We start from the raw sequence: 60,948 nt of genomic DNA, 5'->3' as shown, positions 1-60,948 counted from the left end.
TCAATTCTGTGTAAACTAATGGAATCAATTATCAGGAGTGAACGTGAGGATTATCTGTAACATCATAACCTAGTAAACAGCATTCGTTATAGCTTCGGAAGGGGAATACCCCACCCGACAAACATTTTTTGAAGGGCAGAAAGGAACAGGTACTTGTTAGAGTGTTAAGTTGGGGGTGGGGGGAGTACCGAATAGGGTGCCCCAGGGATCCCTGTTGGAACCGCTACTGTTTCTGCTTTACATCAATGACTTGGATTCAGAAGCTCATTTTGCAGAAGCAGTCAAATTTGCAGATGATACCAAAATTGGGAGACGTGGAGGAATCAAAGGAGACAGCGCAGAAATTACAGAATGAGTTAGATCAAGTGTGCAGGTGGGCAGAAAAATGACATAACATTTGATACAGAGAAGTGTAAAGTACTGCACACAGGAAGGAAAACTGGGTGACGTGTACTCCATGACTGGTGTTGAAAAAGCTAAGAATGAAGTTAAGAGACCTAGCAGCCTTACTAGACTTGAGACTCAATGGAGGTGAAATTGGAATTTGGCGGGGACACAAAACAGGAGGAATTGGTTTTGCTGCCTGTTATACCACGTGCCCAGTATTCAGTGCTATTGCAGTCCATGGAACTGAATATCCAGTGGGGCATATAATGGATGGGCGGGGTGTAATGCCATGCTACCTGTTTTGTGTCCCGCCCATGTCCAATTTCACCCCCATTGTGTCCAACCAGTGCTATGCCAAACCTAAAGATCTCTTGGGATGTAGCCACATTTATTGTCCATCCCTAGTTGCCCTGAGAAGATGCTGGTGAACCTTCTCCTTGAAACTCTGCAGACCTTGTGGTGATGGTCCTCCCACAATGGCATTAGATAGTAAATTTCAGGATATTGACTCAGTGACAATGAAGGAATGATGATGTGTGTCCAAATCAAGAGAGCGTGTGACTTGGAGGGGAATTTGGAGGTGATGGTGTTCCCACGACATTGCTACTCGTCCTTCTTGTTGATAGAAGTGACAGGGGAGGGAGGAAATGTCAAAGTAACCTTGGTTACCCTTGAACTACATCATCAAAACCCTAGAATACTATTCACAGGAAGTAATGATTAAACTGTACAGAGCTCTAGTCAGACTGCACCTTGAGTGCAATGTACAGTTCTGGGCTCCAAGAATCAAAATCAAATGCTGGGGGCTATGCTGGGAAGAGTCACAAGGCTAATCCCTTGTGTAAAAGATCTAAGTAATGATCAGGAAAGACTGGAGTAATGAGTTTTTCAGCCTAGAAAGGAATTGTGTGAGAGGCAATCTTATTGAATTATACATGATAGTTGAGGGTTTGGAAAAAACTGAATCTGCAATATTGTTTTAAATTAAATTGAGATTAAATTAAGGGAATGCCAGTTCAAACTAGTAAAAGATACATTTAAGATTGATATTAAAAAGTTCTTCACACAGAGTGATTTGACACATGAAATGGACTTCCAGATGGACAAGTAGAATTGAAAACTCTGGAATCATTGAAGAAGCAATTAGATGCTGCAGTGGGGGAATATAAGGTCTTTCTGGCCAGCTGAACTAAAATGGACTGACTGGCCTTCCTCATTCGTAATGATATTGTGATCTTGCTTTGTGTACGTGCAATCTCACTTCCATTGCTTTCAATGGAGCAGAAAATATCTGAGTCTGTCTCCCATGAAAAAAATTCTGCCCCTCCCCCACCCAAATTAACTTTAAGACGACATGCAGATCGTAGGAAAATGGCCTTGGCCTCAGATCACGCACCATGATGCTGAAACAAACAAGCTTCCAAATTCCATTTTTTTTAGCCAGAAAGTCAGAACAATGTGATTGACATGGTTGTGTCTACTAAATGAGCAGGTGAATCTCTGATGCATATTTACAGGTCAAACAGGAAGAGGCAGTCAGTGAACAATCATCTCATCTTCAATGGGTCAAAAGTTAACAATTTGGTTATCGTAAAATATAGCGTCTATTTCATGAGTTTTTATATGACGCAGGTCCAAGGGTATAACTTTTAAACCTGGGCAATGTATAGGTTGCGACAAAATAGGAGATGCAACTTGCGTTGTTTTGCACTCAGGAACAAATAGTACTCATTAAACACCATGGGTAAATTTTCCTCTTTACCGCCTGGGCATTAAGCATCGCCTGAGCAGAGCGTGGAAAGGAAAATCTGTTGGGACCGGTCGGAAAACCCTTTACAGAACCTGACAGATTTTCCTTCCATCTATTTCAAAAGGAAGGAAACTCCAGTGGGTTCTGTTCCCGGAATGTGATTTTCCTTTCTGCGATCTGCGCAGGTGATGTTTAACGCCCAGGCAGTAAACACGAAAATCTATCCCCGTGACTTCACTTGTGCCATCAACTGCAACTCTGGTTTTGTCTGTGCAAGTGTAGCTAAATAGATGTGATAGTGTCCTGCATAGCAATGCCACAAGTTTGATTACATATTTGTTAGCAAGATATGCGTTATTAGGGCAACTAGGGATGAGCATTAAATACCGGCCTTGCCAGCAATGCTCACATTCCATGAATGAATAAAAATAAACATTGTATTCATATGTAGCCTTTTTTCTCAGGTTTAAATGTTGGAGATAAAATATTGAATTTAAAATATTATACATTCTTTAAGGGCCATTTCCATCTTTCTGTTGTGTTTTTGGACTCGAACCTTGGATATTTTCTTCACATCAGGTGCCAAAGACCAGAGTGTGCCTTCATCTGCCCAACACCTAGGTAATTGTAGCACACCCAGAGGTCAAATGAATACCCTCGTTAGCGCATTTAGTTTACTGGATCTTTCACATGCCCCCGCGTGATCTCTTTCACTTCAGAAAATAATTAAATAAACACTATCAGACTGTGGCTTAGACTATAAACTACCACACAGATTTATTAATGGTAAATAGATAAGCAAACATCAGACATTGTTTGACTTATATACATCAAATAACCAGCTTAGTGATCACATCACAGCCTTTTAGGCAATTTAATGCGGAAGACTAAAATCCCCAATCAACATTTTAAAAATATATCTTAAAATGACTATGGATTCTTTCCTCATTAACATGAAGGATTATTGCCCCATTTGGAGACTTAGGGTAAATTTTGTGTTAGCAACAAGTTCACAGCAGCTCAAGCCTGAATATCCCAGTAAACCCAATTTCAGCAGATAGGCTGCTGCCTTCAGCAGCACTCACAGAGCAGTCTCAGAGGCCTGTGCCTCGATAGTCTTGGGACGCAATTTAGGAGAAGGCTGAAATCATGGGCAGTGCCCTAGCATACCCATTAGTGATTTAATGTAATTTATAGAGATGTAGGGGTAGAAATTGGTCATAGTTGTGTCTGTTTTGTGGGTGGAAAACAGGGACAAAAATGACCAATTTTGTGGGCTCTATGCTCCAAGGACACTTGAAAAGCGTCCGACGGCAGATTGACAAACGTCCAGCGAGACTACCTAAAACAAGCATTAGGCCAGATTCCTATACTAATGAGGTGCTGCATATTGAAAATAATTTTCTCAGGTTTGCACATGTTCTATCCAACAATCTTGACATCTCTACATATGAACATCTTGTGACAGCCAAATGGAGACTTTCCCATTGGTGTTATTTTAACGTCAGTCGTAACCCATTTAAAACAACGGCGAGGGGGAAATCTAGGTTAAAATGTTTTAAAACACCACAACAATTGAGACTTGAATAAATACAATACATCTGTAACCAGATGAAAAGAACTCCTTTGTTGATCATTTGGGGAAAGATTCCCCCCGTGTGCTACATGTAACAATATTGTTTCTGTTTGGCGGTAAAATACTGGACTTGCTACAGCAGATCTTTTTTAAATGTGGGGTTTCGTTATCTTAAATAAAATGAATTTAAACTTTACACGTTTTATGTTTTCTAGATACACATATATTGTGCAGAGATGGCAGATACTGAAGATACCCTGGTAGAGGTGCAGTAAGTGTTACATAATGATAAATATTTTATAACCGTTACGTGCAAAGGGTCATTCTTCTATTTTGTAAGTTTGAATAAATAATTTGCTCCTTTTCCTTTGCTTACAGGGAGGAGGTGGAAGGTAAGACATTACAGATAATTCTTTGAAAAATGTTTTTAAAGTTTATTTTGATATTTCCACAAGATTGATTTTTTTTTCACGATTTTTTTCTTTTCTGCAGAGAAGGTACAAGATATATATTTTCCAACATTTCTCGTTTTGTCTAATTTCCAGTATTTTTATGATGAAACAATATAATGTCTCGGGTTGGAAATAGAAAGACATGTTGATATTAGAAATGGCACAGAAATGATGCAGCGTACTGATTGCATAGGTATAAAAGAATTTAAAGTAGCCCAAGTAAAATAGAACGAATTAACTGAAAATTTTCGAACAGCCACTGAAAAGTTTGAGAATGTTCTAAGAGAGAATTACAAAGAGTTACATAGAAATTACAACGCAGATACAGACCATTTAGCCCAACTGGTCTATGCCGGTGTTTATGCTCCACGCGACCCTCCTCCCACCCTACTTCATCTCACCCTATCAGCACATCCTTCTATCCCTTTCTCCCTCACATACTTATCTAGCTTCCCCTTAAATGCATCTAGAGACTTGTGCCATCTGTGAACTGCCAACTCCTAAAGTAATCAACACATTTTTATGAAAGAAGGTGTATTACGGTAAAGTATCCACTTTTGTGTTCTCAGAACAGAGCCTTGTCAACCAGGAACACGTATTGGGAAACCATGAACATGTAGCCCATGACTTTCCATCCATTAAAATTACAGGATGGAAAATCGTGGGTTGCGGATTCACCAATATGTCCACCCAGTGGGAAAAGCTTTGCACCCAGAGCACAAAAAGGTTGTAGCTCTGTCTTCCACCTGCACTCAGAATCAATGATAGTGTCTCAACCTGAGCTCTTGTCCAGTGAGGATCCCTGCTGACAGCGCAGGGTCGCTGAATTTAGCCTTGTCTATCTTTTAAGTATGGTGACCTTACTTGAGCATAAGAGACCATATTTTCTAGTTGGGCAGGATTGGTCTCACTGGCACAGAATGTGTGAGGGGGCTGGGAATTCAGGCAGACCTCCCTTTTGTCGGATCCCCACTCCATTAGCAAACTACGTGGTTTCGAGGTAGCTTTGTAGACCAGCCAAAAATGTGCAAGGACTTCACCTAACTATGTTAACCTAACTAATCTGCGTGAGTGCAATCCGTGCCATATACCAGTTCCACATCCCGAGCACGGGATCAGAAAATTTACTCTGATATTCCACATGTGACCTTACTAATGATTTATAAGGAGTCAGTAATGGTTTCTTGGACTTAAAAATCCATTTACATATTGCAACAATTTATTTTCCTTTTCAATTGCTGCCATAATTCCAAGTTAAGAAGGGATTTGAACTTTTAGGGGAAGAAATTGGATCTCATTTCACCCGTTATTTGTGCGTAAAACAGATGTTGGGTGACGATCGCGCGCCCCCAAACTACACCGGAAATGCATCTACCGCCATATTGGTTCGGACGACCTTTAATCGCTTTGGGTGGCCACCTGAAAGAAGCATTGAGTCAAGTAAAATATTAAAATTAGGGTCCTTCACCTGTTTCAGACACTTTTGTGATATTGGTCTGTCAGCATCTGATTCACTCATTCTTAAGTCCACCCAGCAAATCACGGCGAGAACAGTTGGGAAGCAGGCTGCAGACGGATATTTAAAGTGATCCTCACCTCCATTCACGTGAATCTCTGGTCAGTTATTTTAGGCTGCTAGTGGGCCTTTTTTTTTGGCTGCAGTAGCAGCGTTTACATTTTTTCCAAATCACTTTCTGGAAGCTCAGGAGTTTTTCTGTACTTTACTTTCAGCACAATTAGTGTTATAATGGGTGCTCTGATGGGTCCACTATTGGGGATGGAGGATGATGATGATGAGGAGGAGGAGCAGCACCAGCAAGGATGACTGTAGAGACCAGCAGACGCTGCTAGGAGGGGTGAAAGAGAGGAGGCCCCACACCACATATGTTCAGGAACCACATTTCTTACCTGGACCTGACTGATGAGCAGCCTCCACTTCACTATGGATGCTATATCACCTGTTGCAGCATCAACTGGAGCACCGGACCAGGGCATGGACCGCACTGACTGTGGTTGTGAAGATAATGGTGACTCTAATTTCTACCCCACATGGTCATTCCAGGCTGCAACAGGTGACGTTAGTGACATTACGCAGTTTACCGTCCACTGCTGCATCAGGGAAGTCATAGATGTGCTCAATGCTAAGAGGAACCCATTCATTTCATTACCCATGGAGGCAGCAAAGCAAGAAAGAGCTGGGGATTTTGCAAAGATAGCAGGCTTCCTACGGTGCAAGGCATCATTGACTGCACCCATATTGCTTTCTGTGCTCCATATGAAGAGCCAGGAACATACTTTAACAGGAAGGGATTCCTCTTCCTAAATGTCCAGCTGGTGTGCGACGTGCATTATGCAGGTCTGTGCCCGTTTTCCTGGCAGTAGTCATGACGCTTTAATCCTTCGCCAGTCCTCAATAATCTGTCTCTTCCACCCAGGCCATCATATGTTAGGCCGGCTGCTTGGGGACAGTGGGTATCCCCTGATCACCTAGCTCATGATGTTCCCAGGAACTTGAGTACAGACTCTGAGGAGCACTACAGTCAGAGTCAGGACTCCACCAGAGCTCTCCTTGAACAAACCATCGGCCTTCTGAAGCAAAGGTACTAATGCTTGGACAGATCTGGAGGCGTTCTTCAGTACGGCTCCAAGGGAGTCTCTAGGTTCATCTTCGTGTGCTGCGTGCTCCATAATTTTGCCTTGCAAAAGGCCAATCCTTAGAGATACCTGGGAAGGAAAAAGTGGAGGCGCAGGAGCAGGAAGCTGAGGATGCCAGTGAAGAATAAGAGCCATCATTCCCGCCAGCTGTCAGAGTCTGTAGCAGCAAATTATCAAGGAGAGTGTTCAGTTCAATAATCCCTCCTCAATGCAGCAACAGCCCCTCCTACCATAACACCATGGTTCTTATACCCATTACATGAATGCCCCCAAAGGGTATACCTTCTCAGTTACTAGGAATGTTCAGACCAATAGCAATGTAAAGAAAAAGTTGACAACACCAAGATGATTCATCATTCTTCATTTCACTATTCCAAATCTTTAATAATGAAGCCTTAAAAATCACCCTAGTGCAAACCCCTAGTGCCTGTCTTCTGTGCTCTTCTGTCTGTTCTGGTGCTTCTACGAGGTGGTTCCCCAGTGACTATAGCTTGGGAGGTGACAGACTGCTGAACGTCCACTGAGGTTACTTGAGGTGACCGTGGTGGGTGACCCCGAGGAGCTCTGGCTGTAAGAGGGCCGAGCTGCACACTGCAGCATCTCGACGTCGGCCAGGGTAGTGTGGACCAGCTGGCTGTCTGGAATCAACAAGGACACTTGGCTGAGAGGCTGGCGGAGGAGCAGACATGCTGTCATCCTGAGAGAGGACAGCATATGCCTTGCCCATGGCACCACTGCCAATCTCTTGGGGCTGAGCCTCAGCGCCCCCACTGCTCTGCACAAGAACAGGAGTGATGTGATGATCTCAAAGCTCCTTTCCACATTTTCCTTCATGTTTTGAAAGCCAGAGGAGATATTTGAACCCAGTGCCCAAGGTGGCAGCAGTCTGAGCTCCCATCGAAGTTGTCAGAGCTGCCACCAGAGGCTCCATTGCTGTGGGTCCCACTGCAGTATTCATAGATCTGACCACTTGCTCCATGATTGACTGCATAGTTTTGATGCTGTGTGTGAAGACTTCTTACAAGTTGGAGCTTGACTCCTCCATGTTATCTGACCATGCACATACTCACTAGCAGACAGGTCAGTGCACTTAGAAGTTCCGTGTACATTCCCATCAGTCTTCTTCGATAGGCTGGGCCCTTGAAATCCACATCTGTGCCTTCTGCAGCAGGGCTAGGATCCAAACTCACCCTCCGTCCGGTGAGCTGCTTCCTGGGCCATCCTAACCCCGGCCCTCGCTCCTGTGCACTTGAATCTCCCAGTGATGGGAAGCGAGTGAGGGAACGCTTGTGAGTACTGGGGCTATAGGTGATGCAGGGTTCAGCAGAGAGTAACAGAGATGAGAGTAACAGAGATGAGAGTTAGGAGTCTTACCTTAGCAGCCCTGCTCAGATCATTAAACTTCCTCCATCATTGCAGCCAGGTCCTGGGTGCAATGCTTCTACCATTGACCTCTTCGACCACTTCTTCCCACCGGTGCCGGGCAACTAGCCTGGAGCCCCTAGTGCCCAGAGTTGGGATGAGCGCCTCCCTCTTTGTCAACCAAGACCTCCAAAGCAATGCAGAAAATCTGGGGGGGACCATACAGCACCTGCCCGTCATTTTCAAGCTTTTTAGGCAGTCTTGACAATTGCAGCCAAGGTGCACCACTCCTTTTAAGAGTTGCAAGCTAACTTTAAATGGCATCACGGATTCTTGTTCCCCCGTCCCCTGGTCCCCATTAAGCAAGTTGCCAATGAACAGCGGGAGTTGCGCTGGCAGCTCACCAATTTTAATCAATTGAGGCACGAGCACCAACGTGGCGTGTGTCTGTCACCCACGGGAATGATGCACGGAGCAATTGCGGAGCAGCACAATATGAATTTTTCCAAAACGAATAACTCCGCACAGACCAGGGATCAATCTTGGGATGTACACGAGCTCTTTGGCTCATTTAACCCACTGGATAAACTCGCTGATCCACTGGTGGAGTCTTGCATGAATTTCTAAGCAAAATCAAAAGTATCTTTTAAGTTGCTCTTTAACTTTCTATTTAAAATTCTTTATAGAAGAAGAAGAAAATCTAGAAGAAGAGGCCAACTTGGAAGAAGGTAACATTCTTGCCTGTACTCTTAACAAAAGTCACTGTTTATAAGTCTGTTTTGTTATGTTTTAGTTTCACCCCAGAAACTGTGGATTTTAAAAGGCCAATTTTCTGATGTGCACTCCCTGTGCAGAGCCTCGCCCTCTGGAGTCACAGATTGGGAAATCGTGGATGCGCTCCTTCTGATGTGCACTTCCATCGGGTCCAGGTTGATGCATCTTGAAAATCGGCCCTTATTAATACAGTTGGTGGCTTCAGCTTGGTTTAGTTAATGGCAATCTAATCTCTGGATCAGAGGTTACAGATTCAAACCCTGTGCCAGGACATAGGCTAGATTACATGCTTAACAGCCTACTGTAGTATTGAGGGAATGCTGCTTTGTCAGAGGTGCTGACCCTTTATTGCAACATTAAATCGAGGCCTTGTCTACCTGTTCTTGTGGCTCAGCTGTATGTTAAAGATCCCATGACACTATTCAATGGAGAATAAGTAGTTTTCCCAGTGTTCTGGCCAACACTCTTAACTTCCACCATCACAAGTAAAACATTTCATTGCTGTATGTGAGATCTTGCTGTGCACAAAATGGCTGCCTACATAATTACTGTGGACGAATAATTGTACTTCTCTGCTCCTTGTGTATGCCAGAAGCATGTATTGCAAAATTGTGCACTGGCATCCCATAATTTTTTATCCATAAAGCAGAATTTATGCCCCTTTTACTCAAAGTAATTCATTGTATTGAAGTGCTTTGAGATGCGATAAATCTTTCTTTGTGCATCATCTACAAACTCCCACTTTTTGAACATTATCTAAATAATTCTGTTATAATAAGGAAGGCAGGTATCTATAGTAGAATGGCACTGATTGATAGACTATTTTTGTATAAGGCCTTGTTAGTATTGTAGCTCAAACCACAGACGTGCACTTATACGTTTCCCACATTTTATCATGTCTTCTCAGCTTAGTAAGAAGATAATTATTAGGAAAGTATGCTTCTTGTATTTAGGATGTAATCATTTGGGCTCTGGTGTGGTCATTTGCATTATGAAAAGATCATCACTTTTTCTAAAATTATTATTGAGACACCTGGCCTCTTAAGAACATAGGCACAGGAGTAGGCCATACAGCCCCTCGAGCCTGCTCCGCCATTCAATGAGATCATGGCTGATCTTCAACTTCAACTCCACTTTCCCGCCCTATCCCCATATCCTTTGATTCCCTTAATGTCCACAAATCTATCGATCTCAATCTTGAATATATTCAACAACTGAGCATCTGCAGCCCTCTGGGGTAGAGAATTCCAAAGATTCACAAATTTCTGAGCGAAGAAATTTTTTCTCATCTCAGTCCTAAATGGCTGACCCCTTATCTTGAGATTATGACCCCTAGTTCTAGCCAGGGAAAACAGTCTGGGAATAGTAATTACTACGTAGGATTTCTCAAGAGAGGATGTAAGTGCTCTTTGTTCCTTTTACCCTCTATTAGGATTCCTTTCCAACTTTCCAAAATTATCCTAAAATAGTTTCAAATTTCAGTTCTAAACATCTGTATACTACTTACTCATCCTGAGTATTTGCAGACAATGATTTTCAATCAACTTTGAAGTATCCAATGTTTACCTGCAATGGGTAGAAAATGAATGCTGATAGATCCTTTGAAATATTCAATGCAGTAATGTACAGAGGTCATACTGATTTGTGGAAATCAATAAGATATGATCTGCTGCCCAGCTGCTGGGGCAAAACACAAAACAAGTGCAGAGAATTAAGCATATCAGACTATTAGTTTCAGATGCATTTTGATTGTGTCACTCAATGATTAATTATACCCTGCATAGTAATTACTACAGAGGATTTCCCAAGAGAGGATGTAAGTGCTTATTGTACACCACTCTCAATACCAGCATATCAGCAACTTGTTCTTTATCAAAAGAAAACCAGCAAAGGTGTGTATCATGCGCTATGACTTGCCAAACACTGACTTGTTCTTTTTTTCTATATCTGATTGACATAAGCAGAGTCCTCTGAACTTCAGACTGAAAAACCAACTCATGAAGGTACAAAGTATTGTCCATGAGCCACTAACACCTTTACTGAGATCATAACTGTGCAAAATTGTTTCCTTTTAATCATTACTGATGTACGTAATAGTTATCTTTTTGAAATTATGTGTGAAGAGAGTTTATTAAAATACAGAAGTAAATAAATTATTTTTTGTGCTTGACCAAAAACCAAAATGTCTTAAATAATACTAGGTTCTGCACACCCTTCTCAGGTTATCGTTGAATGCTAAAATTGACAAAATTAACAAATATAGCAAAGTATTAAAAATAAAAGCAATATTTACATATTAAAAATGAGAAGATTGGATAGGTCTCTGCTACTGAAGATGCAAATGCTTCTGCCAACTGTGCCTCTCTGTTACAGATCTGCTTCAAATCTACACAATTCAGAAAGATCTTGGGAATATCTGCTTTTCTATTTGTTTGTGCCTACCCGCATTTTTGTTTACAAAGTCATTAACCCACTTGTTCTAATTTTTGCATTCCAAAGTCTCGTAGCGTACACACATTGACAGCAACTGAGTACTTCTTTGAACCCTCCACGAGCTTTATCACTGCATTCATTAAGAAATTGTAAACAATTTTACAACACCAAGTTATAGTCCAGCAATTTTATTTGAAATTCACAAGCTTTCGGAGGCTTCCTCCTTCCTCAGGTGAATGTTGTGGAAATGAAATCCTCGAACAATGAAGGGTTTGAGGATTTCATTTCCACAACATTCACCTGAGGAAGGAGGAAGCCTCCGAAAGCTTGTGAATTTCAAATAAAATTGCTGGACTATAACTTGGTGTTGTAAAATTGTTTACAATTGTCAACCCCAGTCCATCACCGGCATCTCCACTTCATTAAGAAAGCATAGAACTATGCACATTACGTCAGAGATAACCATCTTTTATTGTCGCTCCGTTCCTGCACCGCAAGCCTACGTTGAATAAGATGTATGACCGCCAATTGCGGAGAAGCCAATGTTAAAATGCCAGGAAGATTCAGTTGATAATGTAAATTCCGGTAGTAGTTTTTCTAGCATCTCAGAATACAATAATCAGATAAATGCCATGGCCCAGAAATTATGCAGTGATTCTCCCCATCTGCTGCTATGGCTTTGGTGGGAGACTGATGGAACCTCGGGAAAGCAGGAGAATTCCCATGGAATTTCAGGGTCCATGTGTCCAATGTAAACAGTGTATCTCATCAAAAAAAAGGCATACTTCTCCCATATACCGGTGTGAGCTGACTACCAGAATTATTTTTCATGTATTCTACCTGTTAACGCAGCGCTTTACCCACTATTTTACTTCCATTTAATTTTAATGGGTGAGAAATTGAGGGCTGCGTCCTCTTTCCCCGACATATATGCGACAGGCAAACTCGAAAATCAGCCCTTTTATGATTGCATCTCCAAATATTAATTTTAATCTGAAAACAAATATTATTTTAAAACTAAATACAAAGCTTCATGAGCAATTTAAAAGCACATTTCCATTTAGTCAATTTTTTAACACAGGAAGGTGCCATTCAGCCCTCATTAACCATAGATTCAATAAGGCTATACTCCTACATGGAGCTTTGCTCAGTGCGAGTGTCAATCGGAGAATTAGATGAGAAAATCAGGCACTCTTAGCAAGCAAGGCTTCATTTGGGATCATACCTGCATTCAATCCACCCTATAATCTCATTAAATTGCATTTTAAAAAATTGTGATATAGCCTTTAATTTGCTCTGGAAATTTTTAATTTTTAATTTTTTTTAATCTTCAATTTTCATCTAATTTGCAGAAGCTCCCCAAGGTAGGTTATTATTTGTATTTATTTTCTGAATTCAAGTATATTAACCTTTCTGTTTGGTCCAAATAATGAACCAGTACAACTTGATCATTGAACAGACCTCTTGTCAAGTAAACCATAACAGTCGCTCTGTCCCTCAGCTGCAAAAATTTGACCAATATATGGATGACAGTTCCTTAGAGCCATAGACTTTATTTGAAAAATATAAGATAAACGTAACGCTCCCACATTCCTAATGGTGAGATTTGATTAAAGGACATGCAGCTAGGAGGATCAGGGCGACAGTGCTGAAGTGTTAACACCAAATCATTCTCCCTTTCAAGCGTGGCTTCCTGCTGGAAGTGCAGCATTGTTGCAAATTTTAGTAACCTGTCTAAAATTATCTAAGCTATGTATTGATTAACTTGCATCTTTTAATGTATATATCGGCTATGCCTCTTAAGTTTAGAACAATATTAACATTCACGTTTTTCTGTATTAAATTTGCAATTTAAAAAAATTCCTATGTCCTGTAGGTGCCATGCGGGTAATCTTGTCGCCAGGCGATAGCAAATGAGCTGTCCGTTTTACATCCCACCTGATTTTCTTCTCCACTGACTTAAAAAAAATATCGGGCGCGGTGTAAAACTGGCAGCCGATTTGCTATCTCATATGTATCGCCCGGTGATAAAAAGTTAACATTACCCAATGGTTCTTGCCCACTTCCTAAGTAACTGTGCTTCATTCTCTTTCAGCAGGGGAAGCAGAAGAAGGTATATTCATTTTCAATTGTTCATTTCTGTTTCTTCTAACAGTATTTGTATGCATGGAGTTCTACCTTTGATGACTTAATAGGATTTCAAGCAGCTAATATTGGAAATTATTTTGAAACAAAAATGCCATTGCTTTGGTGCAGTAAGAAGTCGCTGTACACAGTTGAAGGATTTTTGTTGATAAAAATCAAAACAAAAGCAGAGTTTTCATTTTCATTTAGATATAAGTATAAATGTGCAAGCTGTAGAACTAGAAATGGCCATACCTCAGCTGTTTCAGAAATATTGGACTAAAGTGACACAGTGGGTTGGACGCCTCGGGGAACTGGGTTCATATCCAGCCAAGGATGATCGGATAAAAGTTTCCTCTGTCTGCTGGATGTATTTCTGCTGTGAAATAGGTTTGGCCAGTCTCAATCCAGTTCTTAGTGAGCATAATACAAAACTGTCCCTAAGATTTTACCCATCGACAAAGTGACACAGACAGGCCTAAGAATGGTTCGTGTGGGAAATAGAAAAATGCTACACTGGTACAATAGGGATGCTTTTGAAGTTAGGGAGTTGAGGTATGTTGTTGAGGCAGAGGAGAGGGATCTTTATTGTACATCTGCCTGTTAGACCTGACCTGGGAGTTTTTGCTGACACTGAGGTCTGAAATGGAAAATGTTCCATTTCCCAGCACTAAAATCCTTTATCTCAATGAGTACAAGAAAATAGAAAATGCTGGAAATACACAGCAGGTCACTTGTAAGAGTCCACCACCTTTTTCTCTTTTCAGGTAATGACAGGCCTTCTATATATTTCCATTTCAAACTTCCAGCATTTGCAGTTGTTTCTTTCTATTTTTGTTTCAGAAATGAACTGACTTTAAGATAAGATCATAAGAAATAGGAGCAGGAGTAGGCCAATCGGTCCTTCGAGCCTGCTCCGCCATTTAATAAGATCATGGCTGATCTGATCCTAACCTCAAATCTAAATTCATGTCCAAATTCCTGCCCGCTCCCCGGGCAAGATCTCAATTCTTGCCCCATATAAACGAAAAGGCGAAAGCTTGTGTGATTTTTTTTTTGTGGTTATTTTGAGAGTAATAATAATATCAGCACCATGATGATTTTTTGGAAATAATTGGCAGAAAACAAATTTTGTGAAGGAATTGGATGGTTTGTTTGGCTTGGTAAATCTGTCAAAGAAAAGTCAGCATCCAGGGTATGAATATAATGCTGGGAAAGCAGAGAGTGATATCATTTTTTTTTAATTTACAGATTTTTTTTAAACTGATTTCAAATTCTCAAACTACCATGATGGGGTTTGAACTCATGTTCTCTGGATTCTTAGTCCAGGCCCCTGAATTAGTAGTCCAGTAACATAAGCACTACACTACTGTACCCTATGTATCATTTTTGAAGAATTAGCATTTAATCTCACTAAAAGTAAAATCTGTATTTTGTGAGATAAAGTAACTGACTAACTTATAATTCTGTATATATTTATCATTCTGAATTATCCAAATCTAAGTTTTGTTTATAATAGTGTTTTGTGTCATACATTCGCTAATATACAATTTGATTTTTTTTCTGTACGTTACAGAAGAGACGAAGCCCAAACCGAAGTAAGTCATAAATGTTAGAATTCATAGAACACAAGCTAAGCAGTAGCTAAATGTCTTGTGAAATCTGTCAAACGCAAAACAGATACAGGCAGAGAATTACAAATACTAGGCCACTCCCATTGTATAGAGTCCTTGATTCAAGGTATTCCCTTATTATTCATGTGTCCTTGTTCGATACAATGATTACCAACGGTCTGGGCACAACAATCATCAGTTTTTCTCAGATAAAGCTAACTAAAGAACTAGTTGAACAGACTATGGCCTAGCTACTTTCAGTTTAGAAACTTGACTGTAAGTGTGTGTTTCTGTTCCTGTTTAATCTCCATGTTCACAACCAGAAGGGGCGTCAAATACCAGACAACACCTGCCAAGCACCTGAGAAGTGTTTATTGATTGCTGAGACATGCTAACTAATTGCTTATTGGTTTTGGTCTTTGGGGAAATAATGTCAGTGTCAAGCTCATTCGCATTCCAACCACTTTTCATCTCAGTACTTCTTTTTAACGTGTGAATACACTTTGCATTAATAACCCAAATTTATGCAGAAAAATGGTCAAAAATACTGAAACATGACAATAGTATATATTTTAATTAAAAGTAAATCAGTTTACATTTTGGATTTATTTAGCGACTGCTTTTTAAGAAGACATTTTTGTTTGTTACTCTAAATTACCATCATCATATTCTACATTAGAAATTATTAAATATTTATTTTCTAGTTTGTATAGTGAATGTGTGTTTTTAGAATGGCTGAAATATTGTCCTCAGGTTAAACAAAATGGTGGGCAATAAACGTTTGATTTCAGGGGTTTATTAGAATACATAGCTTGCAAAGTATTTTTCTATTCCCATGAACCTCAGTACGATATAAACAAAGAAGAGTTCCCCTAGCTCTTCTCAAAATACCCTGACTAACTGGGATTTTCCACTTTTGTGGAAACAAGCTGGTATATTCATTAGGTACTCCACTCACCCACACATGAGTATGTTTAAACAGGCAAGTCCTGGATTTGTAGGGAGACTCTGTACTCCTGTTAAAATTGAGCATGTGTGAAGTAGCCCCTTGGCTGCTTTAATCTGCTTTACGAATTATTAGCACAATTCCTGCTTACATTTTTCTGGAGTCGCCAAGCTCTACAGGATAAATCAAACAGCCATGTAGAACGGGCAATTATCCATGTACTAGATATCCTATGTGACTGTGATCGTGGTGCACTATCCATCTTCATCCTTCTCGACCTGTCAGCAGCTTTTGACACGGTTGACCACACCATCCTCCTCCAACGCCTCTCCTCCGTCGTCTCGCTTAGTGGGACTGCCCTCACCTGGTTCCACTTTTGCCTATCTAGTCGTAGCCAGAGAATCTTCTGCAATGGCTTCTCTTCCTGCCCTCGCACCTTTACACATCTTCCCGTCCCCTGCCTTTACAAACCCCTACATTTTATGTACTAACTACTGTTAATGCAGAAATTCAGAATTGAGATTTAATTCCATCTGTGTCTCGCTTTTAGGTTCTTTACACAGACTATTGCTCCCAAAATTCCTGATGGTGAAAAAGTTGACTTTGATGCAAGTATATTTCTTTCTTGATCCATTGGGGTACATTTTGTGAATGATGCTTCCTGTGTAAATCCTCTCTTGACAAGAGCATGGATCAGGAAAATTGGGCATTGAGGTCAGCATGGTCGATTAGCAGTGCTCCCGATTGTCCAGGGATTAATTTGAATGACCAGAAAATTCGGAGCACTGACCTCTGCGGCCAATTCTTCAGTCTGTGTTCCAGTCATGTTAGGCTCCGTCTAGAGAGAAGAGCTTCAAAAAAATTTACCCTTATAATGCAATATTTGGTAAGACTTTAATCTTGAAAACTAATATTTATTTATTCCCTGCGAAATTTGAATTCTGTAATTACAATATTCAGAAAGTTTTTAAAAAACTACATTTTAAACATTTAAAAATAACTTGTAGATCACCCAACTTTATTTTTGGGTAATAAAAAGAGAAGCAGCACATCAATTAATACTGCATCATAAATACCTATTTATTATTTGGGTGTCTAAAAGTAAAAGAAAAACATTACATTAATATAGCACCTTATCAGCATCCTCAGGATGTCCTAGAGCACTTCACAGCCAGTAAATGACTTTTGAAATGCAATCTTGTCACCATGTCGGCAACCGTGACAGTCAATTTGCACACAGGTCCCACAAACAACAAAATGGGTAAATGATCAATTAGTCTGTTTTTGATCGTGTTGGTTAAGGGTAAAAATGTTGGCCAGGGCAACTTCTTGTTCTTCTAATAGAACTACAGGAACTTTTACTTCTCCCTGAATAGGTGAACAAGTCTCAGTTTAACATCTCATCTCCAACAATCTTCCTCCGTACTGTAGCTTCTATAAGTGGGTCTTGAACCCTTGACCTCTGACTCGTAATCAAAAGTGCGACTATCTGAACCAAACTGGCAGCACTAATACTATTCTTTTCTTCCTGGCGCATTAGATAAAACAAAAATAAATTAGCAACTAATATATTACTCGTATCAACTGTGCTAATTTGACCAAACCTATAACTAAATCTCATTAATTTCATACCAAGACCTATGTTGTACCCTTATTCGTGAAAATGTAATACAATTTGAAGATGACCTAAATGATTTATGTTTTCTTGAAACAAAAGAGAATCATCGCCAGCAACAAGGCATCATATTAACTGAAATTGTTGGAAAGCGGTCCTCTTCATTGCTGCACTTATATCCAAACAATGGTCCAAGAATAAATTCTTCTCAAGACAATTAGAGTTTAGGTATAGAAACCCAAAGATATTTTGATTAACACCATGGTCTAACATATATATTCTTACTAGAAAAGGGAGCTGAAGGACAATTTTACAAAATCACACTCCGGGCACAGAGCCTCATTCACCAGGAATACATATGAGGAATTTGGGCCTGATTTTCCATCCATTATGGATATGCCCCAATTGCTAACATGCGCTCCTGGTGGGCAAGACTCCATGCTGGGCATACAGTTTTGTAGAATTGGCCCTGTGGTACACAACTAAGGTACAGTCTCTGAAGATATGAATTACTTACACCGCTGATATAATTATTCCAAGCTCCACCATCATTGTGTAATAATTTGTTCCTTTCTGCCTCCAGGACATTCAGAGGAAGCGTATGGAAAAGGACCTATTGGAATTGCAAACACTCATAGAAGCTCATTTTGAGAAGAGAAAAAAGGAAGAAGACGAACTCGTGGCTTTAAAAGAAAGAATTGTACGCTTCAAAGGCTATATCTAGAATAAAACTAATGTCTACTAATGCTACTTTTTTGCATTTGTTGCATAGTATGTGTGTATATAATTATCAAGTGCTGTGCTTACCTGCTGTGCTATCTGTCACCGAGAATTGTCAGAGTAACTATCTAGTAAAATCTTAGAATTGTGAATTGTCTTCCTTGTTTAGAGAACTAAATCAATGTTGATCATGTTTTTGTCTATTTGTTTGCATAGAAAGCAGAGGTTCGCTGGTCCACAAGCATACTGAATTATTCTGAGTAACTTTTCGAGCTAAATTAGGTTTATCATTTAAATGTACATCTTTTAAGCCCTAGTTATGTGATGATGACTAAAAGCTAAATTTTCAGAGACTTCATTGCCGGTTCTGAGTGTCACTCAATGGGAATACAGATCAGAGGATTGAGTGCAGAAAGGCCAGCATTGGCTTCTATGCCCAATTCTATGATCCATGCTCCCATCAAGCAAGACTCCACGGTACAAAGTTTACCGCATAACATTTTACATTTAACATTGGGTTGTAAGCAAACCTACTGCATGCCAAGGCAGATGGCATCAGTGTTTGTTTGGGTTTTGATAATGATCACCAATGTTTTGGCAGTCTCAATACAAGCAGAATCAAACATTATTTGAAAACCTGATCCTACATCAAACAGTTTGTTGCTGTGGACCCACACCCACTAAGAGCTGGGTTGAAACTCCCTCGATTTCTTTTCGAAAGAAACAGGAATCTTTTATCGAGCAGTCTGGATAATGTTCTAATGCAGGTGCTAGATGTAAAAACATGACATGTTCACACAGTTTGCCAACCACTCCCACACAAATCTACTCTTAGTGCCCAATCTTGCCAAACAAATTAAAATTCTCCGATAATATGAATGTTAAAAATTCAAGTACACTTTATGGGCAGTAATTTAATCAATAATTCTCCATGTGCCTTACTCTAGTAACATATATTCAGCAGCTGTTGTGCATGATGATAAGCACATGCTAAAGTGACAACTATCATCAATAAGACTGCATTCTTGAACTTTACACCTTTACAGTTTTTAAAACCACGTTACCTAAAACTAGAAAGTGAAACAACATGGATTTTCAAGATGGCAGCTAAGCATCCTTGAGGTTGACCAATTCAGAAGAAGTTAGCGCTCCCATTGCAGAACCTCGCACGTTGAGGTACATTGGAAAGGCAGGCGCAGAGGACAGTGTGCCCCATTCGCAGCCTGAGCAATTTTTATTTCCATCCATTGATTTCAAAATTCTGTAAAATGGGAGCACAAACTCATAAAGTGACCTCTAAAATATTTTGACCAGTTGTGTGATACGGTAAACATCTTTCATGGGGCTGACCACCAGTATATATCTTCTCTAGATTACAAATTGTTTGCAGCATTCTTGTACTCAGTCTTTTTTATCACTGAAACTACTTTCAAATAAAATATATTTACAGGAAAAGCGCAGGGCGGAAAGATCTGAGCAACAGAGAATCCGAGCGGAGAAGGAGAAGGAACGACTGAACCGAGTGGCTGTAAGTTACATAAATCTCTGTACACAGAGCAGAAAGATCCAAGGTTCAATTGTTGATCCATTATCTGACCTTGAGGATAGAGTCCAAGTGCAATTATTGTCCTTAGCTTCTCTGGGCAGAGAAAGGCAAAAATCGGCAACGGTTCTTGCTGTTTATCACCATCTGTTGGAAGTTGTGAAACACAGCCATTAGGTGAATGTTGGGTATGAGCAGGAAGGGCAGGATCTTGGTAAGTTATGTTGGCTACCACAGTCAAGTAGCTACTATTAGTCACTGTTCAGAATCTCACATGGCTACTTGGAAGATGTACCATAGAATCTTAAAGCACAGAAGGAGGTTATTCACCCCACCGTGCCTGTGCCAGCTCTTTTAAAGAGCTGTCCAATTAGTTCCACTCCCCTGCTCTTTCCCCATAGCCCTACAATATTTTCATTACCAGAAGGGTGAAAATGTACCCAAACAAAATCAATGCCTTTGGAGGGATAAAGCAAGAAAATCAGCTTTGGCGCGTTGGGGGGAATTACCCAAGTATGTAAGTGATTTAAAATACGTACCTTGAAGTACATACGATAACACAAGTAAATCTAAATTGAAACTTCAATGAATTACCATGCAACACCATTATGTACACTGCTAAACATTGCAGGACTGATGCAGTCCAGCAGTTATGAAACCACATATGAGTAAACACTAATTGATTAGCATTTGGATACTTGGCACTGAAGAGCAGTAGGTTGAATATTTTTAATTTAAATCCACAATACAAACCAATTTTATCAGATTTCTGAGCTTGTTGTGCCCCCTTCTGCCTGCAGTCTCCAAGGCTGGAGGCTTTTTGGAGTAAATCAAAAGCAATTTAGCATCTGTGTGGGAACAGCTATATTTTAATCATTTTAAGATAGCAATACATAGGATTGAAATTTTTTTAAAAAAAATCCAATTAATACTTCATATTTTAAAAATTTTTTGCAATAAATCTTCCCCTTGTGTTTTCATCTTGGTCAGGGGAAAATCGTCTCTACACATATGGCACACACTGTGAGGCTGTTTCCTCCCTGACATTTGTGCAGAATTGTGATACCAATATGAAAGCACACTGGAAATACATATAATTGGACTGCTAAATATTTACTGAATGTAATGAAATGGCAGGTGAACAAAATAGGCAAAAGAAGTGCCTCGCTAAAATTGCAAGGCAGAATTTGACCACCAGTAAATTGCAGTCCAAATAATTTTATGCAATTACATGGATATAACATCATGGACACTATTGTATGATTTGAAAATTCATGCCTGGAACTATACCCTATCTTGAGAAAAAAAGACAAGAAAAAGGTGGCAACAGCATGATGTTATAGCTCTGGCATCTGCAAATGTTGTACAGTTGGTGACTTCACAAGACACAGGCTACTCTTAGCTTATCCGTCAAGATTACTTAGACCACCCCACTGCGCCCCTCCCCCAAGTATCTCATCCATCTGTATTTTGTATAAATTTAAGGTTTTTGCCCCCTCTACCCTACCTGCAAAACCATTCCGAGTGTTGATCACTCTTTGTGTAAAGAAGTGCTTCATGACTTCTGTCCTAAACTTTCCTTTCACCAGTTTTAACCCATGTGATCCTTGTTCTAGTGCCCTGGCTTAGAACTTCCACTGACCAAAGTTTCTACAAATCACAACATTTTCAACCAAAACACCAGATGTTATATTGTAAACAGAACATGTCCTGAATGGTTGTGTACTAATTATTTTATTGAGACTCGTAAGGCATTTGTGTGAATAAAAATTGTATTTAATGGATGCTAAAAGCATATCCTCATCTACTTTGGAATTGGAATTGAAGCCAAGCCAAAGGAGCTCACAGGGTGGGTTTGGCCCATGAGCTGCAGCAAGAGAGGACTGGTAATGTGATGCATCACTAATTCTGTCTTGGGAAAGGTGATAGGACTAATGAATGAACATAGAAGTATGTTAACAGTGAAGACTAAATTATGACCTAATCGGAAAAGCAATTTCAAAAGTTAATTATGGGGTAAGTTTTCATCTTTAATGTTCCCAGACTAAGAGAGGTACAGTAGCCTAATGGTTATAGTAGTAGACTACCAACCCAACCCAGCAGTCATAAGTTCAAATAACACAATAGTAATGTTTTCAGATTAGAGCTCCATGCACTGGGTAGCATGGAACAGGAATTGTGGTGTGCACCCCCAGCCCCACAATTTTCTGTCTATTCATTTTAATGGATGTGTAAATGCACTTCAGCTGTGCAAAGTTCTGCATTGGAAGCGCGAAAGACCACAAATTAACCCCAATATTTAAAAATTTAATACACTGTAGGAGGAAAAGGCAAGAAAAGAAGACGAGGAATTTCGGAAAAAGGCAGAAGAGGATGTCAAGAAAAAGAAGGTTCTGTCCAATATGTCACTGCACTATGGAGGCTACTTGCAGAAGGTACTAGATGTTGTGTCTTAACCCTTAAAAGTGCTTATAACATTTACTTGTGTGAACCATGTGAAATTCCTATTTACTATGTAGGGTTAGGGATTGATATGCTTTGGTTTAGTTATGTCAAAGAGTATAATTGGTTTCTATAATTTGGCAATTTTACAGATCGTTAAAAATTTATATATGCAGTCAATGCAATGGCAAATTACTCACAGTCAAATTACTATGTGATAGACTGAGAACCGTAAAGGTGCCAAGAAGCAAACTGAAAGAGAAAAGAAAAAGAAGATTCTGGCAGACAGACGTAAACCTCTTAATACCGAGCACCTTAGCGAAGACAAACTCAAGTAAGAGCATGCAAGTAAAACCTACACTAGCTGCAAAAATAGTTGGTATGGTGATGTCTTATAGCAGCAGTGAGGGAACAATAGCGGCAAGATGCTGCAACCGGGGACGCTTGGGGATGGCCCCCGGCGATCGGAGTTGGGGGGGGGGGGGAAGAGATCGGTAATCGGGAGGAGGGTGGGGGGAGGAGGGGAGGCTAGAGATTGGGGCTGGGGGGGGCGAGATGCTGATGTTCGGGGCTAGTGGGGGAGGGGGGTGGAGGCTGGCAATCAGGGCTGGGGGAGGCTGAAGGCTTCCTTGAAGGGCCTGGGGGGAGCACTGCTACTTCTCCTGGCCTAAAAGGAGTGCTGAAACTGCCACTTACCTTGGGGAGCCAGCAGCTCCCGCCTCCGTTTCACTGCCGAGTTTTCTGCCACTAGGAAACCCGTGCAGCAGCAGCTAACTTCAAATCGAGCTCCCAATTGTACTCCCTGATATCTGCCACCGTAAATATGGCAGCAGGCGCGTGCGCAACGGGTTGGGGTTACGTTCCATGCATTTCAATTTTTAAACCCCCGACCCTCACCCATCTGTCGTGGGGGGGTTAATATCGAGGCCATAGTGTTCCCTTCCTCCAAACTAAAAGCTATTGCATCGCTGGCCCTTGAGGAGGTGGATTCTTCACCTGAGCAATAACGCAAAATATTTCTAACTATACAATTTATTGAATTAGAGCACTGATACATATACACCCGTATATCTATAAGAGAATATGCAATAAACATAGTCTATCTGTCACATTTAGGGAGAAGGCCAAGGAATTAGCAGATTGGCTGTTGCAACTCGAGGGAGAGAAGTTCGATCTATGTGAAAAACAGAAGAGGCAAAAATATGAAGTATGTAGAGTTTTTACACCTTTTGTTCCGACATCATGTGCTAGATACTCTGTTAGAATCATAGAGTTTTATAGCATAAAAGGAAGTGATTCAGCCCATTTTGACAATGCCAACTCCCAGAAAGAGCTATTCTGTTTTTATCATCCTCATTTTAAAATTTCCACTTACCACACCTGTACTGCCAAAAGGTTTGTGCCGTTAAGAAGTCAAAGAGGCCCATTTGCTGCTTGTCAAGTTGTGATAAATGCTGATCTTCTACTCCTAGGTTTGGGTCATTCAGCGCACCTAACTTCCTCATATCCCCACCACTACCCACAAATGTATAGTAGCCTTGTTTCACATTAATCATTGCAATTCTCATTATTTTTTTTAATTCATTCATGGGATGTGGGCGTCGCTGGCAAGGACAGTATTTATTGCCCATTTCTAATTGCCCTTGAGAAGGTGGCGGAGAGCCGCTTCTTGAACCGCTGCGTGTGGTGAAGGTTCTCCCACAGTGCTGTTAGGTAGAGAGTTCCAGGATTTTGACCCAGTGACAATGAAGGAACAGTGATATGTTTCCAAGTAGGGATGGTGTATGACTTGGAGGGGAACATACAGGTGGTGTTGTTCCCATGTATCCTTCTAGGTGGTAGAGGTTGCGGGTTTGGGAGGTGCTCTCGCGAGTTGCTGCAGTGTATCGTGTAGATGGTACACACTGTGCCGGTGGTGAAGGGGGTGAATGTTTAGGGTTGTGGATAGTGTGCCAATCAAGCAGGCTGCTTTGTCCTGGATGGTGTCGAGCTTTTTGAGTGTTGTTGGAGCTGCACTCATCCAGGCAAGTGGAGAGTATTCCATTACACTCCTGACTTGTGCCTTGTAGATGGTGGAAAGGCTTAGGGGAGTCAGGAGGTGAGTCACTCACTGCAGAATACCCAGCATCTGACCTGCTCTTGTAGCCACAGTATTTATGTGGCTGGTCCAGTTAAGTTTCTAGTAAATGGTGACCCCCAGAATGTTGATGGTGGGAGGTTTGGCGATGGTAATGCTGTTAAATGTCAAGGGGAGATGGTTAGATGCTCTCTTGTTGGAGATGGTCATTGCCTGGCACTTCTCTGGTGCGAATGTTACTTGCCACTTATCAGCCCAAGCCTGGATGTTGTCCAGGTCTTGCTGCATGCGGCACGGACTGCTTCATTATCAGGGGGGTTGCGAATGGAACTGAACACTGCAATCATCCACGAACATCTCCATTTCTGACCTTATGATGGAGGGAAGGCCATTGATGAAGCAGCTGAAGATGGTTGGGCCTAGGACACTGCCCTGAGGAACTCCTGCAGCAATGTCCTGGGGCTGAGATGATTGGCCTCCAACATTTGGGAATGGATCTGGGGTGATGTGGGGTGTGCTGGAACTTCTGTCTACCTCATAGATGTGCTCCTGAACCCATTCCAAATTCCAGGGTCAGGCATTTGCATACTGTTAGCAGGCACCCATGTCATTTATGGCACAACTGAGGCACCTACGTCAGTTGGTGGAACAAAAGGAAATTTGCTGCATCCTCCTTTGTTTATGAATTTGGTGATTTCCCTATTGTAACTAAACAATTGTAAGAAAAGTAGACTTTTAAAATATAATTATCCCCCACACCCCAAGCCCCTTGACCTTGGCAACACTAGATGCCAGCAACACACAGGAATCCATTAAACCCTTGGCCAAGGCACAAATGCCTGGAAATATTTCCACATTACCTATCTCCCTCATTGGTGTGGTTTTATAATATGCCTGCCTTCATCTTCCTTTGTGCTTGGTATGACTCCAGCCACTGGAGAGTTTTCCCCCTGATTCCCATTGACTTCAATTTTACTAGGGCTCCTTGGTGCCACACTCGGTCAAATGCTGCCTTAATGTCAAGGACAGTCACTCTCACCTCACCTCTGGAATTCAGCTCTTTTGTCCATGTTTGGACCAAGGCTGTAATGAGGTCTGGAGCCGAGTGGTTCTGCCCGAACCCAAACTGAGCATCGGTGAGCAGGTTATTGGTGAGTAAGTGCCGCTTGATAGCACTGTCGCCGACACCTTCCATCACTTTGCTGATGATTGAGAGTAGACTGATGTGGCGGTAATTGGCCGGATTGGATTTGTCCTGCTTTTTCTGGACAGGACATACCAGGGCAATTTTCCACATTGTCGGGTAGATGCCAGTGTTGTAGCTGTACTGGATACGCTTGGCTAGAGTCGTGGCTAGTTGTGGAGCACAAGTCTTCAGCACTACAGCCGGGATGTTGTCGGGGGCCTCAAATGTTTACCTGAAAATGAATGAATGCAAGATCATCAATGTATTTTCCTAGTAAGCCACAAGGAAATAAATACAGTTACAGGTTTTTAGATACAGTGGCTCAGAAATTCTGCAGGAGGATTTTTGGGAATGGATCTGGGGTGATGTGGGTTGTGCTGGAACTTCTGTCTACCTCATAGATGTGCTCCTGAACCCATTCCAAATTCCAGGGTCAGGCATTCGCATACTGTTAGCAGGCACCCATGTCATTTATGGCACAACTGAGGCACCTACGTCAGTTGGTGGAACAAAAGGAAATTTGCTGCATCCTACTTTGTTTTTGAATTTGGTGATTTCCCTATTGTAATTAAACAATTGTTGTAAGAAAAGTTGACTTTTAAAATATAATTATCCCCCACACCCCAAGCCCCTTGACCTTGGCAACACTAGATGCCAGCAACACACAGGAATCCCTTAAACCCTTGGCCAAGGCATAAATGCCTGGAAATATTTCCACGTTACATATCTCCCTCATCGGTGTGGCTTTATAATATGCCTGCCTTCAAAGCTAGAAAAAATTTTGGCAGTAGGAAAAAGGGTTGGAGATTGATGTCTTTGGGTCCTAGCCCACCTACCCAGATTATGGTGTTTTCACACAGATTTTGGGGTGGAAATTCAGGTCCAGTGACTTTTAATATGTAAAAAGATCCTTCTGTTCACAGCTTAGCCAGTATTATGTTCACTTCACAGTTCTTTAGTCACTGGTTCAAGCCTAGTACAGTAACTGCATGAAACTTAAATCATCCACACACTCTTATGATGAGTCTATCATATGAACATACGATAAAGGACGAGAAAAGTAAAACTGGTCCGTCGAGCCGGTTCTACCAAGGCATGGTGAACCTCCTTGTGCAATCAACCCCTGAACCCTGCCTGTCATGCAATCTCTCCAATATAATCATTTCTGTAGCTGCTCGCTATTTAAAGAGAATGACATCTTGGAGAAGGAAACACTGATATAATGGCACTGTTGCTGTTAGTCCTGTAGCGGAAAATTTGCTGTTGATTACTTTTTATGTGATGAATTTTCTTGTTTACTCATTAGGTAATGTAATGCAAAGCTTGTTTGTTCACTATTTAGTCATCCAAAATCGAGAATTATTGAAGTATTAGAATCATATAGCACAGAAGGAGGCTATTCAGCCCATCATGCCAGAACTATCCAATTAGTCCCACTCCCTTGCTCTTTCCCCATAGCCCTGCAAATTTTTCTTTTTCAAGTATATATCTAAATCACTTTTGAAAGTCACTATTGAATCTGCTTCCACCACCCTTTCAAGTAGTGCATTCCATATCATAACAATTTACTGCGTAAAAAATATTCTCTTCGTCTCCACTCTGGATATTTTTGCCAATTATCTTAAATCTGTGTTCTCTGGTTACCGACCCTCCTGTCAGTGGAAACGGTTTCTCTTTATTTACTCTATCAAAACCAACATCTCTATTAAATCTCCCCATAACCTTCTCTCTTTTCAAAGAACAATCCCATCTTGTCTAGTTTTTCCACATAACGGAAGTCCCTCATCCCTGATATCATTCTGGTAAATCACCTCTTTCCCCCCCCCACCCCCGTCCCAGGCCGTGACATCCTTCCTCAAGTGTGGTGCCCGGAATTGGACACACTACTCCAGCTGAGGCCCAACCAGTGATTTATAAAGGTTTAACGAAAGTTCCATGCTTTTGTACTCTATACCTCTATTTATAAAGCAAAGGATCCCATATGCTTTTTTAACAGCTTTATCAAATTGTCCTGCAACCTTCAAAGATTTGTGTGTGAACTAGGAATTAGAATTAGTCAGCAAAAAGAACTATTTTGTATTAAGTTGTGGCACAAATCATAGATCCCTACTCGAAATTATAAGACCCTACATGACAGCTTTTGATGCAGATGTTAATTTTATGTAAGTACCAGACATCTGGTCACAGTCAAAGCTATTAGCTCAAAACTAATCATTACAACATCAGCTACACAGAAGTCAGCTAGCATAATTGTTCTTATTCTGTCAACTGGATTCAAACAAGTTGCAATGAAATCTAACATTATTACCATAGGATCAGTATATCTTGCCCCATAATGAGCGAGTTTTGTTTCAGTAAATGCAGAGCAATGTGAGCACAGAATTCATGGAGAGGCCCAGTGCTAGCTCACTCACTGAAGAAAACTGCACGGAGGAAATAAACATAAAATGAGGAAAGGGTTCTGAGAAAAGAGTCAATATAAAATATTTGACTATAAAACTTATTTATTGAAGGTAATTAATGTATTTTCTAAAATTAGTAGAACTAACTTGTAACAATAATATTACAAGTTATATTACAATGTCCGGGCCAGTATTTATCCCTCAACCAACATCAATAAAACAGATTATCTGGTCATATATCTCATTGCTGTTTGTGGGACCTTGCTGTGCGCAAATTGTCTGCCTACATTTCCTACATGACAACAGTGACTACACTTCAAAAGCACTTCATTGACTGTGAAGCACTTTGGGACGTCCTGAGGTCGCAAAAGGCACTTTATAAATGCAAGTTCTTCTTTCAGTATTGACTGGGTTACTGAGGAACTCATTTGGTCATGGTATTGATGCTTTCTTGCTTTCACTCTGGTAATAAGCTGTGTATATGTTTATTTTAATGCTCTAACAGTTGAAAAAATGACTCAGAAGGTAAAACTCTGTGCACTTTTCACCTTAGAGTGAATGCCTTAGGTTTCAGGTAAGATTTACTCGCTAAGTTGGAAGCAGAGCACCAACGCACTAAAGCATACAGCTTGTTGTTTTCTGACGCAGTCTAACTGCTCACTTCAATCTGGGCTCCTATGGTCAGTAGGGAGTTAAAGACTGCATATAATCTCACTAAGCATATTGTTGCTTCCAGATTAACCTGCTGCAGATTCGAGTCCAAGAGCAGATGGGGAAGTTGTAAGTAAAAACTCTAACAGAAATTTCCTTTTGTCTTGGTAGTGTCAGTTCAGTGTCTTTCTGTTTTGTGTACAGAGAACAGGCCACTTTCTCACAACGTGGTTCCTATTATTAACAAAAAAAGAGCCTATAGACAACCAACACACTCTGAAACCTGTACGAACCCTGCTGAGGACAAAAACAGGATATAGAAGAAGGTCGCATTTTGTCCGTCAACTGGACATGGACATGTATTTTTACATGCCTTTACTAAACCAGACTTCCACGTGTTGTTTACAGATTAATGTACCTCGAAATCGTGTTTCAGATCACCAAAAATAGTACGTTTTAACCAGTAAGAGTTCGGACGCTTTTTAAAGGGTCTATTCAAAATGGTGCAGATCTGTCATTATTTACCTTTTACATGCAGAAGTTGAAGCAAAAAAGCATTTCCAACGGATGGGCAGTGCTGATAAATTACTAAATGAGCTGTGCACCAGCGTTCGGGCCCTTTAAAGTCACAAGCTAAAATGGTGATCTATCAGAGCTCTGATCACTGAAGATGCATAGTGATGGTTTCAGAAAGAAAGTTGCAATCAAACTTTACAATCAAAAGTAGACTCCATTAATAACATAACAACATCCTCAAAACTGTAACCAGTAGTTTGAGACAAATGAGATTCTAGATTTTAACAACTGAATTATGATTTCCCCCCATTCTAATATCCCTCACCTTTAGTTTGCTTTTGAGTACCTCTGGAAGCTCTGTTAGATGGTCAAAATTATTCACCCATCGTAATATAATACAACAATCGTAACTGACATTTACACCAGAAAGTCGGATTAATCTCACATCAGTCAAGATGGGGGAAGGATTGCATGTAGTTGCTATGTAGTGACATTGTAAATACATTCATGAAGATTTCCTCCAGTTGATGTTTCTGTTGATGTGAAATTGTAATTAGAGTCTTTTGAATGTGTTTACGATCTTGGCAGAAATATCAACCAGAGACAATCTTCATGAGCAAACTTATAATGTCGCTACACAACAATCAGAACAATCTTCACCCCATGGTTGCTCCTCATTACATCACCACTATTTAAATAATAACTATCATTACCGCAGTGTTTTCCACTCAGTTATTTTTAACTTCTGTCAGTTCTTTCAGTAACATTTTCATATTTGTAAAACTGATTTCCAGTTATTCTAAATGCTTTGCTTTGTTGAGGCTTTTAAAATTGTTTGTGTGTGCCTTTTACCGCACAAGTGAAAACCAAATTTATTTAATGATGAAACTGGGAAGGTGTGGTGGGGGAGGGGGGCAGAATTTTATGAATCCACACTGCTGCCAGGCCCACTGGCAATATAAATCAGAAATTCAGGAACTTCACTGCATGCCTGCATTTTAGATTAGTGCTGCTGGCAGGCTGGGCTCCTTGCTGGCAGCAGAGACTTGTAAGATTAACCTTCCCCAGTCCAAAACCAAAGGAAAGAAAATAATTTATTGTTCTGGAAAGTTACCGTTTTGCTTTTAATTAACAAATTAATTATAGTCAATTTAAGGTATCATTTTAATAACAGTAAATCCATTAAATTGCATATTCACAACTTCACTTTTTTGGAAGCAAATGCACAAGTATTGATTCCATATTATATAATTTTGATTATTGTTCATTGGTATCCTTCATTCATTATACTCCACATTTGCTGGGCAGATGTTTAAACCAACGCTTATTCCAGATTCACATGACATTGTCTTCCAGCAGATATAACAGTTCCTCTCTTCTGCTTTCCTTTCAGTCCATGAACATTAACTGACAGCACTATTGCTCCATGTGAGATGGCAAATCCAATAGCATGTTGATCCATTGAATCATTTCCTAGCTTTAATTAATGGACCCTGAAAATTTGCAGGAGGGTACAGCCTGGTGTATATTTCCAGGGTTTTCTGGTTTTATGAATGGGTCTCCATCAGCAGGGGTGGAAAAGGATTGGGGCGTGATCATTAATCATACTGCAAAAGAATCTAGACAATGTAAGGCAGCTATCAATAAGACAGATTGGAATGCATTGAATTACAAGACACATTATAATGGTACTGTATAGGTCCCTGGTAAGACCAATTCTAGAATATGGCAGTTTTGATCACCTTGGCTCAAAAAGCATAAAAGATTGAGAGATGTGACAAGGATGATTCCAAAACGTATATAGGACGAAGTTTTATATATATATTTTTTAAAAAAGACTTGGATGACAACTTATTTTCACTGGAGAAAAAATGACTAAGAGGAGACAGGTCTTCAGAATATTGAAAGATTATAGATAAGGCAGTAGTCAGCAGGTTATCTAGCTTGCACAGTGAACACAGAACTCGAGGACACAATTACAAAATTCACAATATCAGACTTTAGAAGGATTTTTTTCCCCACAGAATATTGAATATGTGGAGCAGACTATTACATAGAATTACATAGAATCTACAGCACAGAAACAGGCTATTCGGCCTAACTGGTCTATGCCAGCGTTGATGCTCCACACGAGCCTTCCCCCACCTCTCTTCATCTAACCCATCAGCATATCCTTCTATTCCTTTCTCCCTCATGTGCTTATCTAGCTTCCCCTTAAATGCACCTACGCTATTCGCCTCAACTATTCCGTGTGGTAGCGAGTTCCACATTCTTACCATTCTTTGGGTAAAGAATTTTCTCCTGAATTCCCTATTGGAATTATTAGTGACTATCTTATATTTATGGCCCCTAGTTTTGGACTCCCCGAGAAGTGGAAACATCTTCTCTATGTATACTAAACAAACTCCTTCGTAATTTTAAAGACCCCAGCTTGATCATCCTTTCCTGATAAGTATATCCTCAGTTCTGGTATCATTCTTGTAAACCTTTTTTTTGCACCCTCTCCACTGCCTCTTAATCCTTTTTATAATATGGAGTCCAGAACTGTGCACAGTACTCCAAGTGTGGTCTAACCTAGGTTCGATACAAGTTTAATATAACTTCTCTGCTTTTCAACTCTGTTCCTCTAGAAATGAACCCCAGTTGATGGTTTGCCTTTTTTATGGCCATATTAACCAGCGTCGCTACTTTTAGTGATTTGTGTATCTGTACCCCTAGAACCCTCTGCTCCTATATCCCATTTAGACTTATTAAGTTATTATCCAAGCAGCATGTGGTCTCCTTATTCTTCCTACCAAAATGTAACATTTCACACTTATCTATATTGAAATTAATTTGCCAATTACACACCCATTCTGCAAGTTTATTAATGTCATCTTGTATTTTGTCGCAGTCCTCCTCAGTATTAACTATACCCTTAATTTTGCATCGTCCCCAAATTTTGAAATTGTACTTCCGATTCCCGAGTCCAAATCGTTTATATAAATTGTGAACAACAGTGGTCTCAGCACTGATCCATGTGGAACACCACTTCCCACCTTTTGCCAGTCTGAGTAGCTACCCTTAAACCCTACTCTCTTGTTTTTTGTTCTGTAGCCAGCTTGCAATCCATTCTGCTACTTGTACCCTTACTCCACATGCTCTGACCTTAGTCACGAGTCTACTATGCTGTCAGAGAAAAAAAATTCTGTGTCAATTGATACCTTTTAAAAGGAACTGGATCAATACCTACCAGAAAAGGGGATTGAGAGGTATTGGAATATTAATAGAACTTGTTCATTTTGGTTAGTGAATGAATATGGATGTGAATGTGGTATGGAAAGAGCCTTTTGTATTTTCAGTCTTGCTTATGTTTTTAAAATTTAACACCAGTATTGCTAAACCTGCTGACATCCACAAACTCTTGTTACAGTGGCCTCCCTCTTATTATTTAACAGAGGAGCCTAAAGTATTGGTGATTCCATTGCATGCCATATATAGAAATGTAACATTAGGACAGGCTACATCGAGTTTACAGCACAGAAACAGACCATTTGACCCAACTGGTGTTTGCCGGTGATTATGCTCCACACTGGCCTTCTCTCACCCCTTTTCATCTAACGCTATTAGCATATCTTTCTATTCTTTTCTCCCTCGTGCTTATCTTTAATGCATCTTTCCTATTTGCCTCAACCACTCCTTGTGGTAGCGTGTTCCACATTCTTACCGCTCTTTGGGTAAAGAAGTTTCTCCTGAATTCCCTATTGGATTGGTGACTATCTTATATTTATGACCTCCAGTTTTGCTCACCCTCACAAGTGGAAACATTTTCTCTACCTTATCAAACCCTTTCATTGTCTTAAAGACCTTAATCAGGTCACCCTTCAACCTTCTCTTTTCGAGAGAAAAGAGCCCCAGTCTGTTCAGCCTTTCCTGATAAGTATATCATCTCATTTCTGGTATCATCCTTGTCAATCTTTTTTGCATCTCCAATGCCTCTGTATTCTTTTTATAATTTGGAGACCAAAACTGTGCACAGTACTCCAAGTGTGGTCTAACCAGGGTTCTATACAAGTTTAACATAACTTCTCTGCTTTTCAATTCTATCACTCCTGAAATGAACCCCCATGCTTGGTTTGCCTTTTTTTATGGCCTTATTAATCTGCATCGCCACTTTTAATGATTTGTGTATCTGTACGCCCAGATCCCTTTGCTCCTCTACTCCATTTAGGTGCTTATTAACAAAGCAGTATGTGGCCTTCTTATTCTTCCTACCAAAATGCACCACCTCACACTTATCTATATGCCTGATGATTGTCTTCTTCTGGTCACAACTGTGACATAAATCAGTGCTATTGTGGACATGTAGCAACTGACAAATATATAAATAAGGCCTTAGATGTTGATACATAAAAATAAGACAGTGGTGCAGAAATCGAGACATCAGTCAATTGGTATGGGCGACCAAGTGGCTGAGCACACCAGCAGAAGCATAATCAAGCATCTCTTACAAACCTCAGACAAGAACATGATATTTTACAGAAGTGAGTACCTCCAGTAGGCTTGCTTCCTTTCACAAAGTACATCAGTTATTCTGATGTTAAACCTACAAATTTGGTGTGACAGCAGTAGGTCACTATTCCCTGAAGAGAGAAATTTCTACCTGTATTGCTGCTAATAATCACTCTTTTTGAAAGTGACTCCAAAGATCGAGGCACAAAGCCAAACTCATTGGCCTTACTGCAGTCTGTAGCCAAAGGAACAGCGTATACCCCATTGTGTAAACAACAAGAGAGCCCTTTTCTGTTTTGTGAATAGCACTAAGGATGCATATTAATCTCTTCTTCCTATTTGAAAACAAAACTCTGATTTTCCAATTTAATGCAGTGTTTTGCACATTGACTGATGAATTACACTGCATGTGCTTCCAATGTTCAGGAGGTAATGCACTCTTGGGACACTCAAATACATGTGCTAGATTTCATAAGGTAGCTTTGCCAAATGCAAAACAGCCATCTCCACTAAACACTGCTATTTAGTTATTTATTACTCAAAAGATCTGGTGTTTTGTCTGGTTCACTGCAGTCTGCCCAGGGTCTACCAGTCCCTGGTTCATAGGAAAGAATTATCTCCTTTATTCACACAAAAGAAAATAGGACTGATCAGTTAAGAGTCTAATCAGCAGCTTTATAGTGGACATCTCATAGAATAAAAATAGTCAAGGTCACTGAAGGTGACCACACATCGATGCTCTTATGTAGTATTGGAACAGGAGATTTTTCCACCCGCAAATGGATTCAGTATCAGTCCATCATGTGGAGTATACCTTCATTTGAAGAAGAAGTAAATAAGTATATACTTTTATTAACGTAGTAAATAAATGTTGAAGGGTTACTAGGTAGTGTAAAATTGGGCTCACCAAAGCAACCACACCCTTAAGCAACATTTACGTTAGTGTGCAAAGTTGTGATTGTAATGGTGCAATAAGTTGTAATCATAGTTTTAGTCATAGGTCATTAAGAACTTGCAGAAAGATGGTATCTATACATTCGAGTATGTATCTTAAAGCACCCTTTCACTTCAAAATGTTCCCAGAGAAATATACATTTAAAAATCAAGTATGGAATTAAATAATAGTGCAATTGTTGAAAATCAAAAATCGTCGCTAATACATGAACCTGTGCATTCATTGCTAAGTAATGTATTTTCTAAAGAGACAGAACAGTGGAGCATAAGCACTGTTGACGTCCAGTTAACAGTAAGTTGTCAAATAGCCTAACAAGTTGGAACAAGTTTGAATGTTTCAACCTAAAAGCAAGTTAAATCAAAAGCAGCTAGCAAGCCAAGGAACCATGTAGAACATTATTGTTGCATTCTCAAGAACCAACAAAGATCCCATCATTATAGTATATGAGAGTAACCATTAATTGGGAAAGACATTAGTGTTGATCATAGACTAGATCATTGCAATTTTTAGGAGTCCCCCAAATGAGTACTTTTAGCTACTTTGTTGCTCCAAAGCAGTATGTCAACCAGCATTGGCAGTGTGAATAATAAATAATACCTGTCTAGTCAGTAGCAGGTATTCATATAGTATGTTGTGCATAACATCTTTATGTCCTTGCACTGTACCATCTACCGATATAGAAAACATTTTCCAAATGAACAATTATCATGAGCCTTTGAAAAGCAACAGTTCTCTGTGTCAATCTCTATCGTGATTAATGACCCTGTAGTTCCAATGTAGGCAGAGGTATTTTGCAAGTTGTTCAAGTTCAAAGTTGCCCTAACATTATAGAGGATAAGCATCCAGACATGAATATGATTGAACTATGATTCCAAAGGCATTCAGTTATGGTTGGAAGTAGTTCACAGGATAATATAATCATCTTAATTGCCAGTTTCTAGGGGTTCCTGTAGATCCAGAGCTGAAGTCTAACTGGACAAATGCTAACTCTTGGAACAAAAAACTATATTTTTAAAAATTCCATATAAACATATGGACATATTACTGTCCAAAAAACACAACATACTCACTTTATTATTCTATCTCTTGTATAGGTTTTAAATACTTATTCGGCAAAACATTAAAATACTTAAATAAACTTTGTTTGGCAGTCAACAGTAAATTCAATAAAATTTGCAGGCAAGCCATAACTTTTCAAAATCACAATTATAGCTCTGATCACCAGTGTTTTGTGAATGTCTTTGTGTTAAATGGCAGTCTGAGCTCTTTTTTTCATTTTCCTCCTCCTTTGTAGATGTAGTTGGTTTTGAGTGACTTTATTAAGTCTAACTGGTGCTATTAAGACAAAAATTGTTTTTCAAAATTTTAAAAGAGCTGAAATAATTTAAATATAACTTACTTAGGTGTCAGCCTTGGCTCAGTAGGTATCACACTTACCTCTGAATCAGAAGGTTGTGGGTTCAAGCCAGAAACTTGAGCATATAATCTAGGCTGGCACTTCAGTGCTGCACTATCAGATGCAGTCTTTCAGATAAGACATTAAACTGAGGCCCCGCCTGCCCTCTCAGGCAGATGTAAAAGATCCCAAGGCACTATTCGAAGAAGAGCCGGGAAGTTCTCCCACTGCCCTGGCCAATATTTATCCCTCAGCCAGTACCTAAAACCACTGCTGTTCGTGGGAGCTTGCTGTGTGCAAATTGGCTGCCGCGTTTCCTACATTACAAAAGTGACTACAGTTCAAAAGTATTTAATTGGCTGTAAAGCATTTTGGGACGTTTTGAGGCCATGAAAGGCGCTATATAAATGCAAGTTCTTCTTACTTTGAGAAATCTTTACTCATAGTTACCAATAAAAATTTGAAGAGCTGAATTGTGCCATTCAGTTGGTGGGGGGAGGACAGGGGGGAGGTGGAGCATTGTCCATTCATTGGTGGTCAAGAGATGGACAGGTGCCTCAGTCACTAACAGTTATACTGTGCAGCTATCTATCTTCCAACCACTGCTGGATCTTACCTTCCAGGTTCATGTTTTCCATTAGTTTTAAAATTGGATGTCTTCTATCTCTGCTAACTTTTGTTGTGTAATTTATATCAAATAACTTATGTCATGTAAAATACATTTTTTATAACTAGTGTGACAAAAGTAGTCCATTGTAAACATGTAATGAAAATCAATGGTTTTACGAGGACTTGATGTGTAGTGTGCCAATAGAACCATCTATATTTGGTATATAGCTAGTGATCAATGCTAGCTGCTAATTATAATGTCTGAAACAACAGCCTCAGATAGAGCAAGTATTTGTTTATGGTCCTATATACAACACAAATGTACAATAATACAATTCTGTATAATGCATTCTTACCTGTTAGGTGCTTTTTGATAATACCCAGAGAAAACTTTGCAAAAGAATATATAAACTTGAAATTCTTTATATACCCTTGATATCTCAGATCTCTTTTTCAGGTTATGAAGTTGTTGAATTTTTTTTTACTTAATGTTAGAAACAATCACAATTGGCTACTTACTACTGTACCCCATCTGGTGCTTTTTCAAGTTGAGTAATGAAGTGTTCAGCCACAAGGTGGTGTTTTTGTTGCTCTAAGCCTGTTAATGTGGCCCTCTGGCCTTCAGACTGTTTCCATCAATTTACTGCAGGTCTGTTAAATCATTGCTCATCAGGAAATTGTAAACAAAGTTATTAATCTTCTATTGCATAAAATATTATTTGGTACAATAGAAATAGATACAGTGGCTCTGTTACTGCTTTCATATTTATGTTATACTAGAAACACTGATTGTGAAATAGGTAATAAATATTATTTAACGTCATTAAGTTTTTTAAAAAATGACATCTTGGTGAACGATATTTTTGTTTGCAAACTTACAGCAGTACAAAAGGAGCTCGTGGCAAGGCTAAGGTGGGTGGTCGTTGGAAGTAAGAAGAGACCTGGGCACATCGACAAAGGAAGCACCAACTTCTGATACATCTTCCTAACAACTATAAACCGGATTTCCAGAAAAAGATACTAAATATTAAAATGATTCAAAAAGGCATCATCACAAAACAATGGTGAACTTTTTACGTTGAGAATTAAATTAATAATAGTCTCTTTGCATTAGTTACAGTAGTATGTCATATCTCGGTCTCTGCAATAGTGTCTAAAATACTTGTTTTTGCGGAAAATATGAACGGATTCCAATTAGTTTACTATACACCCAATGTGTGTATTTCAAAGTTACATCATATTTAAAAATGATATTTTTGCTGATTTCAAAGAAAAAATGTAATTTGTAAATGTGCACATTAAAACATCTCATTATTAACAAAATTGTGCGGGTAATTTGATATCTTTTACTGGTACAGAATTTATTCCAGTATTCAGTGTCAAAATGTTGTTTTAAAAATATGCTTAATTTCATTATTCTTCCATAAAATAACATACAGCAGAAAAGTCTGCAACTCTGCTGATAAATGGATCTACCCAAACAATAGGCCGTGAGGGAAGTCCATCACATTCCTCACAGATGGTGCCCACTATTTGAACTTTTTTTTACTGTTTTGTAGCTCCCTCCGCCTGGCGGAAATGGGGCAGTAGCTTATTTAAAATTAAGACGATCGACTTGCCAGCCCGTTCCTGCTCTGCCATCATTTTAACTTGGGCTTTGTACTTGACAGCCCAGGTGCCCGCCTGAATCAGGCAGGAGCCTCATTAATCTATGCAAATCGGGGTCCTCTGAGGGCCTGCTAGGCAGATTGTGCACCATGGACGTTCCACTCAGTAAAACCTGCCAGTCAAAAGAAAGAGGCCCCAAAACAGTAAGTCTAAAATTATTTTTTGTGGGGCCAGGAGGAGCAGGAGTGCTCCTCAGGGCTCCACTAGAATAATTTGGGCCTCTGCCGCCCCAGGCTCCTGTGTCGCTACATTTAGTGATTTGTGTATCTGTACCCCAGATCCCTTTGCTACTCTATCCCGTTTAGACTTATTATCCAAGCAGTATGTGGCCTCCTTATCCTTCCTACCAAAATTCACCACCTCACACTTATCTATATTGAAATTCATTTGCCAATTACACGCCCATTCTGCAAGTTCATTAATGTCTTATTAATGTCTTCTTGTATTTTGTTGCAGCCTTCCTCAGTATTAACTATACCCCCCAATTTGATGTCATTTGCAAATTTTGAAATTGTACTTCTGATTTCTGAATCCAAGTTGTTAATATAAATTGTGAACAACAGTGGTCCCAGCACCGATCCCTGTGGAACCCCACTTCCCACCTTTTACCGGTCTGAGTAACTATCCTTAACCCCTACTCTCTGTTTTCTGCTTTGTAGCCAACTTGCTTTCCATTCTGCTACCTGTCCCCTGACTTCACATGCTCTGACCTTAGCCATGAATCTACAATGCCTTATCGAAGGCCTTTTGAAAATCCAAATATATTACATCTGCTACATTACCTTTGTTTGCTCTTTCTGTTACTTCTTCAAAGAATTCAATAAGTTTGGTCAAGCATGACTTTCCCTTTTGAAATCCATGCTGACTATTCTTTATTATATTTTCATTCTCTAGATGTCTTTCTATTACATCTTTGAGTAAAAATTCCATTATCTTTCCTACCATCAACATTAAACTGGACTTGTTCTATTTCCCTTTTTAAATATAGGAATAACATTTAGCACTCAGGCACTATTCCCTTTTCTAATGAATTTTTATATATATATAATAGTGCCTCAGCTATCTCCTCCCTAACTTTTTAATATTTGCGGATGCAATCCATCCGAACTAGCAGTCTTATCCTCTCTAGGTTTGATTAGCTTATCAATTATCTCCTCCCTTTCTATCATAAATGTTTTAATATCTTTATCGATCTCTACTTCTAATGTCCTGCCCATCTTGTTAGTCTCCCTGGTAAATACGGAGGCAAAATAACTATTCAATATTTCTGCCATTTCGTTGTCGTTACCTGCGAGTTTATCGTGTGCATCCCTTGGTGGCCCTATTCCTATTCTGATTTTTCTTTTGTCATTTTTGTGTCTGTAGAATACTTTACTATTTCTTTTTATATTCCTTGATAATTAAATCTTGTAGTTCCTCTTCACTTTCCTAATTTTTTTTTACTTATTTCCTAAACTCTTTGTATTTCCTTTTGTTATCATCTCCTTTATTGTCCATGTACTTAGAGTATGTCTTTTTCTTCAGTTTCAATTTTACCCTTATCTCTTTATTCATCCATGGTTTCATTATTGGCTAGTTTTTTCTTGATTTTAGAGGAATATACTCTTCTTGAAATCTATTGATCACCGTTTTAATTAATACCCATTGCTGTTCCATTACTTTGTCTGGCAAATTTTTTTTCTAGTTTACCTGCCCTAGATCTAGTCTCATTCCCTCAAAATTAGCTTTTTTCCAATCTATTACTTTGCTCTTTGTCTTACTTATGTCTTTCTCAATTATTTTAAACCTTATTTTGTTATGATTGCTATTACCTAGATGTTCCCTTTGTCATCTAGTTAAATAAATAATGGAAATCATGCAACAATTGTTTTGTGATGTTAGGCTTCTTTTCAAATACCAAAGGGAAAAGCCAACATTTTATAAGGGTTTGTTAATGGATCTACTTTGTCCTCCCCAGGGACTTTATCAAAACAAGGACAAATACTCACTTTCTGTCTGTGCTCTGTCTATGCATTGGTATTTCTGTTTTAATTAGTCACGTAACTAAACTAAAAGCAATTGCAACAAAAAACAGAAAATGCTAGAAACACATGCAGTTCCGACAAAGGGTTACCCCTGAATTATTAACCTCTCTTTCTTTCCCTTCTCAAATTCTAACTGATCTGCCATGCGTTTTCTGCTTTTGTTTCAGAGTTCCAGCATTTGCAATGTTTTTATCTTTTTAGTTAAAATTAACTGCATCCAGTTATTCTTTTCCCCCAAACTTTATTGTGATGTGGGTTTCTTATTTTATTTTATTAAAATGATTACATTTTAACTCAAACTACAGTGGTCAAATGAACAAAGATGGAGACACATTTGCGCTGAGCAACATGCAGTTTAAGATTGTACTATATACATTTTTTGATTTATAATTTTTATTATAATAAAGCACAATAACCTAATATAAAAAGTCTTACACTGAAGAGAATTGGAAGCTAATATTTTCCAGTTATGGTTATTTAGCAAAGTGCTTTAGAATAACATTAAATAAAGTAGGTGAGGGGAAGACTGAAGTTTACAGGGTAGATTCTATGAACTAGCACTCCTCGTGCATAATTATGTGCACACGGGAATTGGGCATAAAATTAAAGATGCCCAGATGATCTTCCGCTGATTTCCATGCCCAAGTTCCCAATATGTATGCCCAATGCCAAGCTCTGAATTGGAAGTGTATTCCCTATAGCTTTAATCTGATAAAAAAAATCCAAAGCAATAGAAGGAAGAAAAAAAAATAAACATCTTGTTTTGTACATTTTAATGACACTATTGAAACAAATAAAGGCAAAATAAAGAACATTAAAACAATTAAAGGGAGTATAGAACAGAAATATTAAAAAGGTAAAATAAATGAACAAATTCAGAAAAACAAATGATGGGATGGAATAAATGATTCAAATCGAGCCCAGCTTGATGGATGAAAGTGACTCCTCCTTTGGGTGGAAGGACCCATGTAAAATGGGCATGGACAATCCATCCACCTATAGTGAAATCTGACAACAAGAAGGAACCTGACTCAGAGACACCATAAGGACAACTACATAGGAGTAATTTTCCAAATATCTGCTCTTGTTGCAGTTTCAAATATCAGGAATTCAGGTTCTGAGGACAGTACACCTGAATTTTAGCCTAAAAGATTTTCCATCCATTAACTTCAAAGGAGGGAAAATCACTTGGACCATGAACTGGGTGTGCTGTTCTCCACCGCCCAAGATCTCGATTTTCCATCCCACCACATGAAGCTCTACAATTGGAGTACAAACTGGTAAAATAGCACCTCATGAGAAGTAAAAAAACAATCACAACAGATACAGGGTGTTCCGAGATTAAGGTTATGATATCAGGGCTTAGAAGGTTAAATTATGAGGACAGTTTGCATAAACTTGTTCTCTTGAGTATTGACGATAGAGAGGCGCTCTACTCAAAGTACTTAAAATGTTAAAAAGTTAATGTTAGGGTAATTACAGAGAAACTATTTCCTCTGATGGGGGAAACATGAACAAGGTGACATAATCTTAAAATTAGAGCTAAGCCATTCAGGAGGGAAATCAAGAAGCACCTTTTCACACAAAGGGTAGTAGAAATCTGAAATTCTCTCCCCAAAAGGCTGTGGATGCTTAGGACAATTGGAGCTTTCAAGACTGGGATCGATAGGTTTTTGATAAGTAAGGGTATCTAGGGATATGGATCAAAGGCGGGTAAATGAAGTTGAGGTACAGATCAGTCATGATCTAATTTAATGGCCTACTCCCGTTCCTATGTTAAGGTACCTTGTTAAGCAGAGTGGAGGAAGCTTTATACGCAGCTGAATAGGTTATTGCTGGTTCTGGGTGGCAATAAAAGTGTTTTTGTGTCCTAGTGCTGACATCCCACACCTTGATGAGCATGAAAAATGTAAAATTATAAGAAACTTCAAGTTTAAAAAAAGAATATGTTGCAGAATGAAAGATATAGTTAAAAAAATGAAAGAAAAACAACTGGTGCCAGGAATTGAAATGTTAAAACCTGAAAGTACGAGCAAAATGGTAGTTTTCTGGCAACCAGAGGTTAAAGTTCATAAAGAAGCTCATTGTCGTAGACTTTATGATTAAGCACTCCAGATACAGAGCTTCACCCAATGGGATCACATATCAGGAATTTGGGAGGGCAGATCAAAGTACCCAATGGATGGAGAATCATGCAGGGTGTGCCAAGCTACCTGCCTTCATTTCTCTGCCAGTGGAGAGAGGTGACATTGGTGGTGCTCCCATTTTCTACTATTGCCTCTGTGTGGCAGTAGTTCCCCACTTACTGTCCTGGCTGTACAAGTAAACAGAAATGGTGAGATCCACTGTTCCTCCTGCTTTATTTTCACATTGACATGCACAATGAAATCCTGTGTAAATTTCACCAGAAAAAAGCCCATTGTGTTTCATTATACACAGAAAAATATGCATTGCAGCAATCTTGTTTACAATGTTCTTAACCATGTGCAATTATTAAGTGTCAATAGGTACAAGTGGCAATAGGTACAAGTGGCAACCCAAATTTCTGATCCAAGTAATTTGGCCACTTGGGCTAACTTGTAAGTAGAGGGGTAAGACTTCTGCTATATGTTAGCAGCATTGTTAACATAGTGGGAAAATTTCCTCTAGTCAATATTTCAAGTGAAATTATGAGCTCATTCTTTTAGTACATATTTACACTTTTCCTAGCAATAGCCTACATAGGGAAATTTTCCTGCTATGTATACAATACCGATAACACACAATGACCATAGAAAATTACACCCCCCTCCCCTGGAAGTTCCATCTCTAACAGACATGCTTATTATAGTGAACGATTGCACATATCAGACGTGTCTTGATCACCAGCTGACTTTACATTCAACACACATTCCATTCACCAGTACAGAGGTGTGTCTAGATCAGAAGGCTTCATAATGATTTCAAAATCAAGCTAACCTCTGTACTAGATAGGCCAAATCATGAGCTGGATAGCCAGACTCAGGAACTAGATAGGCCAAATGATGTACTAAGTGGACCAAATCATTTGCTATATGGGCCAAATCGGGAGCTAGTTGGGTGGAATCATGCAGTGGATGGGCGGAATTATGAGCTGTGCTTATCTTGGGACAGTCCTAATATTTGGTTTAGAAAAGGAAAAAAGCACTAGATATACTGTATCAGAAAGAATAATGTGTCATTCCTTCATGCTATGTAGTGTTACCAGGCATAAGGAACTTAACTAACTCTAGTAGGCTAAAGGGGTTATAGGGACACATTGGTGAATCCAGTATGATTTCTAAACTCCACTTTGTTTTGTTTCCCTTGTAAATTTTGCTAACCTGAAGCACAAAGCAATAGAATAAAATATCATCTACAGGAAACCAGCTTTTTTCCTGAACCTTCTGGATCTCCATATGTCTCAGTTGGGGTCTGCCAAAAGTAGAAAGTACAGATATCAGCGACTCTTAACTGAGACAATTAAAAGGTGCCCTTTTCAAAAACTGACTCAAAACACTTGAGTTTGGGTTGAACAATACAGAGTAGTTGATTCTGAATTTCATATTTATAAAAAATGTGACAAGATCCACTTTTTTAGATAAGAGTTGGTGCCACTGAATAAATGCAAAGTGCTGGGAGGTTTGGCAAAATGATAATAAGAGCTGTTGAGAAGTAATGTTAAAATTGGAGACTCTCCAGAAAGCGTGGAAGTTACCAGCGAAAAGCTTCCCAGCCAAAGGTGATTCTGCTCCTTATGCTGGATGTAAAATTATAATAAATCAATGGAAGATAGACTTAGCACATCATATCTTGAGAATACCACATAGGGATCACGTTCATAAGGTTCCTCTGATTTCATTATAAATTAACGATCCTCAAGGTCTCCAGGGTGACCTACATTACAACAGTGACTACACTTCAAAAGTACTTCATTGGCTGTAAAGCGCTTTGGGATGTCCTGAGATCATGAAAAGCACCATGTAATGCAAGTTCTTTCTTTTTCTTTGAACTGTCTTTTTTGCATTATGACAACAGGACACAGGGTTCTTCCTGGCCAGGAAGTTAATTCTGCAAATTTGGAAAAAAATAAGAACTCCCACATCAGTATTCAGGTCATGGACAGATCAAACCAACCAAAGAATAATGGAGCCTATAATCTTCCAACTCTTTTCAAAATCATGGCAGGTTTGATAAGGTAAATATGGAAAAACTATTTCCACTGGTCAGCGCGTTGATAACTAGACAGCATAAATTTAAGAACGAAGGGAAAGATTAGGACAAATTACTTTTACACAGAGGGTTGTTATAATAAGGAATACCCTACCAGAAACAGCAGTGGAAACAGAATACATAATAGCTTTTAAAAGGGAAGTGGCTAGTATTTGAAAGAGAAAAATGTAAAAGATATGTGAGGAAAACATATGGAAATCAGACTGAGTGAATAACTCTTCCAAAGAGTCGACATAGGTACGATGGGCTGAATGGCCTCCTTCTATGCTGTAAAGATGCTATGATACTAAAACTTAAAGGACCAGTTGGAAAAACAAAACAATGTAGTTCGGAATACTTAAGTCATAGATGGATAAAACTCTTTAAATAGCTGGCTATACCATGCAAGTGAGCAGGATTTTGCATATAACGTGAGGACAAAAGTAAGATTGCTTTGATTGAGTGATGTTGCTGTTAATCACATGAGGATATAATAATAGGATCATAGTGCAACTACATCCCTCTATAGTGAATCCATCTCAGTAATGGAAAGTTTGGTTCCAGTCTTATTGCCAGTATATTCTGATCAGGCAAAATGTAACAGCTTTGTTGGGGGACAGAAGGGGAGGTAAATTATTTACAAAAGTATTCCCCTAAGATTTTTTTTCATTTTTGAAAACCTGCCTTTTGGGATGAAGGAAATCAAAATGGTGCTTGTTGTTTAAATATTTCCACAGTATTCAGTGGAAAGTTACAAGTGAAATGAAGGCTTCCTGTACCTGAGCTCTCTACACTGTTAACTTTTAAACACACAATTCATTAATGCTGAAAAAGTTATGTGTTGTTCGGAGTTCCAGATGGGTAGCAGCTGGGACTCGGACTAACTCTGATATTTTGTAACCAGTGCAGATGAGACCATCTTACTTGTAGCATGTTGTAAGTCAAGTTGATTGAATGAGTATTGCAGTATTTGCTTTATTACATCTTTTTCTCTGAATATTTGATCCAGAAGTTATTTTCCAAAATTGGTAAATTAAATGTTATTTCATAAGATCTTATAGTAATGAACACTAGGTATATTTAGCACTCCCAGTGTGGAGCCACATTCAAGGGGAGCTCAGATCAGAGATGGGGCTACAACACTGCAGTGCTAATTCTCCAACCTGTGCTACCTTCATGCAGTTCCCCGTTGGGAGTGTCAGGTCAGTAACTTACGAAGAAGTCCCAATTCGCCCTCAAGTAAACTATTTGCACCAGTAGCATTATTAAAGAACACTAAAATTTGACTATTCAGAGCCAGGGGTGCAGTACATCAATTTTATTTGCAGCCCTCACAAGCCCTGCAATTGCTTGAATTGCAATGAATCCTTTAACATTGTTGAAAGCTAGCCTAGTTGCTCAAAATGTTAATGGGGTAGATTCTCCAGTCCTGAGTTTGGGCTATAGTGTGCTGCAAACCTTGTCTTTGCCTGAAATAGAACTGGCAGACCCTGATGAATCATCTGATGTTGGCCCTAATTAGCTATGTAGAGTGAGCCCCTGGTCTGGATTGGGCTTCCCACTGGGCACCTGTCAAACCGGGGAGGGGGGAAATAAAGGGAGGGAAGGGTGGAATATCTGGCAAAGCTTACCTCTTAGACGAATTTTTTCCTGTTGCATCAAGATGATCTGAGGCAGAAAATTGTTGAAAAAAGATGGTGGACTACCTTTCACAAAGACAGCAAAGGGAAGGTTTCTCTGCTTGACACCCTCCTTACGTATAACTGACTGAACTGCAAGGAAGGACATGGCAGAATGGGTCAATGTCCAACATGGATGAAGTAAAGAAGAGTCTTGTAAATGTTTAGTTCAGTGTGTTTGAGGCAGGGGTCTAATGATCCTCTGGGGTTCCTACGAGGTCAGATCCATGAGGTGACAACTCCTAAAGGCATGCAGCAGGAGAGTTAGGTGGTGGTGGAGTGAGAGAGGAGGCAATGAGTAAAGGACCGAACGAAAGTCCCAAACGTACAATCTGAGTGAACCGCAGATCAAGGAGGGGAGTTCAGCAATCAGGAGAGACACACCATAAAGCTGACAATAGATTTCAAGCAGTGTTTGAAGAACTCTCCGGAGTTCAGGTACGGCATTGTCCTGACGCTGTATTTCCATGGCTCATATTTGGGGAGCAGTGCTCACTGTCTCAGGGTAGGAGTCTGCAGCTGCATGGTCACACCCTCCCCTTACAATGCACCTGTCAGATACAATTTATCACCTTGGACCTTAGACAGCAGACTCTAATGAAACACATAAATTAAATGGTACTGGATTTGCTGTCCAAAGTTTTAAAAGCTATAGATAAAAATACACAATTGGACTTTCAGCATTTCCACGATTGGCAAAATGTAAGTTCCTCTTTAGCTTTCTTTTCATATTGGAGACAATATAGTTGAATTTACAATAAGTCAGAGAAAAATAAAATGGAAGTGCTGATTTTCTGAATGTTAAGCAATGGATGACTGAAAAATCCTGCAGTAGCTTTATATAAGATGAGATAAATAATAGTAGAAATAAAGAATCTCATTACTAAAGGACATCAGGTTATAGGGCACAAACCAGATTTTGTTGCACCTGCCCATATGTTTTAGAACAAAGGGCCAGTGGAGTGGGTCAGTGTTTGCAGTGGGCACTGCACACAAATGAGATTGGCCAGGGTTGATTCCACACACACTAGCCCCTGATTTTCCTCCCGTTCATTCTAATGGGAGGAAAATCAGGGGCCAGTGAGCACAGAGGCAGAAAGGCCCAATAACTGAAATCACTGTTTGACAACACTGATCTTTTGGAACTGAATCAAATCTGAACAGATAGTGGAGTAAAACAATGCCAGGTAAATGATACTAACAAATACATTACTATATCTGTATAGTTAAGGAAAATATTCCATACTGTTAACATTGGACAGATCAAGCCCACATTTATAAATCATAACTGAGACTTCTTAGACTACCAAATTTGATTCCATTTTGCAGGACAAGATGGAACAGCCCTCAGGGCAGATAATTTAAACTTTTATCTTCCATTAGATAGTTCCAGTGACCTTTCACAAGACCCTTAGGTGTTACTGGAGGTAATTGTTTGTGGTGGGTCTCCGAGGGACAGGACATTGGTGAAAGAAATATTTTTAAAAGCCTTTTATGCTGTATAGTAAATACCAATAAAAAGCAGAGTTTCCACTTAGACCACCAACCGGGTGTACAATAATATGTCATACAGTCATCCTATTTGTCACTGTCACACTGGCAGTGAGACCCAGGACCTTCCTGGCAGGTGAAACGCCGCAGAGAATTACTTTCCAACAGACGAATATCATCTATCGGAATATATCAGTGGCATGAAAATGTAGCAACTTACAGCTCAGTGGCATTTACTTTCTGAAGGTATACTGAAGAATTAGTCAGGTGCAGGATTAAGAAAGGACTCCTAACTGTCTCCTGTTTCACATGCAGTAGACTTCCCCATGAAATAGGTGAGATGATGAATTATCAAGAGCTTCTAAGGGTAATGGAATCAGTTTTCTCCCAGAAATTCGATAGATGTTTTGCTCTTCAAATTGGGAAAGAGTTTTACAGATGATTAACCCTACTACATAAATGGAAACAGTCAGCCTTTAACTGTATAACATGCACATGAACAGCTATCGATTATGTTAAAATACAATTATTTTGTGGTATGCTTGTCATAAAATAAAAATTACCGGGAAGTATTAGAACATAAGAACATAAGAAAAGGAGCTAGGGAAGGCCATCTGGCTCCTCGAGCCTGCTCCACCATTCAATAAGATCATGGCTGATCTTCTACCTCAACGCCATTTTCCTGCACGGTCCCCATATCCCTTGATGCCTTTAGTATCTAGAAATCTATTGATCTCTGTTTTGAATGTACTCAATGACTGAGCCTCCGCAGCCCTCTGGGGGAGAGAATTCCAAAGATTCACCACCCTCTGAGTGAAGAAATTTCTCCTCATCTCAGTCCTAAATGGCCTACCCCCTATTCTGAGACTGTGACCCCTGGTTCTAGACTCCCCAGCCAGGGGAAACATCCTCCCTGCATCTACCCTCTTTAGCCCTGTAAGAATTTTGTATGTTTCAATGAGATCACCTCTCATTCTTCTTAACTCTAGAGAATACAGGCCTAGTCTACTCAATCTCTCCTCATACGACAATCCCACCATCCCAGGAATCAGTCTGGTGAACCTTCGTTGCACTCCCTCCATGGCAAGTACATCCTTTCTTAGGTAAGGAGACCAAAATTATACACAATACTCCAGGTGCGATCTCACTAAGGCCCTATATAATTGCAGTAAGACATCTTTACTCCTGTACTCAAATCCTCTTGTAATAAAGTTCCAACATACCATTTGCCTTCCTAATTGCTTGTTGCACCTCATGTTAGCTTTCAATGACTCATGTACAAGGACCCCCAGGTCTCATTGAACATCAACATTTCCCAATCTCTCACCATTTAAAAAATACTCTGCATTTCTGTTTATCCTACCAAAATGGATAACTTCAAATTTTTCCAAATTATATTCCATCTGCCATGTTCTTGCCCACTCACTTAGCCTGTCCATATCCCCTTGAAGCCTCTTTGCATCCTCCTCACAACTCACATTCCCACCTAGTTTTGTGTCATCAGCAAACTTGGATATTACATTTGGTCCCCTCATCCCAATCATTGATATAGATTGTGAATAGCTGGGGCCCAAGCACCAATCCCTGCAGTACCCCAATAGTCACAAGAAAACTAGAAATCCTTTCTGGTGTCAGCCATGGCTCAGTGGGTAGCACCCTCGCCTCTGAGTCAGAAAGGCTGTGGGTTCAAGTCCCACTGTAGAGACTTGAGCACAGAATCCAGGCTGACACTCCCTGTGGAGTACTGAGGGCAGCTACACTGGCGGAGGTGCCGTCTTTTGGACGAGACATTAAACTGAGGCCCTATCTGCCCTCTCAGGCAGGTGTCAAAGATCCCATGGCGCTATTCGAAGAAGAGCAGAGGAGTTCTCCCCAGTGTCTTGGCCAATATTTATCCCCCAACCAACATCACTAAGACAGATTATCTGGTTATTATCACAATGCTGTTTGTGGGATTTTGTTGTGCACAAATTGGCTGCCGTGTTTCCTACATTACAACAGTGGCTACACTTCAAAAGTATTTTGTCTGTGAAACGCTTTGAGACGGCCTGAGGTAGTGAAAGGCACTATATAAATGCAAGTATTTCTTTCATTTTATGGGAAGCTGTAGAAAGGGAGCTGTAGCCCACAGATACGGCAGATGGTTAACAGGTTTGTCTGGGGCATTAACTGACAGAATATGAAGATAATTCTAATTAAATCGGGGCAATCATTCAAGTTTGGGGGAGGGCTTATGACTTTGAGCATCACCATTATTATTTTATGTTGTTTATCAATATGCTATCAATAATATAGATGCTACTGGTGGTATTTAAAGTTGTAGAGTGGGGAGAAGAGAGAGGTAGAAGGCAAAGTGATGGTGCAGTCCTGGCTGGTATCACTGGTATCAGTTTTTATTAAATACACTCTATATACATAACCATGTCGGAAATATTGTCCTGAAAAAGTTGAAGGCCCTGTTAACTGATGCTTACATGGATCTTTACACATTGCAGTAAGACTGTCCATCTGACAGACGGACTCATGCAGTATATCATGAAATAGCACTGTGTGGATTCTATACTTCCATGCTTTACAACTTTCTGGGGTTTCATTTCCACCTTTATGCTTTATTAATGTATCATTTTGCAATTAGTTTACTTCATTTTATTAGCAACCCAGTTAAATAGTGACTCTACTCCAAAATAAGCTGGTGTAACATATTTACTGACTGTTATTCGGGCTCTGATTTGTTTTCATCCACATCCACTCAGAAACTAGTATTTTGACGGCCTCTAAGAGTTTTTTAAATGTAAATTTATGGCCAACAAATCATGCTACACCTGTTAAGTGCAGAAATTTGTGGAATTTGTCACAAGATACCACTCTGCACCAAATCACTTGCCCTAGCTAATAAAGATGTCTGCCTGTCATTTAGTTGAGTGCAGACAAACGATCTCTGTATTACTGTTGAATGTTTATTACAGTCTGAACTAGGGAGTCTGTAATCAGACTATAACTTTCATCACACGCGGCAGAGAGTCTTTCAGTGAAATGATAATGGAGGAAGGGGGAAAGTCTTATTGATAATGATAAATGCTACTGTCCTTCAGTAGTCCGATGTGAATATGAGCTATTGTTGCTAGATAACCGCCAGTCTTCAATTATGAAAACTATAAAACCTCATCACTGGAAAGTATACGGGTCATTTAAATTTCGCACTACTAAAGGCCTGGTTAGAAAAGCCTCTCCTGGGGAACAGGTTACGTGCATGTTGACCAAAGATGACATTGTGATATATTTGGTCATGAAGTGAGGAAATGTCTGACTGATATGTTCCTGCAGGAAGCTCTGGTCAGAATGTTTGGTGATGAGGGCGGGAGGTGACCTTAATTAGGAATCTATGGTGAAGAGATTCTTCATTAGAAATACCATTAGAGGAATACCTAGTTGTGGAAACATTATTGGAGAAAATTGATGAGTTATAATTCAAAGCAAGGCTTGGTCAAAGAGAGGTCTAGTCTCAGTCACTGGATTCTACATCTTAGATGGCATGAACCTTTGGACTTCTGCTAATGGTAGGTACATAGGTTGAGAAGTTTCCACATTGGAAGATGACAATAGTGTTAGGGCCTGTAGTATAGGTGCACTTTCTCAAAGTGTTGTTAGTGCTGACTATAGGAGCTTTGTGTTTTATGGTCTTCTAAATAACATTGATGCTGGACGCAATGTTTGATGGGTTTGGGTTGGCTCAATTAAAACCTAGGTGAGGTTCCTCACTCTTATTGAAATGGAAAAATGCCCCTGGAAGGAGGACATCTTGCTAAGGCCTTTTGTGATTATGAAAGGTAGCAGCTCCCAACAAACCATACCTACCTTTAGAATATATGGAACATTACCCCCACAATTTGTCAACTTTACTTGGGCCTTCTAATGATAAAGAGCAAGGGAGTTGCAAATACTTGGCCAACAAGTTACCCATTTCAAATAAGCCAAGTCATCTGATCCTAAAATACACTAAGAAGATCAGTTCACAGTTAATTTCATCCTCATAAGCAGATGGTCTATATATGGCGAAAAAATGGCTACCGTAGTGAGGTCAGTTGCCTTGAAAGAAAGACATGCTTTTATCAAATGCTCACTTCACATCCATTGAACTACGTTGGAAGTGTACAATTGTTACATAGGACAACACAGTCGCCAAAATGACACAGCATGATCCCACAGCAGCAAATAAAATGAATAACCAATTAACCTGTTTTTGTCTGATGGAGCAATGTTGGGCAAGAAAACTCCCTGCTCATTCCAAACAGCACCAAGGCATTTTTGACATCCGCCTGAATAGATAGGTCCACAGTTTAACATCTCGGAGGTGAAACTGGTCTTCGGTGGTAGAGCAAAAAAGGCAATAGCGAATCGGCTGCCCGTTTTACACCACATCACATTTTCTTCTCTATTGAAATCAATGGAAATAAAAATTGGGCGCTGTGTAAAACAGGCTGCCAATTCGCTATGGCCTGTTTTGCGCCACTGCCAAATGCCAATTTAAACCCCTTCATCTCTAACATGGCACCTTTGAATACACAGCACTCTCTCGGTACTGCAACGAAATGTCAGCCTAGGTTATGTGTTGAAGTTTCGGAGAGGGGCTTGAATGCACAAACTTTTGACTCACAGTTTAAGACTGCTACCAACTGAACCAAGCTGACAATTTGAAATAAAGCTGGTAGATGACTATGGGGGTGAGTTTCTGTGGGGAATCTCCTGCCCACCCACCATAACTTTGGCAGACGAGTCACGGAAATCCCAGAGAAACAGCGTAGATGTCTGTCCCATTTTTCAATATCAATGACTTGGATGAAGGGACCGAATTAATGGTTGCTAAATTTGCTGATGACACAAAGGTAGGTAGGAAAGTAAGTTGTGAAGAGGACATAAGGAGTCTGCAAAGGGATATAGATAGATTAAGTGAGTGGGCAAAAATTTGGCAGATGGAGTATAATGTGGGAAAATGTGAACTTGTCCACTTTGGCAGGAGGAATAGAAAAGCAGTATATTGTTTAAATGGAGAGAGATTGCAGAATTCTGAGGTACAGAGGGATCTGGGTGTCCGAGTACATGAATCACAAAAAGTTAGTATGCAGGTACAGCAAGTGATTAGGAAGGCAAATGGAATGTTGTCATTTATTGCAAGGGGAATGGAATATAAAAGTAGAGATGTTTTGCTGCAGTTGTACAGGGCATTGGTGAGACCACATCAAGAATACTGCGTGCAGTTTTGGTCTCCTTATTTAAGAAAGGACATAATTGCTTTGGAGGCGGTTCAGAGAAGGTTCACTCAACTGATTCCTGGGATGAGGGGGTTATCTTATGAGGAAAGGTTGGATAAGTTGGGCCTGTTTACATTGGAGTTTAGAAGAATGAGAGGTGATCTTATTGAAACATATAAGATCCTGAGGGGACTAGAAGGGGTAGATGCTGAGAGGATGTTTTCCTTGTGGAAGAGAGTCGAACTAGGGGCCACAATTTAAAAATAAGGGGTCTCCCATTTAAGATGGAGATGAGGAGAAATTTTTTCTCTCAGAGGGTTGTGAGTCTGTGGAACTCCCTTCCCCAGAGAGTGGTGGAGGCAGGGTCATTGAATATTTTTAAGGCAGAGTTAGATAGATTCCTGATTAACAAGGGAGTCAAAGGTTATAGTAGGTAGACAGGAAAGTAGGGTTAAGGTCGCAATCAGATCAGCCATGATCTTATCAAATGGCAGAGCAGGCTCGAGGGGCCGAATGGCCTAATCCTGCTCTTAATTCGTATGTTTGTATGTCCACAGCTCTTCCACTGAAGGTACAGTGGATGAATCAGAGAACTCCCAGGAATATTCATACTCCATACTTTTAATTCTGCAAGATAAGATAAGCACAGCATATCAATATGCTAAACCACTTTTGATTTTCAAACATGTTTTTTTCCCTTTAATTTTGCAGTAAATTACTATAAGTCTTTACATAGAATTACAATGAATGTACAGTACAGAAACAGGCCATTCGGCCCAACTGGTCCATGCCAGTGTTTATGCTCCACACGAATCTCCTCCCACCCGTCTTCATCTAACCCTATTAGCATAACCTTCAATTCTTTTGTGCCTCGTGTGTTAATCTTGCTTCCCCTTAAATGCTTGGGCCTCAGCTATTTACAATCTATATTAATGACTTAGATGAAGGCACCGAGTGTAATGTATCTAATTTTGCTGACAATACAAAGTTAGGTGGGAAAGTAAGCTGTGAGGAGGACACAAAGGCCCCGATATTACCAGGGAGGCGGGTTGGCAGCAGGGCGGGGGGGGGTGGTGACTGGGCAGGTGGGTAACCCGGCCAGTAAAATCGGTCTGTTCCCCACGTGATCGCGAGTAAATTGAAGCCACTTACCGTGGCTTCCGGGTTTCCCGTCGTCTACCTGCGCAGTCGGCGGACTGTGCACCCGCATCACAGGCTGTCAGCTGGAGGAGCCCTATTTAAAGGGGCAGTCCTCCAATGCTGCTCCTGCAGCAAACAACCAAAAGAGTAGCATGGAGCAGACCAGGGGAAAGACTGCTCCCAGGTTTACTGATGCCTCACTCCAGGTCTTACTGGATGGGGTGAGGAGGAGGAGGGAGATATTCTACCTGGCGGACGGGAGGAAGTGGCCTGCCTCTGCCACCAAGAAGGCCTGGCTCGAGGTGGCAGAGGAGGTCAGCAGCAGCATCAACGTATCCCGCAGCTGGATCCAGTGCAGGAAGCACTTCAATGACCTAACTAGGTCAACCAAAGTGAGTACACTTACTCATTCTCCTACACTCCTTCTTCCACATCACCGCCCCCACCCCACAACTCCTTCCTGCCAACTCTACTCTATCACATCACTCCTCACACCCACTCAAACCTCATCCTCAACTTACCTGCATTTACTCACCTCCCCAGTTCTCATCCCAATACTACCACTCAACCCAATCCTCATACAAAGTCATGGCTCTGTCTCATACTCACCCTCTGATGCATCTCTTTCATGGTCAGCCTCACCCAAACCAATGCATTCAGCGGTTGGCCACGTCACCATCCCTCACTCACGCCTCTCTACTTTCTCCCCTTATAGGAGAAGAGAACCCAGAATGCACGGGAGAGGGTGAAGACCGGAGGGGGGCCGCAACATCAGGTCGTCCTCATGGACACGGAGCAGGAGGCTCTTGAAGTGAGCCGCACCCTCCAGTGCCTGTCCGTCGGGGACGCCAAGACTGCCACCCGACAAACGGCTGGTGATAGAACTTTAACATTCAGCACTCACAATAGCAAATGATGTTAACATGCCTTGCCATCTTCAGCACCTCAACATCTGTCATCATGCTTAATATTGCCTGCTTTTCTCTTACTGGGCCTTCAGCGACTGCCGTGACAGCGGAGGGCGATTCCTCAGAGGACCTGCTGGCCTCTAAGGGGGCACCGTCACATCTGAGCGAGCCATCCACCAGCGCAGATACACACACCTCGGTGGGTCCCCGTCGTCACTTAGTTGGGGTCGCACATGGTGAGTCACCACACACACATGAGCACAAGCAGACACTGGTGGCAGGGGCAGCGATGAAGAGTCTGCGTCAGTGGGAGCACTCTCCTCCAGGCTCTGCTCAGCTGGACACAGATGCTGAACCCTGGGGGCCATCCGTGAAAAGGAGAATGATCGAGGGGCAGCAGCACATTTGCGAGGTGCTGGAACAGGTGCCACGGCACTCTCCACAATCACGCAGAGGATGGAGGAGTCCAACTCCTGCATGAGTGGAATGGTGGCACAGGTACAGGAGGGAATCTCTGAGATAGTGTCGTGGGTAAGTGTGGGAATGTCTGCGATGGAGGGAACGCTAGCCTCCATCGAGCTTCAAGCACGGCTCAACAATGAGTCCATTGTGGCCCTGACAATGGCCCTTCGGACTCAGGGTGAGCAACTTTGTGCCGCCTTAAACAGGCTGACAGATACACTAGCACCGGCCTTACAAGGCTTCACATATGTCCTCCAAACTGTCGTCCAGCAATGTGGGCCTGGCCCAGGAGAGGGATGATGGCAAAAGGGAACATGGAAGTGGGGACGCCACTCAAAGCGCTTCCACGTCTCACCACTTGCCCCCCCTCAACCAGTACCCACAATGCTGCCTCCTCTCCAGGTGGCCGAGTCTGCCCCTGCACAGGTGCAGGTGGAGCAGTCTTTGGAGGGGCCCTCATGGGCACCGAAACCCAGAGGGCGTAGGCCCAAAGCATCTAATCGGTCAGGGCATGAACAAGAGCAACCTGCCACTACCTCTGCTGCAGCCACAGGGGTAGTACCATGTAGAAGTAGTCGGAAGCGATAGGCAAAGGTTTTGTGATCACAAAGGGGATACACAAGGGTGTTTGACGATTTGTCATGTTTTTTATTTATATTTGATTTTTTTTCCACTCACAATAAATCTTATTATTATCACCACTACTGCCACGTCTTGCCCATTCTTGACTGGCTTGTGCAATAAGCCCCTTTCATGAGGTTCACCATGAACACCCACACTTGATGCCATCCATTGGGTCAGTCTACAGTGGGTGTAGGTGTAGTTGCACAACTATTTTGTGCAGGGGGCGGGTGTGGCCGCTCCTTTGTCCAGGTGGTGAAGACTGGACTCTTCACACTGTCTGATGTTAGGAGAACCGTTCACATATCAGTGACTCCCTGATGTCACGAGCAGCCAGGTGAGCCGCTGTTCTGTCCATGGGTTGCTCCTCCTCCTCGGCCTCCTCCTCGGCTTCATCCTCCTCTGCCTCCTCCTCCTCGTCCTCCTCCTCCTCCTCCTCAATGTGGGTGGCAGATGTGGATGGGGCCTCCTCCAGCAGCACCCTTCTTTGTTGTGCCATGTTGTGCAGGGCACAACAGACGACTGTAATGCGTCCCACACTATCTGGCGCGTATTGAAGCACTCCCCCAGAACGATCAAGGCACCCGAAGTGCATTTTGAGTAGCCCTATAGCATGCTCAATTGTAGACCTGGTAGCAATGTGGCTGTTGTTATATCGACGCTGTTGCTCGGTGGTGGGTTCCTCAGAGGTTTCATGAGCCACGTGTGCAGGGGATATCCCATGTCCCCGAGGAGCCAGCCCTTGCGGGTGTTGGGTGCGTGGAAGAGGGGTGAGATGTTGGACTTCCGGAGGATGAAGGCATCATGGCAGCTGCCAGGGTATCTGGTGCACACGTGAAGGAATCTCTTGCGGTGGTCACAGATGAGCTGAGTGTTGATGGAGTGATAGCCCTTCCTGTTGATGAATAGTCCAGGCTCGTGTGGAGGTGCTTGCATTGCCATATGGGTGCAATCAATTACACCCTGCACCCGTGGGAATCCAGTCACAGCATGGAATCCGACTGCCCTCTCCGTCTGGCTGAGGTCATCCATGGGGAAGTTGATATAGTGCGAGGCCCTACAGAACAAGCTGACGGTGACCTGCCTTATGTACTTGTGTGCAGACGACTAAGAGTCCCCGGCGATGTCCCCGGTGGCACGCTCGAAGGATTTGGAGGTGAAGAAGTTGAGGGCAGTGGTGACTTTGACAGCGATAGGTAAGAAGATGCTGCTCGGGCCATCTGGGAGCAGCTCGGCATGAAGGAGGCTGCAGATGTCCGCGACTACATGTTGAGTGACTCTGAGCCTCTGTGTGCACTGCTGCTCAGAGAGGTCCAGGAAGCTGAGCCTCGGTCTGTAGACCCTGTGGTGAGGGTAGTGCCTCCTGCGACGCCGCTTTCTCTCTTGTTGCCCTCCGTGCTGTTGTGCAGGTGCGTGTGGCACAGCACTGTGTTGTGGAGCTCCACGTGGCGGAGGTGGACGGCGTGCCTGGCGAGGCTGGTGATGTTGCTCGTCCTCGGATGAAGTGGTGAATGCAGTGACGGCGCCCCCCATCCTGACGGTGTGAGTTTGAGGGGGTCCGCAAAGTAGGTAAATGTGTTTGCACAGCAGAGTTTGGGGTATAAATTAATAATTTTGAGTGGAAAGACAAAGGTGTTGCAGCCAAAACTTTGTCTGAAGTGACAGAGTGCCCTGCTGCAATAAATGAGGTATTCCCCCCACCTGCCAAATAATCCTTTGCATCTCCCACTAGCTGCTGGCTGAAACACGTCTGCTCCAACAGGGAGTATTTCCCACACGCTGAGGATCCATGAAAATTGCATCCCTTCCAAAATCTCCTGTCAATGAGGTCTGTGAAGTACCTCAAATATCTAAGTAAGTATGTAAATTGTCATCCCGCTGGCTTTAATTGCCGGTGGGAGTCCCGCATGCGGGAGCTGCGCGCGCACCCGAATGCGTCATTGGGGAGCCCAGAAGTGGGCGGTTTGGAGCCAGGCTCCGGACCCGCTCCGGGATTCCCCCATTTTACGAGCCCCCTGCCCCCAATACACCCGCTCGGCCATCCGAAAATCGGCCTCAAAGAGTCTGCAAAGGAATGTAGACAGGTTAGGTGAGTGGGCAAGAAGGTGGCAGATGGAGAATAATGTGGGGAAATGTGAGGTTATTCACTTTGACAGGAAGAATAGAAAAACAGAATATTTTTTAAATGGTGGGAAACTATTAAATGTTGGTGTTCAGAGGGATTTGGGTGTCCTCATATAAGAAACACAAAAAGTTAGCATGCAGGTACAGCAAGCAATTAGGAAGGCAAATGGTATGTTGGCCTTTATTGCAAGGAGGTTGGAATACAAGAGTAAGGAAGTCTTACTATAATTGTACAGGGCTTTGTTGAGATCTCACCTGGAGTACTGTGTATAGTTTTGGTCTCCTTATCTAAGGTAGGATATACTTGCCTTAGAGGCGGTGCAATGCAGGTTCACTAGATTGATTCTCGGGATGAGAGGGTTGTCCTATGGGGAGAGATTGAGTAGAATGGGCCTATATTCCTGGAGTTTAGAAGAATGAGAGGTGATCTCATTGAAACATACAAGATCGTGGGGGGGCTTGACAGGGTAGATGCTGAGAGGTTGTTTCCCCTGGCTGGAGAGTCTAGAACTAGGGGGCATAGTCTCAGGATAAGCGATTGACCATTTAAGACTGAGATGAGGAGGAATTTCTTCACTCAGAGGATTGTGAATCTTTCGAATTCTCTATTCCAGATTGTTGTGGATGCTCAGTCGTTGAACATGTTCAAGGCTGAGATAGACAGAATTTTGGACTCTAGGGGAATCAAAGGATATGGGGATCGGGCAGGAAAGTGGGGTTGAGGTCAAAGATCAGCCATGATCTTACTGAATGGCGGAGCAGGCTCGAGGGGCTGAATGGCCTACTTCTGCTCCTATTTCTTATGTTCTTAAACGCATCTATGCCACTCACCTCAACTACTCCATGTGGTAGCAAGTTCCACATTCTAACCACTCTCTGTTTAAAGAAGATATTCTCTGAATTTCCTGTTGGATTTATTAGTGACTATCTTATATTTATGGCTCCTGGTTTTGGTCTCCCCATAGGTGGAAACACCTGCAATAAACATTTGCAATAACTTGCAATGATTCGATGGAAATTATTCATATATTTAAAGCTTAGTTTCAGGACAAGGTAAGTCAAATTTTTCTATTTTTTTTGCCATCCTGGAATGTTTCCCCTTCCTTCTGTTTGAGGTCACTACATCAAAGCAGCAACAGTCTCAGTATAAATGTTAGCGGGCAAAGCAACTCAGCAGATTTGAAATTCTTTTAGGTAGAGGATTTGTTTTTACTGGCTGTATTTCAGAAGCAATATTTGAAATTTATAATTACCTGGAAAAAAATCTATGTCCATCAAAATATTGTGAAAACACAGTGAGAATCAGAGTGTGGGGTTTTATCACTGAAGGTTTATATGCAGCAGTTCTTGGCATCTTACGTGCTTGGAATGTTATCACTAAAATGGTCGAAGTCTAAGCAAACTTCAAAGCATTGCTCCTAACACAGCTTGCTACAAGACTGCTTGAAGCCAACATGTTCTCACAGGATGCATTTACATTGCCAGTTTAGTGTCGTCATGAAGCTGTAGTCACTTCGCCCCAATGCTAAACTGGCAGTGTAAATCTGGATTAAAATCAGAAAATGCTGGAAACACTCAGCAGGTCAGTTCTGATGAAAGGTCATCGACCTGAAATGTTAACTCTGTTTCTCTCTCCACAGATGCCGCCTGACCTGCTGAGTGTTTCCAGCATTTTCTGTTTTTATTTCAGAATTCCAGCATCTGCAGTATTTTAGTTTGTATTAGTGTAAATTTGGAGTCAGGGTCCAACCTGACTCTGGAGCATAGCACAGTGACACTCCCTGGAGGGGGTGGTCTCACTAAGCTTTGATTCAAACCTGGTTGGGTACTTTATAAACCCACCTGATCTCAAGTTAAATGTTTAGAGATCAGGCAATCTCCCCTTCCCACTTTCTAAACATTAACATGTATAGCCGTAGATGGAGAGATCTACCCATTCCTGTATCCAGGCAACACACAGCTCTCTCCAGGGCCAAATGGTTACAGTTCCAACAACAACAAAAACTTGTATTTCTATAGCGCCTTCATCATAGTAAAACGTCCCGAGGCGCTTCACAGGAGCGTTATCAAAGAAAATTTGACACCGAGTCACATAAGGAGATATTAGGACAGGTGACCAAAAGCTTGGTCAAAGAGGTAGGTTTTAAGGAGCGTCTTAAAGGAGGAGAGAGAGGTAGACAGGTGGAGAGGTTTAGGGTGGGAATTCCAGAGCTTAGGCCCTAGGCAGCTGAAGGCATGGCCGCCAATGGTGGAACTGTTAAAAACAGGAATGCGCAACAGGACAGAATTGGAGGAGCATAGAGATCTCGGAGGGTTGTAGGGCTGGAGGAAGTTACAGAGATAGGGAGGGGTGAGGCCATGGAAGGGTTTGAAAACAAGGATGAGAATTTAAAATCAGTGGCCAATATAGGTCAGTGAGCACAGGGGTGATGGGTGAACAGGACTTTGAATGAGTTAGAATATGGGCAGCAGAGTTTTGGATGAGCTCAAATTCAGGGAGGGTGGAAGATGGGAGGCCGGCCAGGAGGGTATTGGAATAGTCAAGTCTAGAGGTAACAAAGGCATGGATGAGGGTTTCAGTAACAGATGAGCTGAGGCAGGGACGGAGCTGGAGATGTAGACAGGCAATGTTACGGAGGTGGGTCTTGGTGATGGAGTGAATATGTAGACGGAAGCTCATCTCAGGGTCAAATAGGAC

At 41.0% G+C, this 60,948-nt stretch overlaps 1 protein-coding gene across 1 annotated transcript; it reads left to right on the top strand.

Annotated features, from left to right (window-relative positions):
* Window positions 1–245: 245 nt before the first annotated feature.
* Window positions 246–37,895, top strand: LOC137341470 (troponin T, fast skeletal muscle isoforms-like). Its single transcript, XM_068004574.1, has 15 exons — window positions 246–365; window positions 3,929–3,984; window positions 4,092–4,105; window positions 8,869–8,910; window positions 12,742–12,753; window positions 13,724–13,903; window positions 15,090–15,111; window positions 16,623–16,680; window positions 18,271–18,387; window positions 19,858–19,935; window positions 22,272–22,385; window positions 22,614–22,726; window positions 23,509–23,599; window positions 28,794–28,837; window positions 37,557–37,895. Exons 1-15 carry the CDS (start codon window positions 246–248, stop codon window positions 37,606–37,608), a joined length of 1,113 nt encoding a protein of 370 aa, XP_067860675.1. The 3' UTR covers window positions 37,609–37,895.
* The last annotated feature ends 23,053 nt before the right edge of the window (window positions 37,896–60,948 follow it).

The sequence above is a fragment of the Heptranchias perlo genome, chromosome 24, assembly GCF_035084215.1.
Source record: "Heptranchias perlo isolate sHepPer1 chromosome 24, sHepPer1.hap1, whole genome shotgun sequence".
NCBI classification, from domain to species: domain Eukaryota; kingdom Metazoa; phylum Chordata; class Chondrichthyes; order Hexanchiformes; family Hexanchidae; genus Heptranchias; species Heptranchias perlo.
Note: the sequence above shows the minus strand (reverse complement) of the source record. Positions and strands in the feature narration are given on the sequence as shown.

Excerpts from the sequence above, each read along its gene's own strand:
- LOC137341470 (XM_068004574.1), top strand. The coding sequence starts at position 246 with ATGACTTGGATTCAGAAGCTCATTTTGCAGAAGCAGTCAAATTTGCAG. Across the intron at positions 15,112-16,622 it reads GAGACGAAGCCCAAACCGAA|GTTCTTTACACAGACTATTG; the intron begins GTAAGTCATAAA and ends TCTCGCTTTTAG. Across the intron at positions 18,388-19,857 it reads TGGCTTTAAAAGAAAGAATT|GAAAAGCGCAGGGCGGAAAG; the intron begins GTACGCTTCAAA and ends ATATATTTACAG.